Source organism: Rutilus rutilus (genome assembly GCF_951802725.1).
Source record: "Rutilus rutilus genome assembly, chromosome: 12".
NCBI lineage: Eukaryota > Metazoa > Chordata > Actinopteri > Cypriniformes > Leuciscidae > Rutilus > Rutilus rutilus.
The window spans coordinates 39598490-39662015 of record NC_140217.1 but is presented as its reverse complement, the minus strand read 5'-3'; the positions used below and the strand labels follow the sequence as shown (position 1 = coordinate 39662015).

Here is a 63526-nt window from a genome sequence, read left to right as displayed (position 1 = left end):
TTTAGCTGGCTATGATTAAACTGTTTGTTAAAATACGCAATTTGATCGTACAGAATTAGTCAATTACAGGCCGATCTCGAATCTTCCTTTTCTGTCAAAGATACTAGACAAGGCGGTATCCTCACAACTGTGTTCCTTTTCAGTCCAGTCAAGTCATCTTCATTTAGGCAAGGCAAGGCAAGTTTATTTATATAGCACATTTCATACACAATGGCAATTCAAAGTGCTTTACATAGAAGACATACAAATAATAAAAATAAATAAGAATAATTAAAACAGTTTAGAAAAATAAAATAAAATACAGTACAGTACAAACAGTCGGACGAACAGTGGCACAGTGCTCATTCATTAAATGCATAGCTAAACAGATGTGTTTTGAGTCTGGATTTGAATGTGATTACTGTAGGAGCACGTCTGATCTCCTCTGGAAGCTGGTTCCAGCTGCGGCTGGCACAATAGCTAAAAGCGGACTCGCCATGCTTAGAGTGAACCCTTGGTATTTCTAGCTGATATGATCCTAATGATCTGAGTGATCTGTTGGGTTTATATTCAGTGAGCATATCTGCAATGTATTGAGGTCCTAGGCCATTGAATGATTTATATACCAGTAATAATACTTTAAAATCAATCCTAAATTTAACTGGGAGCCAGTGTAAAGACCTGAGGACTGGTGTGATATGTTCATATTTTCTGGTTCTGCTCAGAATCCTGGCGGCAGCGTTCTGTATAAGCTGCAACTGTCTTATGGTCTTTTTGGGAAGGCCAGTGAGGAGTCCATTACAATAATCCACCCTGCTGGTGATGAAAGCATGCACAAGTTTCTCTAAGTCTTGTCTGGAAACAAAGCATCTAATTCTTGCAATATTTTTCAGATGATAGTATGCTGATTTAGTTATTGCTTTGACATGACTACTGAAACTAAGGTCTGACTCTAGTGTCACACCAAGATTCCTGACTTGATGTTTAGTTGATTGACCCCTAGAGTGAAGGTATGCGTTCACCTTGAGAACTTCATCTTTGTTTCCAAATGCAATGACTTCAGTTTTGTCTTTGTTTAACTGAAGACAATTTTGACACATCCAACTGTTGACTTCATCAATGCATTGGCACAGGGAGTCAATGAGGCTGTAATCGTTAGGCGATAGGGCTAAGTAGAGCTGTGTGTCGTCTGCATAGCTGTGGTAAGCAATTTGGTTCTTTCTCATTATTTGGCTCATTGGGAGCATATACAGGTTGAACAGGAGTGGCGCAAGAATTGAGCCTTGAGGGACTCCGCATGTCATGGATGTCCACTCAGACTTATGGTCTCCTATACTCACATAATAACCTCTCCCATCTAAGTATGACCTGAACCATTTTAGGACTATCCCAGAAAGCCCCACCCAGTTTTCCAGCCTGTCAAGAAGTATGTTATGATCGACAGTGTCAAATGCAGCACTGAGGTCGAGTAGTACCAGCACTGATAATTTGCCTGAATCAGTATTTATATAGCGCTTTTAACAATGTAGATTGTTCCAAAGCGGCTTTACAGAGATACAAGGATAGTTTAAAGTAACAGAGATTGTTTTGGCTTTATAGCAGTTCTTGAATAAAGTTATTTTCCAGCTAAAGTTAATTTGATTGATTCACTTCGGTTGAATCCGATCATTTAAAAGTACACACTTAAATGTATGGCTCATAAATGTGTGACAAGTATTCGCTGAGTTTTGTTTCAGTTTATAGACGTGCTCAAGAAAAAAAAGTTCAATTCTATATTATTTTGCGGACACCACAACCAGCCAATGAGTGAACACATAGTATCTCATCACTCCAGCGAACAGGAAGGGGGCCAGACCGCCTGCTAGCTGTCTCACGTCACCAAGGTCCGATAAATCCCATCACATAGAGCCTCTTTAACCTAAATATCATCATATAGAGACTGTGTCTGTTCCCCGAATTAGGACATACAAAAAACTTCCAAACCCATATAAGGGTAAAAATTTAATTATTCAACAAATAAAAAACAGATATAATACAATGAGCAAATGATTAAGCTTGGGTTGCTGAATATTCGATCCCTTACTTCAAAAGCACTTATTGTTAATGATATGATTACAGACTATAATTTGATGTGCTGTGTTTGACAGAAACCTGGCTAAAACCAAATGATTACATAACTTTAAATGAGTCCACCCCGCAAGATTACTGTTATAAACATGAACCTCGTCTGAAAGGCAAAGGGGGAGGTGTTGCTGTAATTTATAGTAATATTTTTAGAATTACTAAGAAGTCTAGTTTCAAATATAATTCTTTTGATGTGTTGTTGCTAAATGTAACACAATGGAGCTTATAATATGACAATATGATCTGAATTTGAATTGTGTAAATTTGAATTATTTACAAGTGTAATCTAACAAATTTGAATTTTATGTGTCATTTTAAATAGTTCTGAATTTGATTTCTTTAAACGAATATTGAACATTTGAAATTTAACGAATTGAAATGTATTTATGGCTGATTTTTTTAGACATGCATTTTCAAACAGCTATTTTTTTTAATCTGAATTCTTAGACTGCAAATATTCAGTTTTAAAAAATACAGATTCAAGGTTTCAAGATGAAGAAGAAATTCAGAACTTCAAATTCAGTTTTCTAAAATTCAAACCGCGGAAAATTTAGATCTTACAGAAATTAGGTCACAGGTGTAAAGGAATTTTCTTTATCCTGACTATCTGAAATAAAACTGTTGCGTCTACTGTCGACACAGAGCGTCTACTAATCGACACTTAATAACCTTTATACTCCAGCTCTTGCGTCTTCAGTCGACATCTGGCCGAGTTTCTTACTCTAACTTACTTGACTCCCTAAACTGACCTGCTGCGCAGCAGAAATGAACAGACAGACTTTCAGCAAATGTCCTCTAAATGCTTTAATAACGGCCGGGAGAGTCTTCGAGCAGTTCTCAGAGAAACTCTCCCAAGAAGAATCAAGGCCGGAGGATCTCTTGCAAATTCCATTGAGACATCCCACCGTAAAACACATATACAACAGTTTTTATAGTATAGAGGTATGACATAATGTCAGGCTGCATTACATAATTTCCCCACTATTTGATTGGTTCTTCATATGCAAACCCCTCTGTTACTAGGTAAAGCAAACTCTGATCTTGCGATGACTTCATCTGTAATCACAAGATCCTAACAGACTGTCTAGTTTCATTTCCCAAAACTAAGTTATTTTTACATACATACGCACACAGTCAAAGACACAAGTTTTCCATTGGTTTCGTACAGTACATCCTATTCCATTGTTAGATGTTAAATAAGGTTAGATGTTATAAACATGGTTAGTTTAATATACAGTTTAAAATCTCCACGACAACGGTTTATGCGTAAAAGCAATGCATTGCCATATAATTCACAATGAAAAACAGTAAAAAGACATTTGATCACAAAATTATTATATTATATAATATATATATATGTTGTTAAATAAATAAATAACTATAAAGCTGTGACGTAGATAATCTGGTTCATTTTTTTTTTTTTTGGCTAGTAGAAGTTCTAAATGGCCGGTAACTTAAAAATGTAGTAAAAAAGTTCATTTCAAACCCTGCATGCATCAATATGTCATCCTGTAATACCTCAAACAATGTACATTTTTGGCAACCACCAAAGCTGCTAGATGAGGACTAAAAACATTTCATTTTTACAGTCACATGATCAAGCGCATGTTTGTTCTACTACGCGAAGGGATATGGAACTGTAATGCGGTCAAGACCTGCCTGGAACTACTTTAGCCGTGCGTTACCCTGAAAATAATTGCACACCTTAGAACGTTCGTCAACCAATCAGATTCAAGCATTCAACGGCCCTGTAGTATAATTAAAATAATATATATATGCTGTATATAAAAATGGTTTGTAACACTGGCTCCAGCTGTATCACAACCAAGGCCGGACTTACCATTGGGCTTGACTGGGCTCAAGCCCATGGGCCCCGCCCAATAGGGGGCCCCGCCCGTTTACGTTTGATTTTTTAAATAATATGTCAGTCATTTAATTTTTCATTTTAAAGTTTGTTGATTGGTCTAGCATTGTTACCTGGCCCTGCCCTGCAATGAAAAATAAATTTAATTAGCTAAATTAAATGTCAGTCATCTTGAGGTTTGCTGATTGGTTATTGGCAGTTACGTAGTGCCTCGTTTACTGTCTGCATTAGACAGTAGCCGCGTTTCCATTACCCTTCAAATTGCGCAAATTGAAACTGCGAATTGAAAATAAGCACAATGGAAACACGTCAATTTCGCAAAAAAAAAAAAAAAAATGTTTTACGCTCGCATGAGGTGGTTTTTCAGGCAATTCGAAAAAGGAATATTTCGCAAAACTGCAATGGAAACAGTTTTTGCGCATTTACAGTCACCTGAGTTAGAAGACACGGTGTGTTTGAGGTCCATGTATAGCTACGCAAATAATAATAATTTTATATTATTTAATTATAACATTTAATAGGCTATATTTAGAAGACGCTTTTATGCAAAAAAGGAACAAAGCTGAATGTGGAGCGCGCACTGCATGGCACGGAGGCGCGAGCGCGAACACTTGCATTTTCCTATCAACAGTGGAAACAACTTAAAATACTCTATCATTTCTGGTCATACAGAAAATAATAATACATTATTCTCAAATACTTTTATTTGTGTAAACTCACAATAACAAGAAAACGTTGTGCTTTTGTAAAATAAAAGAAAACAATCAGACGCACTTTCATGATCTCCGTAAACTGGAGCGCGAGAACTGAAACAAAATATAGCCTGTGTAGGCTAAAGCTTGAAATGTCCACTTTAAAACGAACAAATTCGAATCGAGAGCTAATACCTTCTGATTACTCCGTATGAAATGTGCATTTCTCTCTAAAAGCGCATCTGCTTAACAGCGGAGATGGAGATGTGATTTAGCCAAAGCAATAGTTTATTAATAATATTAATGGCTCTTCTCATTCAGCACTGCGGGAAAAAACATCACTTCCAGGTTCTAATTTGGCCTTTGAAAACCAGTAAAATCGACATGTTTTCCATATTAATCTTTGAATATTTTAAATGTTTAATAAAGGGGCAAAAAGTCATAAACAAAAATCAGAAAATTCGTCGATATTTACTTTTTTTGCGCAGCAGTTGGTGTAGCCAGTTCAAATTAAAATGTTGGTGTTCAACTTTGCGTTTTAAAAAAACAACAACCGTTAATTTTTCGTTTTTCAATTACGGGTTAAAAAAGGAAAAACGAATGGACACAAAACACTGATTAAGTAGCCTACATGGATCGTTTGGACAGAATACGAGAGTTATTTATTAAATTCATAAAAGAAACAATAATTAGCCTATAGGAATACTGGATTCTAAATCTCAAAGAAATGCCACAATCAAAACATAATGTTTTCCAGGTAAATAAGTGTTTTATTCTCATTCTGACCAAGACATTTGTGCATTGCAATAAACTTATGATCACTTTGAACTTTTGTAATCATTATTTATTTATTGGAAAAAAAAAAATCAAGCTTCAATCAGTGGTCATATAAATAAATTATTACGTTTTTTTAACATGTAACACTGTCTATGGTACCAGTCACCTTTTGAAAGTAGCTTTGCACTTCAAATAACGATTGGATCGATTATATTGTTACGCCACCAGATGGCGACAAATGACTTTTAAAAAACATTTGTCATTGAATCGTTCATTCAGGAGATTCGTTCAAAAATGCTGATTCATCTATGAAACAAGTGTATTTGATTGAGGAATTGAATCATTCATTCAAACCCAAGTTTTTTTTTTTTTTATATAATTCAGATTAATTAAACATTTTTAATAGACTTCAGCAATTAACATAAATTGTTATTTTGTTTAGTTGTTTGTTCAGAATCGTGATCTCTATTTTTATTCTCAGTTTATCCAGAATTGTGTAGCTCTAATACATAGCTTATGTATCATTTTGTTCTATTTAAAGTAATGTATAGAAGGTAGGGCCCGAAAGTGACTCAAGCCCAGGGGCCCCCACCACCCTAAGTCCTGCCCTGATCACAACTATATTCTGTGTTCTGTTGTGGGCAATTCACCTTGTTAATTTTGAAGAAAGATGAAACAATTTAATTAATATAATAAACCTTAGCCTACTACAGTCATGAACTAAATAAAAGAAATCTAAATAAAAGTTTTTAAATTAGGATAAATTCAATTATATTGTTATTTTTATTTCCTTATTGTGTCATATTTTGTATACTACTGTTCCTTTATTTTTAGACATTTTTGAAGACGCTTTATCGTAAAAATAACAAACAGGAAGAAGGGACTGTTAGATCGTGTTTCCGGTCGGACTCTTCTCCGGTCGCACTCTCTTCCGCTTCGCCTCCATTAAAGGACTCAGCGGCGCTTCGCGGGTCAATTTTTAAACCTTGTTTGGCAGAATCCGATATTAATCGGAGCCATCCTAACAGCAACCATGGTAAGACTTCATTGTTTAGCTTATTAGTGTGTGATTAATCAATTATCTTAATATTTCTATTGATTAGTTAGGATTTTGAATAAAAATGTCTTGAGTTTCCAATACGTTGTTGATACGTAGTGCGAAACTGCTTGTAGTGTTCTAAGAAAAAAGCAGCCGGAAACACTACATATGTGATATAAAGCACATTATTTACGGTAGTTTATTCCTGAAATGTTTGTATAATAAAATACAGAAATAGTTCTCTAAAATCCAGGCAGGGTAATGAATGAGCGCCGTTTGTGTGCTCTCGCAGCCGAACTCTAGCGCAAGGCTTCGATTTAAATCATTTAATCGAACATTATTATATAAGTTTTGATGCATTTTTATGAATTAAGTTTTGCAGCACCTTCTTTTAGCTGTATAAGTGTATTGTTTACGTTTTCATGTCCTCTGCTCAAGTCAGTTGTGCAGCTCTAACCGGAAGTAGACTCTTATTTTGCCCAAACCGCCAATAGTTTTTGTTATAAACGCATTTCAATGCTTAGGCACTCACATTATTATAATTTTTTATTCAGTTTAGTGACTTGTGTTTTGCAGCACTCTTTTTGTAGCTTTATTGGTGTATGTTTACGTTTTCATGTCCTCTGCTCCAGTTAGTGACGCTAGACGGAAGAAGACTTTTATTTTGCTTTTCTATTTTGCAACGATTATTTCGGTATTTGATAATGCTATTTTTATGATATCAATGCTTTAGGCATTCATATTAGCTCTATAATTGTAAATCAGACACTAAAACACAATGGAGTGAACAAATTATTGATAGTTTTCTTTAATTTGTAATAAAAAAGGTTGTAATATGTTCTTTCCTGGCAATATCTGCTAATACAGGCAATCAGTAGTATCAGCTGATGATGTTCATATGACGCATCTCTAACTTGAACTCTTTTCTCTTTGTGTTTCAGACGGTCGGCAAGAGCAGTAAGATGTTGCAGCACATCGACTTTCGGATGCGCTGTATCCTGCAGGACGGGCGAATCTTCATCGGCACGTTCAAAGCGTTCGACAAACACATGAACCTGATCCTGTGCGACTGTGACGAGTTCAGGAAGATCAAGTGAGTCCTTGTGAAACTTTAAGGGTTATTTCACCCAAAAATGAAAATTATCCTGTAATTTATGAAAATTCATTATATCAGTATTTGTGACTCTTGGATGACAAATCCAGTCACATGGGCCAATTTTTTTGAAATTAAGATTTATTCATCAATTGAAAGCTGAATAAATAAGCTTTACATTGACGTATGGTTTATGATAGGACAATATTTGGCTGAGATACGACTATTGAAAATCTGGAATCTAAGGGTGCAAAAAAATCGAAACATTGAGAAATCTCCTTTAAAGTTGTGCATTTATGTTGGCGATTGTGCTGCATTCACTCACACAAATAAATGTTTTATATATTTACGGTAGAAATTTTACAAAATATCTTCATGGAACATGATCTTTCCTTAATATCCTAATGATTTTTGGCATAAAAGAAAAATCTATAATTTTGACCCGTACAATGTATCGTACAAATATACCCGTGCGACTCGAGACTGGTTCTGTGATCCAGGGTCACGTTTATCAATCCATGTCCTTCACAGACCCAAGAACTCCAAGCAGCCGGAGCGAGAGGAGAAGAGGGTGTTGGGTCTGGTTTTGCTCCGAGGAGAGAATCTCGTGTCCATGACTGTGGAAGGACCTCCTCCTAAAGACGTGAGTCGAGTCACATTTATTTATATAGCGCTTTTTACGATACAGATTTTCAAAGCAGCTTTACAGAGTTAACAGGAAAATAATGCAACAAAGTTTGTTTCGAGAAGAAAATGGCGTCACAGTCCAGCTGTAAGTTCAGTGATGTTTCATTTTGTTGTAAAAAGTTATTAATTTACAGGGTTCCCACGGGTGCTGGAAAGTCTGTGCATCTGAAAAAGATTTCAAGACCCTGGAAAGTTTTTGAAAATAAACATGCATAGAAACAAGTGCTTGAATTTATATTAATTTTAAAACTTTAAATTCCATATTATTCCCTCCGGTCCGCTAATGTCATTTCGTGAACACTTCGAGGCCTATGCGCACTAGCATGCTTGATTTACGCTAGTTACCGCATTTGTGTTATGTTGCGTGAGGTACTGTGTTGTACGTTGCCATAACGTTCATGCGTGCAAAACTGTAACAATGTATCTTACAAGGTAACGCGATGTAACCTTGCTCTCACTTGAAGTGTGTCCCCACATTACGTCCTTGAGTTTGAGGGTATTGGACCTGGAAAGTCCTTGAATTTGAAGTTAACCGAGGAGTGGGAACCCTGAATTTATACAGATAACCACTCTGGAGAAAACCGTGATGTCATCGTCCAGTTCAGTTCGTAAATCTAATGGTGTCAATGCAGGCAGATCAATAATATTGTTGAATACTAAATGAAATGTTAAATTTAATGTCCCCCACTACGCAAGCCAATGGCAACAAACGTGAAAAGGCGACAGTGGCGAGGAACCGGAGCTCCGTCAGGAGTCTGCATGCGGACTCGTTTGATTGGCTTGTTGTGAGTGAAGAGATTGATGTGGTGTTTGTGTGGTGTGACAGACTGGCATCGCCCGCGTGCCGCTGGCCGGAGTGGCTGGAGGTCCAGGTGTGGGCAGAGCGGCCGGTCGAGGTGTTCCCGCCGGAGCACCGATGGCACAGGCTCCCGCTGGACTCGCAGGACCCGTCAGAGGAGTCGGCGGCCCATCACAACAGGTACCACTATAATCTGAGATGCATTCAGTTATCCTGATTTTCATTGTTTCATTGTCAAACCCAGCTGTCCTTCTCTTTATAACACACTGCATCTCTCTCTCTCTGTGTGTGTGTCTCAGGTCATGACCCCTCAGGGTCGAGGCACGGTTGCGGCGGCCGCTGCTGGTGCCAGTATAGCCGGCGCTCCCACCCAGTACCCTCCAGGCCGGGCCGGACCCCCCCCGCCGATGGGCCGAGGAGCTCCTCCTCCAGGTGAGAACGTCTCCGTGTTCCTCAGTTACGGTGTGTCTTTCTGATGGCCGTGCTGATTCGCCAGCTGTGACGACAGAAATGTCTTCTGAGACCGATGATGTGGAAGCAGGATTACACTGAGCTCAGAATCACATGGCGGTGCATCAAACACTCATCCGGTTGTGTGATGGTTAATGCTCACCCTTGTGCCTGTGCCTCTTCCGCAGGGATGATGGGACCTCCTCCAGGCATGAGGCCACCCATGGGACCCCCGATGGGAATGCCACCCGGCCGCGGCGCTCCGATGGGAATGCCGCCTCCTGGCATGAGGCCGCCGCCACCTGGAATGAGAGGTAAAGCCGGTTTAGATTAGCTCGCATGAATCTGAATGACAATGCATGGTTAATATTTCTGGTAATACTTTACAATAAGGTTCATTAGTTAACTACCACATGTGTTCGAAACTATTTTCATGGCAAAAATTAAATTACAAAAATACAAATATAATACAAATACAATAAAAACCAAACAAAAACAGCAAGTCATATTATACAAGATTTTTTTTTTTTTAATTAACATGAATAGCTGAAAAGGTTTTGGATTTTTTATTTTATCATGTTAATTAAAAATAATGACTTGCTGTTTTTGTTTGTTTGGTTTTTATTGTATTTATATGATATTTGTATTTTTGTAACTGGATTTTTGCCATGAAAATAGCTTTGAATGCTGACATGGCATCTGAATCTAGTTAACATGAACCAGCATGAAAAATACTTCTACAGCACTTACTAATCTTAGTTAATATTAGTTTCAACATTTACTAATACATTATTAAAATCAAAGGTTGTATTTGTTCATATTAATGCACTGAGAACTAACATGAACAGCAATTTGTCTTACAAAAATGAATAAATACTGTAACAAATGTATTGTTCATAGGGTAACACTTTATTTTAGTGTCCTTGTTATATGTACTTGCATAATAACAGTAAATGATGCATAATTGCATGCAACTGACACTCAAACCCTAACCCTATAGTAAGTACATGTAGTTGCTTAATATTACTCAGCACTTAAAGGGATACTCCACTTTTTTTGGAAATAGCCTCATTTTACAACTCCCCCAGAGTTAAAGAGTTGAGTTTTACCGTTTTCGAATCCATTCAGCCGAACTCCGGGTCTGGCGGTACCACTTTTAGCATAGCTTAGCATAGATCATTGAATCGGACAGGACCATTAGCATCTCTCTCAAAAACATGACCAAAGAGTTTCGAGATTTTTTTTTTTTTTTTGTGTGTGATTTTCTAGGCTGATATGGCTAGGAACTATACTCTCATTCCTGCGTAATAATCAATGAACTTTGCTGCCGTACCATGAGTCAAGCAGGCGTAATGATATGACGCAGCGCCTGAAAATAGTCCTCAGCTCGGTAGACTATAGGGTCGACTATTTTCAGGCGCTGCGTCATATCATTACGCCTGCTGGACTCAAGGTACGGCAGCAAAGTTCCTTGATTATTACGCAGGAATGAGAGTATAGTTCTTAGCCATATCAGCCTAGAAAATCGCAACTTTACATTTTCCGTCGGCCTTAGTACACGATGTAACTACAGAAGAGTCAAGTTTTAAATAGGAAAAATATCGAAACTCTTTGGTCTTTTTTTTTTTTTTTTGAGAGAGAGAGATGCTAATGGTCCTGTCCGATTCAATGATCTATGCTAAGCTATGCTAAAAGTGGTACCGCCAGACCTGGAGTTCGGCTGAATGGATTCGAAAACTGTAAAACTCAACTGTTTAACTCTGGGAGAGTTGTAAAATGAGCCTATTTCCCCCCAAAAAAGTGGAGTATCCCTTAAATATATAATTACACTGTAACAATGACACCTTAAAATAGTGTAACCACTCATTGTCAGTTCATGTTCGTTAATGCATTACCTAATGAACCTTATTGTAAAGGTCACCATGTTTCTACAGTGATTGTAATTGTGGTTCTCCTCCAGGTCCTCCTCCTCCAGGCATGCGTCCTCCCAGACCGTAAACCTCAGCGCTGGACTAACGTGTTTAAGATCCGTCTTTTCCTTGTACAGGAAAGTTTGGCTGCAAGTTCTTGTATAGTTTGATTTTTGTATTCTTACTTTTTTTTTAAATAATAAAGTGTCTAATTTGACAGTTATGTTTTAATATGACTCTTGTGTTTCTCTCTTAAATTATGCCAATTAAACATGCAATAAACTATGCTGAGCTTTACTACTTGATGCAACTGAATGGCCTAAAAAACATGCATTATAGAAATGCATCACATGAACTCAATGCATCTCATAAATGGCATGTTCTCTTAATGTTTCATTTATGCATATGGTTTCTTGTAGAATATATAGCGACGCAATTGCATGTTTGGATGATGCATAGTTAATATTTAGAGTTTGGTGATGTGTAATATTCAAGAACTGTTTAAGTATTAAACTAGTTACACATTTGCAGAGGAGTTCAGTTTTCTTTTCTTTAAATTTAAGTACTGGGTTATTTTTGAGAGGCATTGCACTGAGAAAGCCTTTTACAAAAAATGTCTTATTGCAGCATTGAATGAATTAATTGTAACTGAGCATCAACTATATGATTTAAAGTGTTTGTTTAATAATATGCATGTCTTCTGTCAGGTTGTAATATAAGGTCTGGCACTTGCAACCACATTAAGTTGACTTTCCTGAAAGTAAACTGTATTTTTAAATCATATTTTGTGTTCAGACATAGTTTATTTTAGATCTACAACCCTCTGCAGTCTCAGCTAACCATATATTGTTCATTTAAAGTTCCCGGTTCGCAATGCATTGTTGGCCGAGGTGGTCTCTTAAAGGGACAGTTCACCCAAAAATGTAATTTACTCTCCCTCAAGTTGCTCCAAACCTGTATAAATGTCTTTGTTCTGCTGAACACAAAGGGCAATAATTAGAGGAATTTTTGTAACCAAGCATATCTTGCACCCATTGACTAGTATAGTAGGAAATAAAATACTATGAGATCTGCTTCGTTACATTATTCCAAATATCTTTGTGTTCAGCAGAACAAAGAAATGTATACGGGTTTGTTTGGAACAATTTGACGGTGAGTAAATGACAGAATTTAAATTTTTTGGGAGAACTGTCCCTTTAATCGTCTGGTCCTCCGCGCCTTTAGGTGTCAGTGTAGCTTCCGGTTTCCGCCGCAGCAACTGAATAAGAACCACGTGAGAATGACGCACTTCCGCTGCTTCAGTTGAGCGACACACGTGTGTGTTTATGAACATGCAGAGTTGTTAGTGTGTCAATCAGACACAGTTATACGTTTATGATTTGTGAGACTATATGACCGGGTCTCTTTTATGTAGAAAAAAAAAAGTATAAGATCAGATTTACCCTATAAATAGTTACTAATAATAGTTATTAGTGCTCTGTTGTAGTTATCAGCCTGTTTTACAGAACACATGTTTTCTGATATGGATTTGATCAGAACTATTGATGAGGATGTTGAAGTGCCAGATGAGCCGGATTCAGCGTCCGACGATGAAGATGTAAGTTCAGTTTACAGTTCAGATTCACTGAAGATTCACCATGTTTTTATTTATTTTTGGGCCTTTACCATGATAATACCATGTTTTTGGGAAGTGCATCATGGTAATAGTATGTTGTTTAAAGGTGTAGTACTGTGTTTTGGGGAACTTACGGTGGTAATACCATGTTTTGTGATCTGTGTCATTATAATACTACTTTATATGGAGATTTACCATGTTTTTGAAGCACATCATGATAACACTACGTTATCTGGGGATGTACCATGGTAATACTGTGTTTTGAGCCTCATACTGTGGTAATAACATGTTTTGTGATGTGCATCATGTTTTTTTGTACAATTGCAAAACTGTTTTTTGACAAATAGTTAAAACCAAATCCATAAAAACAAACATTGTCGTTGCTTGAAATAAAATTAAATATAAAAAACGAGCTAATTTAATTTGAGCTTGTCAGTGAAGCATTTCACATTTTCACTTATTTTAACTTGATGTGCTAAATTAACTCAAAGTAAAAATGGGTTTGTTACACCCAAAATGTTTTGTTTTGTAACATTATAAATGTCTTTACTGGCACTTTTGAAGAATTGAATTCATCCTTCCTGAACAAAAGTCATATTAAAAAAACAACAACTTTATTTTAAGGTGTCATTGTTACAGTGTAATAATACATTTAAGTACTGAGTAATATTAAGCAACTGCATGTACTTACTATAGGGTTAGGATCAGAGTTTGGTTTAGGGTTAGTTGTATGTAATTATGCATAATTAATAGTTATCATTAACAATGACACTGTAAAATAAAGTGTTACCTAAAAATGCGTAACACTTTATTTTACAGTGTCCTTGTTACACGTTACATGTACTTACCATAGTAATAACAGTAAATTATGCATAATTACATGCAATTAACCCTCAACCAAACTCTGATCCTAACCCTATAGTAAGTACATGCAGTTGCTTAATATTACTCAGTACTAATATGTATAATTACACTGTAACAATGACACTTTATTTTAAGGTGATGTAGTTACATTGTACTTACTCAAATAAGTACTGAGTAATATTAAGCAACTACATGTACTTACTATAAGGTTAGGGTAGGATTTGGGTTTGGTTGAGGGTTAGTTGTATGTAATTATGCATAATTTACTGTTATTACTATTGTAAGTACATGTAACATGTGTAACAAGGACACCTTAAAATAAAGTGTAACGCACTTATAATTAGGGTTTGCTTTAGATCGCCATCTTTTAACGGTTCATCGTGCGGCTTGTAAATACCATTGCACACGAATGTCCTCACCATGGTATATTTTACAGTGTTGGCGTCTGATAGCATGACTCTAGCCTGAAATGACTTGTGTTTGTCCAGGATCAGCCCATCGTGTTGAGTAAAGAGAAGCGCGCGCTGAAGGGCCGCACCGGAGACTTCAGCGCTGACTTCGAGTTTGGAGAGCGAGATGGCCTGTACAGCGGAGACTGGGCGATGGATGACGTGATGGCTCAGCTGAAGAAGAGGGTGAGTGAGATTCACACGGACGGAGTGATGTGTGTGTGGCTCGTGTCGGATCTTCATCTCTTCTTTCGCTTTTTTCCAGAAAGCGGCCACGACTCTGGACGAAAAGATCGAGAAAGTGCGGAAAAAGCGCAAAATTGAGGTAAGACAATGTTGAGGCAAGTCACCTTTATATAAATAGCGCTTTATACAATATATGTGACCCTGGATCACAAAACCAGTCTCGAGTCGCACGGGTATATTTGTACGATACATTGTACGGGTCAAAATTATCAATTTTTCTTTTATGCCAAAAATCATTAGGATATTAAAGGGTTACTTCAGGATTTAGCATTAAGCTTTGTATTAGTAGAAAACCTGTAGTATTTTCGAATTACCATGCTTTCCACCCTCATATCCCCCTGAGACAAGAGATTTATGTATTTTTTGTCTGGAAAAAATCCTCCGATGATGCAAAAATCGTCATTTTGCGTCATCGGAGGATTTTCTGGACAGAGGCTAAAGACTACAGCCAGTAGATGGCGTTGTTCCGCATGTTTTCAGCCCGCCCATAGAGGGAGGGATTTCACTCACAGAATGTACACAGTACGTGTCAGCCGTCTTTCTTTGGAAGCTAAGCTAGCAGGCTCTTGTTCTGTGGAGAAAGCTGAATAGTAGGAGAAAGCTGAGTAAGTAACCATCCTCCTTTTCCCGGATTTGTCCGGCGGGCGAGATCGTTCAAAATGTCCGGGATTCAGCTTTTGCTTTCTGCGGTCGCCATTCATTGTTTACATGCACACCTTTCAATCTAACTGAATTCATTCTGATTGGTGAATCTGAATGTAGTGTTTACATGAACGCTAAACAAGTGATCGGTTGATGTGCGTTTTACCATTGCTAAGAAAAATTCCCGCTCCTCCGTGAGAGATGCGAGACCCGACGCGTCTCAGTAATCTCGCCACCGGCCTCGCGCTGTTCTCCCACGGCCCTCAGCCTCGTCCTGCTCACCACAGTAAACATGATGAATGAATGGCGACTGTAGAACGCAAAAGCCGAATCCCGGACATTTTGGACGATCTCTAAATCCCTCGCAAACTCATCACGTAGGCTAGCTTTGTTGTTTTCATCTGCGCACTCTTACCGGTAGGCGTGGCCTCCTAAGGCAGCGAAGCAAGTGCATTCTGGGAGTTGTTGTCTTTCATCCACATAAGCCAAAAATACTTTTTCTGGCTTTTCTCAGTCTAGAAAGCTCCAAATTCAAAAATTTCTTCACATTTCTTCTACTTAAATGACCTATTTTAAATATACATTCATCTTCCCAGAGGTGAAGTACCCCTTTAAGTAAAGATCATGTTCCATGAAGATATTTTGTAAATTTCCTACCGTAAATATATAAAACATGTATTTTTGTGAGTGAATGCGGCACAATCATGAACATAAATGCACAACTTTAAAGGAGATTTTCTCAATGTTTAGATGTTTCTGCACCCTCAGATTCCAGATTTTCTAATAGTTGTATCTCAGCCAAATATTGTCCTATCATAACAAACTAAACATCAATGGAAAGCTTATTTATTCAGCTTTCATATGATGCATAAATCTCAATAAAAAACCTAAAAAAAAACCATGTGACTGGTTTTGTCATCCAGGGTCACATATTGCTTCAAAGTAATAAACATGCAAATAACACAATCAATGATGAAACTTCATATTCTGCTGTAAAGCAGCTCTACTGAAGACTATAGTGTCGTTATTCTGCTTAAAGGTACACTATGTAACTTCTGGCCATCTAGCGGTTAATAAACAAAACTGCATGCTTTTGCAGAAGAACATTGTTTTGGTTGTGCTTGGCTCTGCGTGACTGCGGATGAATATGATTCTCCTGTTGCTCATAAAACATTCACTATAGGCTTCAGAGATATAACCAGTGTAATGAAAGATCTCAAGCTGACCAGCTGAAGACGTTACTGTAGCTTTACCCATTATTAGACACGGTACTTCCTGGAATAAATTCCAGAACAGCGCTAGAACAACTATAGTTAAATGATCTTCACAATAGATCATGCTTTACAGTGAATTCTGTTAGAGCTGCATATGGAGGTTTATCTGTTCAATACAACACCTTACTCTCCTGTTGAGTAATAAAAACAGTCGCTTTTATAATGTTTCAAATCCCTCAGTTCTCCATCTCCTAAAGCCAAGCCGATGTTGTTTTATTACGAGCTCTGTCTCGCTCTCTTTTAGCTCTCCTCTGTTCGGCGTTTGTTATAAACGGGAGATTTAGCGACAACTAACCCCTGCTATATATATATACACACACACACACACACACTCTCAACTAACCTCTGACACTAACCCCACACACACACTCAACTAACCTCTGACTTCCCACACCAGACACACACACACACACACACACACACACACACACACACACACACACACACACACACACACACACACACACTCTCAACTAACCTCTGACACTAACCCCACACACACACTCAACTAACCTCTGACTTCCCACACCAGACACACACACACACACACACACACACTCTCAACTAACCTCTGACACTAACCCCACACACACACTCAACTAACCTCTGACTTCCCACACCAGACACACACACACACACACACACACACACACACACACACACACACTCTCAACTAACCTCTGACACTAACCCCACACACACACTCAACTAACCTCTGACTTCCCACACTAGACACACACACACACACACACACACACACACACACACACACACACACACACACACAACTAACCTCTGACTTCCACACCAGACACACAGACATCAGTTATGAAAAAAAAACAATTAAATTATGAAACAATTATTCAGCATCTCAGTGTGAGTTTTGTTTTGTTGAGTGTGAGTTTTGTTGTCATCCGATGCGGAAAGTGTCAGTGCAAAACGATAATATTCCTGAATATTAAGTGTCTCGATACTCAGTAATATTAAGTGCGTATTGTTTAAGAAGTTACAGTATTTGTTAAGGATTTGTTTGTTTGGAAATCATTTTAACTTCAATAAATGTAACATGTTTGTCATATTTATGCATCTGCAGGAGAAAACTCAAAAAAACAAGAAAACAGAAACTCCAGCCTCTAAACCGGAAAAAGATGATGATGATGAAGATGACGAAGATGAAGAAGAAGAAGAAGAGAATGATAAAGAACAGGATGAAAATGACAATAACAATAAAGAATCTGCTGGAGATGATGATGATGATGATGATGATGATGATGAGGTGGAGGAAGACGAGTTCTCATCAGGTGATGAAGAGGTGCTGAAAAAAGCAGGTATGTGGAAGAACGACACCAATACAAACACCCTTTTTATTCTTCTCTATGAACGCGTTTGATTTATTTCATCCTTTCTTTTCTTCCAGACACTGTGAGAGAAAAACAGAAGAAGGGCAGGAGGAAAATTGTGAGTTGGAATCAGTTTTCTTGAGTTGTTTATGGTATAAATCTCATATGATTATGATGTTCTCAGTGTTTCACTCCTGCGCTCTCTTCCAGCCTGAAGCATTTTTTGAAGACGCTTCCCAGTATGACGATAACCTCACCTTCCCGGATATGAATCTATCCAGACCTTTACTGAAGGTCAGACTGACGATTCATTATTAATTTCATGTAATACACTTTTCATATGCACTTTTATATCAATATTTATAAAACAGTTAGTTCCACTCCTCGATTCTGATTGATTCACGATAAAACACGGCTATGACCGCTTCACCCAACGGTTCTGTGTATCACGACACAACACCCCCTAGCAACCACTCTTAGCAACTTAAACATATCCTCCTGGGACCCAGGAATAGACTTTTGTCTACTGTAGTGGACATTATTTTTTAGTTAATTTCTCTGACATCATACATGTCACATGTCACAGCCTGGGTGTCCTGTGAAGAGCACGTTCAGGGCTTTTCAGAGACACCAAATGTTTGGAGGTTTCACCATGAAAACAACTTCTCCTTGGTCTTTAAAAATGTCTGACATTAATTTAGTGATCAAATGTAGGAAATATGATAATATATTGTAATTTATCATTTAAATCGGACTACTTTTCAAATTGTATTTCATAAACCAACATCTCAGGAAAATGTAATGGGGTTTCAAATCAAAAAATGACTTTCTATGTCCACATCAGGACTTACATCATGTTTATCAGGCATTTTGGGAGACACAAGAAGTGAATATGGAAATAAATTATACATCAATATTCCTATGAAATATTAGATATTATTCAAATGTTGCTAATTATTACTCCAATTATTACACTTCTTTTTTCATTAAATGTTGCTCCAAGAACACATTAATGTGCACATTAGATACAGTGTATAGAGACATTGCATTGAATGGGAATATTATCCATTTTATGGTGTATCTATTCATTCCGTTATATCTTTCATAATATAGTTGAGAATTATCTTTATACAAATTTTGGTTACATTTTTTTTTTTTATTGGTGATTGAAAAAAAATATATTTTGCCTATACATATCATTTCATGTCATTTAATTTTTTTAAACAACCGAGTCCTGGTGTCAACTACAGAGGACATAGCATAACATATGAATAAAATATAATTTTTCAAAAATGTTTTTATATCATTTGTTTTTTATGCTCTAAATGTGATGACATGGGGAAAAAAACTTCTTTTTTTTCCTGGGTCTCAGGAGGAGGATATGTTTGATCTCATTGATATTGTTCATTAAAGCTAGAGTAGAGTATTGTGAGAAATCGAGTAAGCGAGTGTACCTGCATTTACAGTAGATATAGCCTTCTCCGTGTTCACAAGTTCGAGTCCTTTCAGTGTAAAAGTCTTCTCTACTGACTGACTCACTCATAAAGACCGTTTTTGCCGCCATCTATTGGCGAAATAATGTATGTAACGTCTGTTGCTGTTTACGACCAGGGACTATTTTTTTCCAGCGGAAGGAAGGCTTTTAGTGATTTTTACTTCATGAAAGTTGCAGAAGTACATATTTTTCGGCTTTAATATTTGTATTGTGTGGTAACCGTTTAATAAAAGCAATAAGGTACTCGAGGCTAGTGCTGTATGGTGAATAAGTCACGGATGAATATTCACCATACAGCACTAGCCTCCAGTACCTTATTGCTTGCATGCATAAAGCAATCATGGAATGCAAGTGACCATTTTTGAGTCGTTACAGACGCTTTTGACCTAGTAATGTTGGTTTAGGCTGCAAAATGATGTCAATAGCTCGTATAAACGCTTTAGGGACAATAACCTGGAGAATTTCATGGTGTCATCGGAATAAATGACCACTTTTATAAAAGGTAATGGTCCATTAAAGATAAACATAACTAAGCCGTCAAAATGAAACTTCTGATGGACCTTCAGTAGAAGATGCACAGTTTCATCTCACGTTGTTTTCCTCGTGTTTCCTCAGGCCATCACTACTATGGGCTTTAAGCAGCCCACTCCTATCCAGAAAGCCTGTGTTCCGGTGGGGCTTCTGGGAAAAGACATCTGTGCGTGTGCCGCCACTGGCACTGGTAAGACTTCCACTGTCTGTGCTTGATTGGACCAGAAAGAATATGAATATTACTGTTTTATTTTATTATTTTTGTTTGTTTATTTAGCAGGGACAATACACTGGGCATTGTCACACACAGACAACCGATGCCGTGTACATGGGGCATAAAGATAATTTGCGGCCCTCGTCCCTGGTTAAAATAAAAAACAATGACAATTATCACAAGGATCAAAACAAATACACATATATACAGATAACTATGTGTATATGGTATACCTAAACAAACAATGGCATATTTACATACCTAAGCACATATGTAACTTTATACACAGTCACAAACATAATATATAAATGATCCTACATACAAAGAAAGAAAGAAGAAATATAAACAACCAACCTAAATATGCGTGAGGTACTCTAACTGTAATCTCTGTGACGTTTAGTTGACTGTGTGTGTGTGTGTGTGTGTTGTGTGTCTCAGGAAAGACTGCAGCCTTCATGTTGCCGGTTCTGGAGCGTCTGATCTACAAGCCGAGAGAGACTCAGGTGACTCGAGTGCTGGTTCTGGTGCCAACCCGAGAGCTGGGCATCCAGGTGCACACCGTGGCCCGTCAGCTGGCACAGTTCACCAGCATCAGCACGTGCCTGACAGTGGGTAAGAGACGCCTCACTAGTAGACGATTTACTCAAACTTTATTTTTCAGTTTAAGTGTCATGAATTTTTTTTTATTTTATTTTTTTTATTATATATCCATTTAGCTTTAAGTATTTTACAAATATTCCTATTTGTCTTATTTTTATTTCAGGTTTTGTTTTAGTAAATTTAGTACTTTACCTTTAGTTACTTAAAGTACTACTTTATTTAGTACTAGTACTTTACTTTTTTTTTTCATCTACTTACTTTATTTGATTTATTTCAGTTTTAGTTTTAAAGCTTCGGTAGTTTTATGTGCTTTTGTCATTTTGAGGTTTTGCTCTTTTTTTAAAACATTTTTTTTATACTTCTTGTTGTCTTTTATTTGTTTTAGTAATTTTTGAAATTAACAACCTAAACTTATTTTATTTCAGGAAGTTGCCAAGGCAACATTTCTAATTTAAGAAGTTTATCTAATAATTTTATTTTATTTCAACTATTTCTTTTTGAACCTTTTTCAACAGCTTTAAAGCTAATTTCAGTTTTTCTTTCATTTATTTCAGTGTTTTTTTTAGTACTTATTTTATTTCAAGAAGTTGCCAGGAAACATCTCTGAAGTTTAAGTTTAAGGTTTTCATTTAATAATTATATTTTATTATTTTAGCGTTATTTCTTTTTAAACGATTTTTTATAGCTTGTTCCAGTTTTATATAGTTTTAGTAATTTTATGTGCTTTTTAAATTTTAATTAGCTTATGTATTTCTGTTTCTTTAATTTCTATTTCTAATTAGTTTTTTATCCAATAAATAATTTTTTTCAGCTTTTTTAAGGATTTTTCTTAATTGTTTTAGGTTTAGTAAACAATAACATCACCAGTTATGAATGACTCTTTTGCTTTAATGGTCTTTCTCATGCTCTTGTTGATTGCACTAAAATAAGACCTCTCGAGTGGAGCGGTGTTGTTAATGAGGTGTTTTGTGTCTCTGTCAGGTGGGCTGGACCTGAAGTCTCAGGAGGCGGCGCTGAGAGCGGGTCCTGATGTCCTGATCGCCACACCAGGACGACTGATCGACCACTTGCACAACACGCCGTCGTTCGAGCTCAGTCAGATCGAGATCCTCATCTTAGACGAGGCCGACAGGTGAGAGGGAAACTTCTGCAGCTACGAATTTGTCATTGTACTGTTTTGTTGTTGTTTTTCATTAAGAATAATAGGCTAATGAGCTCACCATTCAAGCAATCCGCCCCCGAATCGGTGCTAATTTGAAAGCGAGACTAAAATGTGTCCACGGGAGCGAGCCGAACAGAGCGTTTTCAGTTCATTCCTATGGAAAAGCGCTTGCTCTGCTCCGAAAGGGAAGGAGCTCTACTGGTTTTAATTAGAAGCCCTTCATCAACCTTCCAATTAAATCGACCATCCATTATGAATGCACGTACGGACGTGTGTATTTTACTTTCGCCTTTAAATTAGAGCGATACCGGTGTTACCAGTGTTGTCACTCGTTGATTAACCGGTGGGAAAATATCCTCACCGCCACATCCCTAACGCGTGTGTTTTCCTCAGGATGCTGGACGAGTACTTCGAGGAGCAGATGAAGGAGATCATCAGGATGTGTTCCTATCAGAGACAGACCATGTTGTTCTCAGCCACCATGAGCGAGGAGGTGATGCTGCTCGTCTTCAGCTTTACTGATACATTATCCACTGTCAGTCATGTGTTCTGAAAGATGCTCGATGGAGCCAGTGTTGAAGGGTTTGAAATCAAATACAGTATATTGTGCTAGACAGACAGACAGACATGGATGGAAAAATAGATGGATGGGTGGGTGGATAGACAGACAGACAAGCAGATAGATGGATCGATGGAAGAATATAGATAGATATAGATCGATAGATAGACGGATGAGAGGATAGATAGACGGATGAGAGGATAGATAGACGGATGAGAGGATAGATAGACGGATGTGAGGATAGATAGACGGATGAGAGGATAGATAGACGGATGTGAGGATAGATAGACGGATGTGAGGATAGATAGACGGATGTGAGGATAGATAGACGGATGTGAGGATAGATAGACGGATGTGAGGATAGATAGACGGATGAGAGGATAGATAGACGGATGTGAGGATAGATAGACGGATGAGAGGATAGATAGACGGATGAGAGGATAGATAGACGGATGTGAGGATAGATAGATAGACGGATGAGAGGATAGATAGACGGATGAGAGGATAGATAGACGGATGAGAGGATAGATAGACGGATGAGAGGATAGATAGACGGATGTGAGGATAGATAGATAGACGGATGAGAGGATAGATAGACGGATGAGAGGATAGATAGACGGATGAGAGGATAGATAGACGGATGAGAGGATAGATAGACGGATGTAAGGATAGATAGACGGATGTATGTATAGATAGATAGATAGATAGATGGAAGATAGATGGAGGATAGATAAATAGAGAATAGATGGAGGATAGATAGACGGATGTGAGGATAGATAGACGGATGAGAGGATAGATAGACGGATGTGAGGATAGATAGACGGATGTGAGGATAGATAGACGGATGTGAGGATAGATAGACGGATGTGAGGATAGATAGACGGATGAGAGGATAGATAGACGGATGTGAGGATAGATAGACGGATGAGAGGATAGATAGACGGATGAGAGGATAGATAGACGGATGAGAGGATAGATAGACGGATGTGAGGATAGATAGATAGACGGATGAGAGGATAGATAGACGGATGAGAGGATAGATAGACGGATGAGAGGATAGATAGACGGATGAGAGGATAGATAGACGGATGTAAGGATAGATAGACGGATGTATGTATAGATAGATAGATAGATAGATGGAAGATAGATGGAGGATAGATAAATAGAGAATAGATGGAGGATAGATAGATAGATAGATAGATAGATAGATAGATAGATAGATAGATAGATAGATAGATAGATAGATAGATAGATAGATAGATAGAATTGATTAAATACATCAAAATAAATTAAGTAAAGACAGACAAATTCCATTAAACTAAATAAAATTAGATAGATAGATAGATAGATAGATAGAATTGATTAAATACATCAAAATAAATTAAGTAAAGACAGACAAATTCCATTAAACTAAATAAAATTAAAACATTTAATAAAACTAAAATAACAATACCACCGTTTCTAATTTAATTTCTTTACTAACAAAATCAATTTCCAAACAGTGATCATATTGATCTCAGACAGATCTAGTGTTTGATTTGGCTGATATTAGAGGTAGACGAAATCAGGGTTTTTTCTTTATAGACAAAACATTATATCATCTATCATCACATGGGTTGTGTGCCATATATGTTAGTTCATCATATCTATATTGTTGCGTTGTGAATGTGTTTCCAGGTGAAGGACTTGGCGTCGGTGTCGTTGAAGCAGCCGGTGAGGATCTTCGTGAACAGCAACACAGACGTGGCGCCGTATCTCAGACAAGAGTTTGTGAGGATCAGACCCAACAAAGAGGGAGACAGAGAGGCTATTGTTGCAGGTAAAGTGCCCTAGTGAGGGGTCTTAGTAGTCTGCTGTCTGAACCGCGTCCTTTTAAGTGACTCTTCTCACGTGAAGCACACTAGAGACTCACTGACATTCACATTTATTCCAGCAGAGTTTGGCATTAGTGTGTTGCTCTAATAAGCAAAAAATATGCATAATCACATGCAAATATCCACTTTTTTACATTACATTACATTCAGCAATTTATAATCAGTAATGAATATTTATTTATATGCATTTATAACACATCTTTCCCTTGAAACCATCCGTCATCTTTGAAGGAATTATTATTTTTTTGCTGATCTGTGACAGTGTTTTTTTGTATTAATTGTAAATTATTATAGTTGGGTTTTATTTTGATAATTTAAAAATATATATTTTTATTTATCTTTATTTTTAATTCAGTTTTAGTTTTAGACATTGTTTATTCAGCTTGCCAAGGAAACATTTTTAATATTCATTTAATTTTTTTTTACATATAAATATTCAATTTAATTGCATATCAGCTTAATTTAAAATGATCAAACTAACATGTACAAACTAAAGGAAAAGGAAAGCATTAAAGCATCACATGACTCTGTCCACAGCTCTGCTCACCAGAACGTTTCAGGATCACGTGATGCTCTTCACTCAGACTAAGAAACAGGCTCATCGCATGCACATTCTGCTGGGTTTGATGGGGTTAAAGGTCGGCGAGCTTCATGGAAACCTGTCGCAGACGCAGAGATTGGAGAGTCTGAGGTGCCGTGAACAGTTTCGTCTGATTAAAAACACAAATGTTTGCCTTTAAAAAGGAGCTGAACGAAAGACGTCTCTGTGTTTCAGGCGTTTCAAGGATGAACAGATTGATATTCTGGTGGCCACAGATGTCGCTGCCAGAGGACTGGATATAGACGGGGTGAAAACTGTGAGTTCTCATTCGTTCGCTCTGAGTATTAATATTAGTGAGGCCACGATATCTGAATGCATCTGTGTGTGCAGGTGATAAACTTCACCATGCCCAACACGGCGAAGCATTACGTGCACAGGGTCGGCAGGACGGCCCGCGCGGGTAAAGTGGGCCGCTCCGTGTCTCTCGTGGGCGAGACTGAGAGGAAGATGCTGAAAGAGATCGTGAAAAAAGCCAAAGCGCCCGTCAAAGCTCGTGTCATTCCTCAAGGTAAAGACTGAGGAAAATATGCGCCCAATTTATGACCATTTTTTAATGAATCTGTCAGACTGATTAATAATTCTTTCTAAATGATACATTGCACATCGGTTGGAATCAAAATGATATAACTATAACTATATATATATATATATATATAGAGAGAGAGAGAGAGAGAGAGAGAGAGAGAATTTATTTTATTATATATAATTATATAAATCCTTTTCAATATCACAAACTACTATTTACATATATTTATATATATTATTATTTCTATTTGCCTTAAATTACTAAAACTGACCTTGACCTAAGCTTGTTTGTCAAGGCAACATTTCTTATATAAGTTTTCCATATAATAATTGTATTTAGTTATTTCAGCTTTATTTATTTAATTTTTAAACCATTTTAATTGTTTTAGTTTTTTATATATATATATATATATATATATATGTATGTGTGTGTATATATATGTATGTGTCTGTGTCTGTGTGTGTGTGTGTGTATATATATATATATATATATATATATATATATATATATATATATATATATATATATATATATATATATATATATATATATATATATATATATATATATATATATAAAATATATATTTTTTTACTTTTAGCTTTTAGTTTTCATGTTAATTTTAGTTAAAATATTTGTCATTTTATTATATATATTTTTTTTAAGTCTTTTTTTTTTATATTGCTATTTAGGTTTCTTTTTTCTTTTTTTCTTTTTTAGTTCTATTTTTGTATTCATTTACAGGTAATAATTTCTGTGCCTCAACTTAAAATTATTTCAGTTTATTGCCAAGGCAATATTTCTTTTTTTTTCTTTTTTGTTTTAAGCTGTATTTCAGTTAACAGAAAGGTTTTTAATAGTTTTAGTTAACGATAATAACTCTGGAATGAAGCAGTGCGTATACTGTAGGAAATAAAGGCAGGAACTATTTAAAAAAATATATTTATTTATTATTATTATTATTATTATTATTATTATTATTATTATTATTAGTAGTAGTATTTTTTTTATTATTATAATTTTTTTTTTTTCAATATATCACAATCTAATGGAAAGCTGGTGTAAAGTGATTGTTTGACGTCACCAGAGGTGATTCTGAAGTTTCGTGATCTGATCGAGAAGTTGGAGAAGGACGTGTACGCAGTGTTGCGCTTGGAGAAGGAGGAAAAGGCAATGGCTCATTCAGAAGCGCAGGTCTGACACTCTTCTTTCAAACATTCAGCTGTCTGATTAAACACACCGACTCCTGTGGTATTAAACGGTGTGTGTGTGTGTGTCCAGATCAGTTTAGCTCAGAAGAGGATAACACAGAGCGCAGACGAGAAACAGCCGCCCAGAACCTGGTTCCAGACACACGAGGAGAGGAAGAAAGAGCGCAGTGAGTCTCCATCAATTCATGCGCTTTCCTGAAACACACAAACACACTTCAGTGCAAAAGTTTGGGGTCGGGAAGATTTTCTAATGTTTTTAAAAAAAAAGTCTCTTCTGCTCATCAAGGGTTGATTTATTTGATCAATTATACAGTAAAATTGTGAAATATTATTACTATATAAATCAGCTGTTTTCTATGTGAATATATAGTTAAATATGTAATTTATTCCTGTGATCAAAGCTGAATTGTTACTCCAGTCTTCAGTGTCACATGATCCTTCAGAAATCATTCTAAGATGCTGATTTGCTGCTCAGGAAACATTTCTGATTATTATCAGTGTTGAAAACCATTTCATATTTTTGTGGAAACTGTGACACATTTTATTTTTCAGGATTCTTTGAATAAAAAGTTCATAAGAACATCATTTATTTGATATAGAATCTTTTGTCACATTATAAATGTGTTTGTCATTTTTGATCAATTTAATGCATCCCTTGATGAATAAAAGTGTTAATTTCGTAAAAAATAAAATAAAAATTTTACTGACCCCAAATTAAGCAAATCCACTCATTGGGTCTCATTCATGAAACACGAGCAGAACGAATTTTTGTGTAAATCGTGTGTAAAGTGGTTCTGGCGTAAATTTTCGGATTCATTAAAATGTTCGTATTTTCCAAATGTTTGTTGGTACGAAAGAAATCTACACCTGCTCCCAGCCACGCGTAAATAGTGCGTTTAACATCTGAGCGTTTTGCTCATTAATAAGGCTGCATTTTAATTCACCTTAATCGGGGTACATATTTACACAGCATTTTGAAAAAATATTATATATAGTAATTACATACGGTTTTTCTTTTTACTTTTATTACGAGAGCCAGTAATAGCATCTGCAAACGGAACACAAGTCCGCAAGTCTTTATTTTTTTATTTTTTTATTTTTTTATTATATTCAAGCTGTTTATTCATTTTTATTTTTTTTTATTTTTTTTTTACAAGTCCGCAAGTCACAAGTGTTGCAGCCAAGCTTCATGTCGAACCATTTTCTTTTCACTTCTGGGACTGTTCGATTAACAGATGAAACTCCATTAACTGCATCTGTAATATGCTGCCAAAAATCCTTTTTTTTTAGGACCTGATACGCCACTATGTACGCTTGAAAATAAAATGTGGCGTTTTGAATGCACTTCTGATAATAAAACTTCAATTTCTGCATCTGCAAAATTTCTCTTCTTCATTCGCTTTTGAGAAGACATGTTGAAATCCTTCGTTTGGTGTCATAATATGATGCCCATATATAGTTGTCAGTCGGTTTTAATGGGCGGGATTTATGGTAATTGAGAATGAGCGTGCACGAGCGTCCCATTTACGACTGATTGGAATTCATTAACACACACACACATTTCACTATCAAATCTGACGTTTACGAAGTATTTGTGAATCAGGAGAAGAATTTTCGGGAATGTCTATTTACGCGCAAATCACTCACATATTTACTCGTATATTTACGAATGTTTCATGAATGAGACCCACTATGACCACATTCACACCTCAGATTTTCAATAATTCTTTATGATTCAATAATTGTTTGTGTGTGTCTTTGTCAAAGTGGCGAAGGTGCTACAGGATTTTGATTTTGCTCTGAGAGGAAAGAAAAAACGTGCAGAGTTCCTGAAACAGGGCAAGAGAAAAGAGTTAACGGTGAGACTTTAGTCCTGAGGTGAAGTAAACTGGACTTATTTAGTAAGTTTATGCATGAAAAGGTTTTGGATTTACATGAAAATATTTTTGGAAAAAAATATTGTAAAATATGACTTGCTGTTTTTGTTTGTTTGGTTTTTATTGTATTTATATGATATTTGTATTTTTGTAATTTAATTTTTGCCATGAAAATAGCTTTGAATGCTGACATGGCACTAAATAAAATAATCTGAATCTATTCCATCAGAAATGCAATTTGCTCTTGGTAATGAATCCATGGGTCATATTTTTTCTTGGGAGTTTGAGCACTGTATGATGCATCAGATGTGCCACTCACTTGAGTTTTGAAATGCTGAACGTGTGTGTGTGTGTGTGTGTGTGCACCAGGCTGAGGAGAGAGCTCAGTTCGAGGTGCTGAAGTCTCAGATGTACGCTGAACGAGCAGCTAAACGCGATCGCAAGCCGAAGCGAGCCAGAGTCGTTCCAGAAGACGAACCCGTTCAGAAAGGTTTGCAAATAAACGCCTGTAATCCTCCAGCATGGACTGACATTCTCACAAACCTTGAGTTCAAACTCTGACTGTTAGCGTGAACCTTCTTCTTCCAGCTAAAAAACCGAACAAATCTAGGAAGAAGTCTGTGTTTGACAAGGAGCTGACGAACACCAGCAAGAAGACGCTGAAGCAGTACAGAGCGGGGTGAGTGGCGTTCCACATTTCAAGGTTTCTCATTCTTGTCTCCGAGACTAACAGTGATTTCTCTGTTCAGGCCGTCCTTCGAGGACAGGAAGAGACTCGGCCTTCCAAACAAGAAGGGAGGACGCTTCAAGTCAAAGTCCAAGTGAGATTTAGTATTTCCCTAAAACACATTCAGATTAGATATTGTACATGTGCTCATTTTTCATGCATCCGGAAACACTTAATTACCAAAGTGCTGTTAAATGAAATGAAAACAAAGTGTTGATATTTAACTTTTATTTTTCATTAATAAATAAAAGAAATACAATGCATTGGTTGGGAATTATGGAGGGATTTGACATGATTAAATGTATCATGAAATATTGCAATAAATATATAAAAGTACAATATGCAAGCATGAGTTAATTAATTTTTCATGTAAAATAAAGGATGTAAAGTACCATACAAAATGGCCTCTAAAATAAAATGTGAAAAAAAAAAAAAACTCAAACCCTTGAAATAAAATAGTGCACAACATAAAGCAAATCTTGGAAAAAATGAATACATCACTAAATAATTAAATATAAGCTTAAGTATTTAGTAGTATAAAGAAATATAAGGGGTGAGAAATGTATTTATACATTTATAAAATGTACATATTTATGCTTGCATTTCATTGTACTTTTAATTCTTTATTGCTACATTCCATCATGCATTTAATCAAATCCTTATATATTTAATTTAGGCTCCCTGCATAGGGAATACTAATGTTTACATACACCATGATAAAATAAACATACTCACATATACTGTAAATTTGTTTTTTATTTATTTTTATTTTACAGTTATTTATGCAAACTGATTTTAATGACCATGTATTAAATGAGAATAGATATTTGTGTATTTACAGAACTGCTTAAACTGAAATTAAGGTAGTGAGAAATTGTGACTTAAGTAAATGTGTATATTTTAGGTAAATCTAAAGCAAATGTCTTGAAAATTAATGAATGGTGAAAAAAGCATAATTTCTGCTGGACTTCTTTTAAATCCTTTATGCGTCTCTCCAGGTTCAGAAGAAGGTGAAGCCGTGACTGATGCAAAACTTCAAAGGAACATCTGCCTCTTTATCATTTTATCATCATCATCCTCCCTCCCAAACCCCTCCAATAAAACTCTACAACCGAACACCTGTATTTCTGTTTGTCATGCATGTGTAGAGCAGAGGATACGTGTATAACCAACGGCTAATGAGCACCAGAAATAAGATTTATTTCCCCTTGATTTAAGCCAAACTATCCCTGCAGGACGAGAAGATTGAGTCTCATAGAGGTGAAGCCAGGATATCACAGACAGCCTCTTTACAGCCCGCATATAACAATGGATCTGTGTCTTCTTTATCAGCCGACCTTGAAGATAATGCAGAGAGAAGCTCTCCCTCGTCCCACGAGAGATGAATGAAGCTCACACATTCTTCACAGGAAATCATAAACCTGGATCATAGTTTTAACCCTAACACTTTATTTCCATGATCCACTTTAGATGTTCTAAGTAACTTTGCAACTACAACTCAAACTTATTCTATTAACTCGGACTTAACTGTCTACTAAAACTCTACTGAGAGTTAGCTGCAAAGTTACTTAAAATTAGTAGAATGTCTAAAGTGGACCATTGAAATAGTGTAACTCGTTTTATTTTAGACATTTGCTGTGGGGAATGTTGGCTGCATTAATATATAAAATCAACCTGCTGAGTGAACTAAATACTTGTGTAGATATCATATAGCTTTTATTTTGTTTTGCGCAGTTCAGCGCGGAAGAAGCAAAACAAGATAAGGCTAATGTTTTTAGTGAGATTCTTTATGAGACCAACCTTGTATGTTCATATATGACTCTGCAAAAGTAACGATCAGTTATGGCACACATACATCTGACTCTGTTGTAAACATGGTATTCATTTCCCTCTTCTTTTTTAAGGGCACTTCTGTAGAATTATGATGAAATCACACTGGGTGTAATATGACAATATTATTGTGTCTAATGTTATTAGTCTATGTTGCTAAATTGGAAATTGCATCTAGTTCTAGATTGATTGCAAGCTGTATTTCTAAAGCTTCAGTCGGGTCAAAGTTTTCAGGTGGAGTTAGTCAGAAATGATTCACTGTTTGATGAACAAACAAGACGGTGAAAGTTGAGAGGAGTTTTCTCAATAACAAACAGGACCAGTCTTGCTGTAAATGTGTTCAAATAATGGTTATTAAGGCTAGCCTCTCCACTTACAGCAGTTCGTGTTTGCATGAGTTTTGCACATTTCTAGTGGGTATTTCTTTGCTTATTGGCTCTGCCACGTTAGTTGTGTATTAGCTGAAGAGCTATTAGCAGGCCTTGCTTGTTCTCTAAGGGTTTACCTGTATTTGGCTTCCTCTACATGCTGTCTGTGCTTTGCATCTAACCCACCGCTTTGCATTCAAGCCACATTTTCTCCAAATAGGTTTCGGTTTTGTGAAATGGAGGTCTTAAATTGAGGTCCCCATGAGGAAACAAGCGTATAAATCATACAGAATGAGTTTATTTTTTTTATTTTATGTAAAAATGCATTCAGTTTTCTATGATGGGTCGGGTTTGTCTGAGAGAATATAATTTGTACAGGATTCAAATCATTACGTCAGTGGAAAGTCCCCGCAAAGATAGACGTGTGTGTGTTTGTGCGCGCATTGCATAACAGTGTATGTCAGCGTGTTCTCGTTTATTTTCTTGATCTTTTTTTTCGAAACCTTTAGCCACTAAGGTATATCCCATGTGACAACTAACCCCGGTCTCCGCTTTAGCCCCAGTCTGTATATCTCACCTCGGCAACGGATTTCTGTTTTTCGTTCATCACTTTCGGTTCTGACTCAGTGAAACCAGCTGATCTGATCCGCCCATAACAGCGAGAAACGAAACTAGCCCCGCATTAAATACACTGACAGATGGAAGACGCACTACTACTGAAAACACCAGAACCAGGTGAGTGCTTCAGATCCTATTAGATAATAATCGCTTTGTTTATACTATTATGTATGTGTTATATCTATTGTCATTTGCTGCCGGTCGCTAATTTCTTCGTTTCAAAGAGAATAGTTTTAGCCTGTTGTGTTTTTAGCCTGTTCATTTCCGGTAGTTGACTAACGTTAGTACGCAGTCATTTCATTGTAAATACATTTATTTATTTATTTCGCGAGTAATTGTCATTCTACAATATAAAAAAGTAAATTTTTGATAAAGCATTTGAGAAAATTATATTTATAAAAGCATATTAGTATGTTATTAATAGCATCTCTCTCTCTCTCTCTCTCTCTCTCTCTCTCTCTCTCTCTCTCTCTCTCTCTCTCTCTATATATATATATATATATATAGATAGATAGATAGATAGATAGATATACACATACATGATTAGGTTCTGTAGTCTAAATACAGGCTAGTTACCTCAGCGAGAAATGAAACTGATATAAATAATTGATCAGGTTCAGACATCAGCTGTATTTTCCTAAGCTCAATAAAAGCAAGTTTTCAGAGATAAGTCATGTAGTCACGTGTGTGTGTCTTGAATGAGAGAGAAATTATGATGATAATTATTGTTTCTCAGATCACAGTTGAAATTCTCAAAACTGCTTGTTTAACCACATCCTCTTGGCACTTTTGGCACTTTTTTTTTTGCAAAAGTTGCCAATGCTTAGGCACATTCATGTTTCCTACATGATCAATTGCAATGTGTAATATAGATTAAAAAAAAACCATTATATTTATATGCCATATAGTTTAAATCAGGAAATACTGACAGACAGTGCACTTATTGACGACATGAAAAAGCATTTTGATATCTTACTTGTGAACAAAGACACAAGGACTTTTCATTCTGATGCATGCACTGATACACATTCATCAGGATAAATATTTACTTTTGAGAGATTAACTAAGGATTTTGAGCAAGTTAGTTTTCTCCATTGTATGGTGCTGTTTGTACAAATTGTTTCAAGAAATGCACTAATTGGGAGACTCATGCATTTTTGCTTAAAGGCAAAGAACCAACTCTATGTATGTTCTGCAAGACCCCACTTTCCATTAAACATATTTTATTGGACTGTTACACTTTTAATGCAAATAGACAACATTTTTATGAAGTAAGCTCACTTAAGGACTTGTTTAGTGAGATTTTAACAGAAAAGGTTTCAGAATTTTTTTTATCATATGTTAAAGTATAACATCTTCCTCCTTTTGTTTTGTTTTTATTATTTTTATTGTGTTCATGCAACTTTCAGCCAGAGGTAAAGCATAGCAGTGAAGGTATTGGAGGGGTCTTCAGAGAAGTTCTATAACATTTTCTTCTTGATTATTTCTATTTTCTGTATAGTCTATTGGTATAATCGCCTTGCAGAGATATTAACAGCTGTATAATGGTCAATCCAAGAGGAGGAGGACAACAAAGAGGAAGAGGAGGCTTCAGTGGCCCACAAAGAAGAGGTATAGATCTTTACATTCCCTCGTTTTAAATTGGCCAGCAAAAAAGTTGCTGTTCGGATTTACACAGGCAAATGCTTAAGAGTCAATGATTGGCTCATTATTGCAGTGATTAATTTGTTTCTAGCATGTTATATGTTTGGCAACATTTCTTCTAACCCTAATTGTTGGAGTGTGTAGCTTTTCATTTCTTAAACAACCATGTAGGAAGACACATCATGACCATATTCCAGAATGACAATGTCAAGATTCATTAGACTCAAACTGTGAAAGAATGGTTTGAGGGAGCATGAAGGTTTTGACCAAAAATTGATGCACCTCTTGATGGAAAAACATCACAACATTTATTTCCATGAAGAGGTGCATCAGTTTTTGGTCAAGGTCTTGTATTGACAATGCAAGAGTCCAGCACTCTGTAAAGTCTCCTCCAGCACATCCCAAAGGCTTTAATTGAATTTAAGATCTGTGCCAATTCATGTGTGAAAGATGATTCTTCATGCTCTTCCCAACCATTCTTTCACAACCTGAGCCTGATGAATCTTGACATTATCATCCTATAATATGGCCATAATGTGTCTTCCTACATGTTTGTTTAAGAAATGAAATGCTACACACTCCATCAATTAGGGTTAGAAGAACATATATAACATGCTTAAAACATAATCTCTGCAATAATGATTCAATCATTGACTCTTAAGCGTTTGCCTATTTAAAATCCAAACAGTGACTTTTCTGGGGTCATTGTACATCCTCATTAATTATACACCACGATTTTATTTTAACAGATGGTTCTGTGCCTGGTCAAAGACAAGCAAGTAGGTCTCCCAATCGAACAAGAGGAAGAGGAGGTGGCAGAGGTGAGGGAGGAGGAAGAGGAGATGGAAGAGGAGGGGGCCGAGGCGAGGGAAGAGGAGGAGGAAGAGGAGGAGATGGAAGAGGAGGTGGCCGAGGCGAGGGAGGAGGAAGAGGAGGAGGAAGAGGAGGAGATGGAAGAGGTCGAGGACCGTGGAGAGGAGAAAACCAACCACATCTCCACCGCCTCCCTGTGATAAGGGGACGCCCAACAAATGCATCTTCACCTTTACGAGCATTTGGGAGACCTGTTTCTGGGTTCACTCATCAAACTCTTCTCAATCCCTATCCTTTTCCGGCTCCTGTGAACCACCCTGAAGACACACGCCACCAACGGGCCAGTAGAAGCATGACTGACTTAAGAGCCAGTCCACAAGGTGAAGAACCTCAAAGAGGAAGAGAAGAAGCTATGAGAGGTAGAGGAGGTTTTGGGAGAGGGAGAGGAAGAGGGAGAGACGGCACACCTGATGTACGCAAACTGGGGTATAAAACGCTCGAAGGTCTACTGGAGAAAGAAGCGTCCGAGGTGGCCATCACCCTTTCATCTAGCAGTGGGCTTAAGAATCTGCTTGAGGAAAATCCAATGAGAAGCGACTTGGTGCAGCTGATCTGTCAGGTTCTCTGCAAGGCCTTCCAGTCTCGAATCGACCGCAAGAACGTCATGCATTTGGCTCGCATCTTCAAGGACTCACCGTTTTTCCGTAACATCTTGCCCTATCATGTGACTGGAATGATGTCAGATCACATGCAAGCTCGAAGGGATCAGTATCCCCAACACTTGAGCAACATCATCAGCCTTCTCTCCGATGTTCTCAACATGTTTCCACACAGCTCTGTCCAATCTGTGTCAATGTTGGTGGCTCTTCTGAAACCAACCGTCAACCAGTTGCGTGCCTCCGGTGTGGATATTCTCGACAGCACTGATGAGGACTTGGAGAGGGTGCAGGGTGTGGTGGACCATCTCCAAGAGAAATCAAGGGAAGGCACCTTACGGACAGATAACTACTCCTTCCTTGCAGCTGATGAAGATGCTCCACCTGGGGAGGAAGACTTCAGGACGATGAGCATCTATCCAACCTTTGATGAGTTCCACTTAGACGAGAGGCCTTTCCTGAGACCCAACATAATGTCTCAAAGCTTCCCTAATGCTCGCATCTATCTGGACACACACTTCCGACTTCTGCGTGAAGATTTCGTGAGGCCACTGCGAGAGGGCGTCAAGGAGATCCTGAGGATCGAGCGCGATGATAACAATGATGGGGTACCAATCAAAAAGAGGCGTTTTGATGACATCAGAGTCTACACTGACACCCGATTGATGTTGCCGCTCTGCACATCAACGGGAATCTCCTACAAAGTGCAGTTTGACCCAGAGCCTCTTAAGGTAATGACGAACTTCTTTTCTAGTGTATTCTTTTCAAACAAGTATTCATTACTTCAATGAGCTCATTATTTCTGCCTTAAATTATTACATTGTTTAAATTAATACATTTTTCGCTAACTGTGATTTTGTATATATGTTAGATAACTTAGACAGTTACCTTTGATAACAGAACACTCTAAATTGTAATGTTTGCTCGTGCATTTTCAGTAAAGCTGCTTTGAAACGATGTGCATTGTGAAAAGCGCTATACAAATAAATTTGAATTGAATATTGTCCGAGAGAACTTAATGTCCTCTGTAATCCTAATCACGTTCTCTCACCATTGTTCCTTCTAACAGTTTGTTATTACGTTGCAACTTCTCTTACAGTTTGTCCGGTGGGAAAATTCCAAACGTCTTATTTACGGATCCCTTGTGTGTCTCTCCATGGACAACTTCGAAACCTTCCTGTTTGCCACTGTGGCCGATCGGGACCCAAAGTTTCTAAGGCATGGACTGGTGAATCTCTCTTTTACTTCTGAAAGCAGGGCCAGAATGGCCACGGTTCAGCCCTCAGACTCCTTCCTGATGGTCGAGACCACGGCTTACTTTGAGGCCTACAGATACGTCCTAGAAGGTCTCCAGGAGGAAGACGAAAATGATGTTCCCTTTCAAAGGTATGCAGGTTTGAAGTGTACGTCTTGTCTACTTGTGCAAAACTCTGTGGGTGGTTGCTATGGTTTGTAAGGTGTTCTGAATGGTTTTTAGAGTGTTGCTTTGTGGTTTCTAGGGTGTTCTGGAGGTTTCTAGGTGGTTTCAAGTCAAAAGAGCTCACTGCCAAGTAGGGGTGTGCAATATACTGTATATCGTCTACGATAATATCGTGATTGTTATTTTAACGGTGTGCGATCTGACATTATCGAGTATGTCCCGCATTTTACAAAAATATTTTAGAGAGTGTACACTATGTGATGTAGTCTAATAGGTTAGACTAGTGCACTTGAGCATTTAAAGTGCACACTTTCACTGGGTGGTTTAGTCTATTAAAATGCATTTTGAACACCCCCAATATTCAACATAAGGGGCAAAAATACCTCTGTATGTCTTTTATATTTATATAATTTAATATAGTCAATCAGTAATCACACACAGTGTGTCATTTTTTTCTCTCCAAAATCAGCATTAATATTACAAATGTGATTTTGATTTTATACAACTGTTCAATAAACAAAAAGTTTATATTAAGTGACTTACATTTTAGACACAATACAATTTTGCCTGCTTTTGCTTTATTCTGCCAACAAAAAGTAATTCCAAAAAAGCCACAAGACTGTTTTGCATCTCTGAGGAACACACAGCGATGTTTCGTTACTGAATGAATGAACCGTTTGAATGAATGATTCAATGACTCACTCATTAAGACAGTCAAATGCTTTGTTCCTGAATGAATCAGCCGTTTAAATGAATCGGTTCAATCTCATTGACTCACTCATTAACAGTGACTTTCTGCCACCTACTCATTGGTTTTAATTTCACAATTTAAGCATTTCAAAAATTCAAAATATCAATATTCAACATTTTATGTTCAAAACATTATTTATGCATTTGTAACTGCAGGCTAAATGCATTCATGTCCCTCTGAACTGCATTAAACAGTCTGTATAAATGCATCTAAATGCCACTTCAGATGCAGCTTCTGTGTTTCCTCTGCATTGCAAAGATTCATTTTGTTGATACCGATTTTAATTTGGTTGATAACAGCCCTATTGTGTCTTATTATTACAATTGAATTTGATTAAATATACGAATTTGACACAAAAGATGATGCATACCTATAATTGGGTTAAAAAAAAAAGGCTTTATAGATATAAAGATATAAATCAATTTAAACTAATTGGAAAAGATCATTTCTGTCACTGCTACGTACTGACCACCACACAGAATATGAAGAATATCAAACATTTTAGGAGTCAGCTGTCAATGACAGTCCTAAAGATGCACAACAAACACTCTCAGCAAAATATCGTCAAATTATTGTTATCGATGATGTCCCAGAAAATATTGAGAAATCCTTTTTTTTGTCAATATCGCACACCCCTACAGCCAAGTCAAATTATTATACGTTCCAGGTCTGAACAAAAGTAAAAGTGTTGCTTGACTTGGTAAACACCACACATTTTTACATTTTTAACGTTGGTAATGTAAACGTGTGTTGTTTTAGGTACATAGTGGAGTGCAACACAAATGTAGATCCTCCAGCTTATCTTCGGGTGGAGGGAAGGTCATACGATCTGTCGTGCATTACGGCAGAAGGACAGAATAAGATCCCACCCTTCAACCCCCTGACCCAACACGCCTGGCCCGATGAGGAAACAATGGGTCTCGATGAAAGCCAACTTCAAGCTCTCAAACTGGCCTTAACCAGTGAACTGGCCATCATACAAGGACCACCAGGCACAGGTGACTGTTTTAACTAATGTCGGTCTGATTACTCTTGAAGTCAAGTTGCATATGCACACAAAAAAGTACATTTTAACATTATAGATGCAACCTATTTCTAAGCTACACAGATATCTGCTAATGGTTTTGAAGATCCTGTTTGTTTTCTTCTTTGCAGGGAAGACTCATGTTGGACTAAAGATCGCTCAGGCGTTGCTGGAGAATCATGAGGCCTGGTCACGGGGTTGCCCTATGCTGGTGGTCTGCTATACCAATCATGCTCTTGACCAGTTTCTAGAAGGTAACATTTAATTTATATGGCATTTATAAGAGCGTGAGGCTGATTTTTGGGTGATAGCATGGACAAAAACTTGTTTTGAGATCTCTCTGTTGTTTCTTTTAGCCTACTATTAGATTAAATGGAAAGTTCTTCTTCTCAGAAGTGATTTTTTGTTTTAAGCATTTAAACTTTAATGGCTACTCCAGTCCAGAGAGTTCAAACTAACACAGTAAAAGTGTGAACAGTAAAACTCTACAGCTTCATGTATGACATTATGAGATGTTTCACAACTTGTGTCCCAGGCATCCATGGCTTCTTAAAGAAGGGCATTGTAAGAGTTGGAGGACGGAGTAACAGTGAAACTCTCAAGAGTTTCGGTCTGAGGGAGCTGACCAAGGGTCCAAACTTCCGGAAAAGTTTGCCACAGCACCTGAGGAAAGCGCATCATGAGGTGAGCCGCCTATCATGGACAAAATTCCTATTTCATTGTGACATTTCTGTGTTTTCTTAATTATTTTATTGTATTATACTGGTCCCTTATTTCTTAGGACTGTCAGTATAATAAACATAATTGCTTTATTTTATTATAGTAGTCTATTATTTCTTAGGACTGTCAGTAGAATAAAAATAATTATTTTATTCTATTGTATTCATTTATTTTATTATATTAGTCTATTATTTCTTAGGACTGTTAGTAGAATAAAAATAATTGCTTTATTTTATTATACTACTAGTCTATTATTTAAAAGGACTGTCAATAGAATATAAATATTTGATTTTAATTTATTGTATTATACTGGTCTCTTATATCTTAGGACTGTCAGTATAATGAAAATAATTATTTTATTTTATTCTATTTTATTAATGTATTTTATTATATTAGTCTATTATTTCTAGGACTGTAACTAGAATAAAAATAATTGCTTTATTTTATTATACTACTAGTCTATTATTTAAAAGGACTGGCAATAGAATAAAAATATTTTATTTAAATTTATTTTATCATACTAGTCTATTATATCTCAGGACTGCCAGTAGAATATAAATAATTTGATTATTTTATTATATTATACAAGTCTATTATTTCTAAGGACTTTCAGTGGAATAAAAATTGTTGGTTTATTTTATCATTTTATTTTATTATACAAGTCTACTATTTCTTAGGACTGTCAGTAGAATAAAAATAATATAGTTTTTTTTAATGTTGCTGTAAACACTTCTTTTTTTTAAAATGAGAATTGTTTTTAGATATTTGCATAAACTGTGCCTAAAGAAAACAAAATATGTAACAATTATTTCTCATTAGTAATCTAATTAACGTCATTTATGTCAATTAAATGTGTGGCCGTGCTGTCATGCATGTGCATAACTTGTATTATAATAATATGCAGATTTGTTAGGGTGTTTTTATTTCTTACATATTCCAAAAGTTATCGGAAAACAATTATGTGCCATTGTGTCTCATAATATATGAATGATATTTCTAACGAGTTGTGCTGTGTGTGCTCAGATCTACACACAGATGGAGGCGGCAGAGGAGGACTTAAAGAGACAGACCGCTCAGCTCGAGTGCAGTTTGCGTGGCGTTCTCAAAGAAGACTTTCTGGAAAGATACATCTCAGCTGAGCACTGGGACAGTCTGTGTCTACAGCCAGTGAGTCTGTCTACACACGCACGCACACACACACACAGGGGCTGAAACTAGCTCAGCTGCCAAACATGCCATCCATATATACTTTATACAGAAGCCATTTTGGACCCTGCTTAACCCTGTAATGTCTACTGTGTCATATTTATAGCCCATTTCTAAGGCTTCTAAATGATCAACACTTTGCTGTAAAACCTGTTGCACACAGTCTACTACAGTCATTCTGTCGTCTGATTGATCGTTCATGCTTTTTTTTAGCCAGTAAAAATCCTTTTACTATAATTGCACAAACGTCCTTCAGCTCATGCTGTGAAATATTTACACAGATTTTTATAAAGTAAACGTAAGATTCACTTTTAAATTGTTAGTAATATTTCAAGATGAACACTTACTGGACTGAAGCAACATGATTTACATGATTATCCATCATTTATTATAAAAATCATGAGTATCAAATATGATCATCAGGTTTTTGAGGAAGGTTTCTTATCATTGTATTGCATTGCATTATGTTTTAAAACTACAGAGCTTTGATCATAAACAGCATTTAAATATCATCTTACTAAGACTATTGGCAGATAGTAGAAGACTACATTATTGTATTAGAAGACTAATATTATTGGCAGATATAGAGTGACGACTGATATTTATATCCTTTTATGTAAGTAGTCTGCTATACTGTTAGAAATATCTATTAGAATTTCATCTTTTTGTCTTAAATAAATATCTGCATCTGCATTGCATTGCATATTTTTGCTCAGTTTGGGCCTCTGAATAAATGTTAAGAAAAATAAATAAAAAAATCAATGTTTTGTCTTAAGGTTCAATAAACTGTTCCATTTCAAAATATCAGATTTTTTGACTTATTTCATATGTTAGGCTTTACAGGCTTAAACATTAAGCCATGAATCATGTGACTTGTAATATGTACATAGTTTTTACTCACAGTAATTTTCATAATGTCTGTGTTAGGTGTATGATGGCTTTGAGAGCGTGGGGAAGAAGAAGCCTTCGATGATAGCAGAGTGGCTCGGCATCGGGTCCAATATTTTCTTGCAGGGGCCACAACTAACATTTGGAGGAGGTGAGACTCTAACAGACCAAACAACACAACGTCGACAACAATTTATCTTTTTATATTATATATGAGGTCAAATAAATCACCACGTGCTTTTTTAAAATAAAGGAATGGCTTTTCAATAATAATTAATGCACAATGATTTCCCCTCACCACTGAGATGCAGTATTTATTATTATTAGGTATTAAATGCAAAAACTGCCAAACTACTCATAAGACAAAGTGTTCAACATGTACTGGCATGAAATAGACATTGATTATACAGCTCATCGTGGCCCTCTGCTGGTTAAACCTGCAAATGTGCCTCTGAACGCTTGCCATCAGATTTCACAGATGAGAGGGTCTCGGATTTCATGACTAAGCACATCTACATCTTTTTACTTCTGCATGCTGATAAAGCACAAAATATTTGGGATCAGGACACATAACAGATTTGTTGTGGTCAATGAACCACAGTAAGTACTTCAGTACAGAAGTACTGTTTCACATACAGAGTGTGTTTGAGCCTGTTTAACTACTTGTAATGTTTTAAGGGTGTAACACTTTACAATAAGGTTCATTAGTTAACATTAGTCATTAGTTAGCATGAACTAATAATGAACTGCACTTATACAGCATTTAGTAATCTTTGTTAATGCTAATTTCAACATTCACCAATACCATATTAAAATCTTGTTAACATAATGCACTGTGAACTAACATTCACAAACAATGAACAGCTGTATTTTTTATTATCTAACATTAACAAAGATGAGTAAGTACTGTAACAAATGTATTGCTCATGGTTAGTGCATGTTAGTTAATGTTAACTAATGAACCTTATTGTAAAGTGTTACCATTTTAAGCAACATCCATAAACATCCTATTCTATCTGTATCGTAACCATGGTAAATTTCACATCTGAAGATATTAAGTTTCTGTAATACAACTCCAGATTCGGCATTACAAACTCTCTCTTTCTTCCTCAGAGGCGGCAGATGAAAACGAGGCACAACTGGAGGAAGAGGAGCTGATAGATATAGAAGAAGAGGCCGAACTGCTCCAGGCAGAGAGGATTTTGGTGGATTTAGATCATCGGGATAAAGACCACCAGAAACTGAAACGGGATGAGAAAAGCATCGCTGACATGGCCGAGTTGATGTTGTCTTTGAACCTGAATGATACTGAACCTCAACCAGACCCGAGTCACAACCTGAGCCAGGCTCAGGCTGAGGAATGGCAGGTATGAATATTCATGCATTATTGATAACACTTGACAATATTAGTTAACATTAGTTAACATGAACTAAGAATGAACAATACTTCTTTAGCATTTATTAATCTTACTAAATCAATTTCAACATTTACTAATATGTTATTAAAATCAAAGTTTGTATTTGTTAACGTTAGTTAATGCTGTGAGCTAACATGCACAGCTGTATTTTTTTTAACTAACATTAACAAAGATTAATAAATTCTGTAACAGATGTATTGATCATTGTTAGTTCATGCTAGGTAACACATTAACTAATGTTAACTAATGAACCTTATTGTAAAGTGTTACTGCATTATTTAATAATTTATATCATATTATATTAAATATTATTTTTTATTTAATAATTTAAGCTGTACGTGTGTGTATTCACTTATTGTAAATGTACTGGTGAAACTCGAAAAATTAGAATATCGTGCAAAAGTTCATTTATTTCAGTAATTCAACTTAAAAGGTGAAACTAATATATTATATAGACTCATTACATGCAAAGTGAGATATTTCAAGCCTTTATTTGTTATAATTTTGATGATTATGGTTTACAGCAATGAAAACCTTTTCACAATATTCTGATTTCATAAGCTGTAAGCCATAATCATCAAAATGATAACAAATAAAGGCTTGAAATATCTCACTTTGCATGTAATGAGTCTATATAATATATTAGTTTCGCCTTTTATGTTGAAATACTGAAATAAATGAACTTTTGCACGATATTCTAATTTTTCGAGTTTCACCTGTATTGTACTATTCAGCATGTGTGTGCATGTGTGTTTTGCTGACCTCAGTGCTGCTGTTCTGTTCATGCGTGTTCAGGTGCAAGGCCACCAGAAGAAAAAAATGAAGCAAATGGCTCGAAAAGAGCTGAGGAAGACTTCAGCCATGAGTGAGGAACAAGAAAGGCGAATCAGCGATGTGTGGAGCCTGAATCTGAAAGACAAATGGAGACTGTATCGGTAAGACACACTCACACACACACACAAACACTCCCTCCACGAGATGGCAGCATCTACCCACAAATCACTGAAGGGAAGTTCGGGTCATTTTTACTGACTCGGATCTTTGAGTCTCCGAAAACAAACCTTTTTCCAAGTAATTTCATTCATTTCAGCAGAATATAATTAAAATGTTACATGTTAATAACCAAATTCCCCAACACATCAACTTATGCAAACGTTGATCACATTTAGAATAAGAAAAAAACTGATTCAGAAATGATTCATTAATTGCTTAGCTGGGTCTTCAGGCTACGCACTCTGTTAGTTTATCCCTCCTCACCTCCCGATCCGAGTTGTTCTTTTGTCAATTCACATAGGCTGAAGAGAAATGATTAGTTCACCTCCTGAGTCTTCGGGTGCGAGTCGTTCGTTCATCACGAGTTATGGAAAAGAGCCATCATGACAGAAATGGCCGACTCAGACCCGAAGACTCACGAGTTGAACCAATCATTTCTGTTTCCGGTACAGACTGCAGTGCCTTAAGGCAGGGTCTATTTCTGCAGATATATTTGTCTATATTCATCAGTGAAAAAGGGAAACCGACACTGTAGGCAGCAGATACACACCGTAAACAAAGCAGCACGTGCTCACCGGTTTGAATATCACTTTCTTAATTCCACTCGGCTCATGTTATTATTAAAATATTCACCCAGGAACACTCAGGCGTGACGTAAAATTAGAAACCCATCACTACCACAAATTTGTTTAAGGTGCACCAGTGAACTAACATCTTAATCTAAGATTCAAATGCCCGGTTTCACAGACAGGGCTTAGATTAAGCCAGGATTGGGTCTAAGTGTCAATTAGGGCATTTAAGTATCTTATGTCAGTGCCATTGTTTTGTCTCACAATGCACACCAGTATTGTTTCTTTCTACGTTTACAAAAGCTACTTAAATGCCCTAATTGAACTAATGCTTAATCCTGGCTTAATCTAAGCCCTGTCTGTGAAACCGGGCCTTTGTCGGTCAAGTTGTTTTCTGTTAAAACAGCTCAAACATGCATTTTTAATCAGGGACTAGCTTAAGCCTTGTCTGTGAAAACAGTGGAAAATAAATTCATGGTATAACAACTTCGTTTCCTCCTTCAGTCTTTGGGTTTTGCGCTATCGGACTGATCTTCGCACCAAAACCCTGGACGCTGAGCAGGTCTATCAGGACGCAGCGGACCGGCTGAATGAAATCCGCCGTCGTGAGGATCTGTGTGTGTTGCAGCAGGCTCTGGTCGTGGGTATGACCACCACAGGAGCGGCTAAATACAGACAGGCTCTTCAGGAGCTGCGGCCCAGACTGGTGATCGTGGAGGAGGCGGCGGAGGTGTTGGAAGCGCACACCATCACCACCCTCAGCAAAGCCTGCCAGCACCTCATACTGATCGGAGATCACCAGCAGGTACACACCACTTGATAAATTGCTGGGACTATCAATGATTCAGGAAATATTCTGGGACAAATAAGTGTGTAATTTCTAGCAAAATAAAAATGCAATGAAATTGAATGATAATCAGGAATCTCTTTACTCTTTAGAAAACTATTTTCACTGAGAATTGTTGGTAACACTTTACAATAAGGTCACATTTGTTAACATTAGTAAATATATTAACTAACACAAACTAACAATCAGCAATACATTTGTAACAGTATTTATTAATCTTTGTTAATATTAGTTTAATAAAAATCCAGCTGTTCATTGTTTGTTCATGTTAGTTCACTGTGCATTAACTAATGTTAGCAAATACAACATTTGATTTTAATAATGTATTAGTAAATGTTGAAATTAACATTAACTAAGATTAATAAATGCTGTAGAAGTATTGTTCATTCTTAGTTCATGTTGACTAAGTAGTTAACTAATGCTAACTAATAAAACCGTTTTGTAAAGTGTTACCGAAATGTTAATGTCAAATTGTATTACTTTAACAGTTAGGCCTGGTTTCACAGGCAGGGCTTAGATTAAAGGATTAGTTCACCCCAAAATGAAAATTTCCTAATAATTTACTCACCCCAATGCCATCCAAGATATCCATGTCTTTCTTTCCTCAGTGGGAGAGAAATTATGTTTGGAAACCATTTCTGGATTTTTCTTCTAACAATGGACTTCAGTGGTTACCATCGTTTTTTAAGTCCAAATCAATGCAGTTTCAAAAGTCTTTGAAGTGTTTAAACGGGCTGTACGCGATCACAGCTGAAGAAGAGGTTGTTATCTAGTGAAACGAAAAGTAATTTTCAATTTTTTTTAATAATATATAGACTTTTTACCTTCAATAGTTCGGATTGAGCTGATCAACAAACGGACAGGGAACTACGTCATCACGTTGAAAGGTCACGCTGGCGCCGGCAATACTATTTGAACTACTATTCATATTCATCATAATGTGATTCATATACTATTCATATTCATATTCACTGAATACTATTACTATATATATAATAGCAAACAATACTATTTGAACTATCCTCCTACGTACGGTCGCATTGTAAACAGTGGGGCGGTACTTCTGCCGGCGCCGGCGTGACCTTTCAACGTGATGACGTAGTTCCCTGTCCGTTTGTTGATCAGCTCAATCCGAACTATTGAAGGTAAAAAGTCTATAAATTAGATTTTTTTTTTTAAAATGACCTATCTAATGCTAGATAACAAACCTCTTCTTCAGCTGTGATCGCGTACAGCCCGTTTAAACACTTCAAAGACTTTTGAAACTGCATTGATTTGGACTTAAAAACGATGGTAACCAATGAAGTCCATTGTTAGAAGAAAAATCCAGAAATGTTTTCCTCAAAAAACATAATTTCTCTCCCACTGAGGAAAGAAAGACATGGATATCTTGGATGGCATTGGGGTGAGTAAATTATTAGGAAATTTTCATTTTGGGGTGAACTAATCCTTTAAGCCTGTTCAATTATGACATTTAAGTAGCTTTTATAAACATGCCGTAGAAGAAGAACAATTACTGGTGTGCATTTTGAGACATATTTTAAGATACATCATTGGAAGTTCCTTTCAATTAAAACAGCTCAAACATGCATTTTAGACTTAAGCGTTGTCTGTGAAACCAGGGGTTAATGTAAACAGTAAATGCTTCTGTAGTGAGAAACCAAAATGCTTATTCTTTCTGTATTTGAACCTGCACAGCTGAGGCCTAGCGCAACAGTGTACGATCTTGCCAAGAATTTCAATCTGGAAGTGTCGATGTTTGAGAGGCTTATCAAAGTGAACTTCCCGTTTGTGCGCCTCAACTACCAGGTTAGTTACTGTACCATCACATCAGCCACTGGGTTACATATTCACAGATGTCAATAATTCCTCTAGTGAATCATGTGCTAAAACAACAATCCTGTTCTTTATATTTTGTTTGTTTCTAGCATCGCATGAGGCCAAGCATCGCTCGACTATTGACTCCTCATATCTATGAAACCCTGGAAAACCACCCCTCTGTACTGGAGTATGACAATGTCAAGGTAAGGAATTTAAGTGAACATAATTTCACAACCTTAGATGCTCACTGTCATTATTTATACTTATCACAGTTATTTGGCTATTACTAAAATGAATCTACTTGACACCTGTATCTCTGGGTCTACAGGGGCTTCTGACAAATCTCTTTTTTGTGGATCATTCTCAACATGAGGAAGAGATTAAGGACGGACGGAGTCACCAGAATCCTCACGAAGCTCGTTTTGTTGTTGAGCTTTGCCGGTACTTGCTTAACCAGGAATACAAACCTTCCCAGATTACCATTCTCACAACCTACACCGGACAACTTCACTGTCTGCGTAAGCTCATGCCCTCTCCAGAATTCACTGGCGTCAAAGTCCATGTTGTTGACAAATACCAAGGAGAGGAGAATGATATCATCATATTGTCTCTGGTGCGCAGCAACCGTCAGGGGAGGGTCGGCTTCCTGAACATATCAAACCGAGTCTGTGTTGCTCTCTCTCGTGCTAAGATGGGTCTATATTGTATTGGGAATATGGACATGCTTAGCTCGGTTAAACTGTGGAGCAACATCATTCACACTCTGAAAGAGCAGGATCAAGTGGGTGCTGCTTTGACGTTGAGCTGTCAGAACCATCCGGAGAAACGGATCCAGGCTTCATGCGGGAATGACTTCAAAGGTGCCCCTGAGGGTGGTTGCGATCAGCCCTGCGAGTACCGCCTGGATTGTGGCCACGTGTGCACCCGTATGTGCCACCCATACGATGCTGAGCACAAGAAATACCAGTGCATGAAAGACTGTCCAAAGGTGATGTGTGAACTGGGCCACAAATGCATGAAACGCTGTTACCAAGTGTGCGGTAAATGCCGGGTACCCGTAGACAAGATAATACCATCTTGCCTGCACAATCAAATGGTGCCCTGCCACCAAGACCCTGAAACATTTGTGTGTCAAGAGCATTGCCAAAAGACCCTCCCATGCGGCCATCCATGCAAGTCGACTTGTGGAGATTCCTGCACCTCTCAGTGCATAACAAGAGTTCAGATGCAGCTAAAATGTGGACACATCCAAGAAGAACCATGCTATATTTCCAGGGACCCCAAAAAGGAGCCAATCTGCAGAACGAAATGTGGCACCACCTTGAAATGTGGCCACACTTGCCCAGGAACTTGCCATGGTTGCTATCAAGGTCGCCTGCATAAAGGATGCACCCACAAATGCCGAGAAACCCTTGTGTGTTCTCATCCATGTCAGGAACCCTGTGTCAGAGATTGTCCACCATGTTCCTCATTTTGCCAGAACCGTTGCGTCCACAGCGTCTGTAAGAAGTCTTGTGGACAGCCTTGCGCCCGCTGCATCGAACCCTGCGAATGGCAGTGCCCTCACTACAGCTGTACCAAGCTGTGTCACGAACCGTGTGACCGGCCACCGTGTTTAGTTCCCTGTAACAAAAAATTACCCTGCGGACATCGTTGCATAGGCCTGTGCGGAGACCCTTGTCCCAATAAGTGTCGCGATTGCAACAAGGAAGAGGTCACGGAGATCTTCTTCGGCAATGAAGACGAACCGGATGCTTGTTTTATTCAGCTAGAAGATTGCAAGCACTTGTTTGAGACCAAAGGAATGGATCAATACATGAGTCTCGACGAAGACCAAGGTTCTGGATTGGATCAAAGGGCAATTAAACTCAAGGAATGTCCAAGGTGTCGCACTCCCATCCGTAGAAACCTTCGGTATGGCACTCACATCAACCGCAGCCTGGCAGCCATCGAGATGGTCAAGGAGAAGATCAATGGTGTGCCTCATATTATCAAGCAACAGCAGGAAGACCTAAGACTGCAACTGTTTGAGCAGAAAAACTTGAAGAATCATCTTCCCAAAGAGTTCGCCTTCCTTGATGAGAAGCTCAACACAAAGGACCTTTCATACCAACAACTTTGGCATCTCGAGAACTTGATGAGCTTCCTCGAGAGCATTGGGAAACTGAAAGAAATGCAGACAGAACATATGACACCACTAGATGATTTTAAGTTCTCCCGCAAAGTCGAAGAAGCTTTGAAATTTCTCATGGATCGAAGTCAGAGGTTTTCAGACCAGCAGGTTGCAGATCTCGAACGTGAATTGAAGAGACTCTCCTACCTGGCTGAGCTCAACGTGCGCTGCAAGATGTCTCAATTTAAACTTTCAGACGTCGCTCTTGCCACAGAGGTCCAACAGTTGAGAGAGATCCTGGAGGACACCTTGCCTTTCTCTAAGGGTCTAGAACGTACAGTCAAGAAAATGTTCACAGAGCTGGATAATAAACTACCACGCAGCGGCCTAGGGATCACTGACGATGAGAGGGTGATGATACTCAAAGCCATCGGTTTGAAAAAAGGGCATTGGTACAAATGTCCCAATGGACACGTATATGCAATTGGTGATTGTGGGGGTGCTATGGAAGAAAGCAAATGTCCAGAATGCAACGCTGCTATTGGAGGTACTCAACACAATCTCCTTCAGGGAAACGCTGTGGCGTCTGAGATGGATGGTGCAGAACATGCTGCCTGGTCAGATGCTGCCAACATGGCAAACTATAACCTGATAAACTTTGAAGATTGAAATTCTTAAGCCCCTTTCACATAGAGAATCACATAGAAATATACTGATTATGTGTCCCGGGATCGTTTGATTTGATTTTGGTTCATTCATACTGCCAGTGGTTTTCTGGAATCTGGATGTGGCGGGCTTGCAGAATTTCTTTTCGTCCTTCCTTTGTTCCTTGACGAACACAAACTTTCTTCTTTGTTAATGTGAAGCGTGAACATTGATGTGCATTTAAACTCCCCGGTCAAAGAGTTGCACGATAATTGCGATGACACACCCCTTACGCCATTGGGCCTGCCTTTTATCAACACAGGGTCATTCCTGGACTGATCCTAGCAATGTTACTTGGTCCCCATTCCGGAATCAATCCTGGGATGTGTTTGCGTTCACACAGAAGGCACTTTAGCAATTCTATGGCAATTTTCTGGGATCAACGCTCTGTGAGAAAGGGGCTATCGTTGTCTTCTGTGTGCAGATAGGTGTTGGGTTTTAATCCAGTAACACAAATCATGAAATGTGTCTTTTAACCAGGTAAGCAGGTTGCACCTTTTTTCAGAGCAAATTGTAATTTAACAGTTAGCAAGAGAGTTTAAAGTGAACTTTTTCTTATGCTTGCCACTGAAGGGAGAATGATGGACGGGTGCATTATTTCCTCACATTGATTTTGTGCCTATGATGAATTATGTTTTTTTTTTTTTTTTTTTTTGTAGTTAGGTATATTTGTTGTTGTTCTACTACTGTATGTGCAATCACTTGATGAAATGCTCCTTCCACTTGGTTATGATCCTCGTATATTCATTTGGTGGAGAAAAACACTTTCAGCTAAAATTATGATGGCATATTTTCCATGAACAACGTTTCTTAGAAGATGCAAATAATTTCTTTAGAAGACATGTCAGATTTAAAAAAAGTGACAGGAGAGTCAAAATCGTTTTTACTGCCTGCTAATTGATGAGTAACGTACTCATCAAAGCCTATTTTAACTCATTTCATGCGTAGTGAGTTGAACCAGGATCCAGCTGCATAAACATAGCCACTATGTTAAGACTGCTGAAGAACTAACCTGAGTTAGACCTATCTACCTTTTTATGTAACTGACTATTAAAGCTGACCTGTCTTAAAGAAAAAAAATAAGAGTAACTTGTAAGACTAGACTATGCAGTTTATTTAACCGGCCACTGGTTAGAAATATTACGCTCTATACATTTCAATGCATCAGCTTTTCTTTTTTTTTTCTTTCTTTTTTTTTACAGTAATTAAATTAGTTTGTTTTAAGTGCAATATATTCATGCTCATAATAAAGGAGGTCAGTGCATAGTCTTATAAAGCAGATAGTTGTGGTTCTAGATGCTGATTGGTTAATATGGTGTTCTCTAGGTTATGACTATAAATGTCCTGGATCCAGATGTGCTAACATACACAATGCTAACCAATGAAATTACCTGTAGCTTGCATGCATGCTCACAGAAGAATAGCACTTAATCATAAATATGCTTAATAAAGTCATGTTTCAATGAAAATGTGTGTATTTTTTATTGAATACTAACCATTTGATAAAAGCAATAAGGCACTTGAGGCCATGTTTTATCGTGAATACACCAAAATTCTCATGCTTTATTGCATGCTTTAGTTGTAAGTATGTACTAACATTTGTCCTAAGCTTAATTTCACTAGGTGGCAGCAGTGTACTGGTCAACAACTCTCCCAGCTTGTGTTGGGACAAAGTCAGTATGCATTTGTGCTCTCCATAATGCAAGCTGTGGTTTCTCTCATGTACGGTCAGACTTTGACCTGCATCAAGAAACACGCTGGTCTCTGCCAACTTCAGCAGGTTTATCCACCACTGATATCTGGCTAATAATAAAGCATTACCCGAGCTCTCAGCCTAAATTACCAGCAGTCACGTGAGACGAGCGGCTAGTCGTGAGATGCTGGGTCGACTTCCCGGCAGCTTACATCAGTTTATTATGTGATGAATGTTACCTTGTCATAACGTAAACCCGAATGCAAAGTCGGCACTTTCTGCACAGAAAATAAGGGTAGGGTGGGGTGGAGAAGCGACAACAGCAACGAAATCTGTTGTGTCAGGATGCAAAGGAAAAGCAAGCACAAGTTTAAGCATATTTTTGAGGGACTGTATTTACGGGCTGTGATTTTATAGGGCCAAAAAAAAAAAAAAAAAAAAAAAAGCAAGTGAACCCTTAACTCTGGTAAAAATCCATCTCTCAGTGCTTCATTGCTTTTGTGCAATGGTGGCAACAGCAATATGATAAAAGACATGTTCAATGAATCAATGTTTTTGCTAATTAATATAATTTATTAGTTTAGCTGTAGAACATTTACTATTGCTACAGATCAACAAGGCATTCTGGCAGATTTATGCATAATTGGCGTGAGGTTACGGGTTAAAGCGAGTCGATTTGTCCGTGGCTTCACACTCATCTGCTCATTATGGATGTGACTTTTATTTTCAGTTTGAATTCAAGGGCAGATTAGGACAGGACAGACTCTGACGCATGATCGGGGGAGGAGGAGGGATCGAGCATCTATGCATGATTGTTCGTGTTTAATGGAGAGGATCGTGTCACACAGATTGGACTGCGGGGTTCACAGAGACACAGCCGAGCACATGCTAACCCTGAGAGCTAATGTAATTAGGGTTCAAGTGCTTCAGTATGCAAATGGGGAAAAATATTTTACAGTACCGTAGATGGGAAAAGTAGGATTCTGGCTTGTTGAATCCTGTTGAATGTGATTCCAGGTGCTGAGAATAACAAAATACCATGGTATTTGGATGTTTTGACATAATAATACCATAAAAAAAATAAAAATAAAAAAGTTCCATGGTATGTATGGCAGGGTTTCTCAATCACAGGTTTGTAAAATTATTGTTGTAATGTCAATGCAAACTTAAACTGAATAAAAATAATTAATATCTGAAACAAATTGTTCTCAGATGGCTTTAGTTTGGTGTGCACGTTATAAGAATCAAATCTGTGGCTGTTTTCCACATTGCATTTGTCAAACCTGCCTGGTTGAAAATAACTGATTAAAATTTCATTGGGGCCCTGTGGTGACCAGCTATATGCTTTCATGAAATAATGTGCATGTGGATGTGTAAATATAGATCTGGTAAGGTTATAGCTTCGTCATAAAAGCGTATGAAAGCCTCATTCACTCTCCGCTCTGTGTTTCAGCGACAGGCACTTTTGTGTCCTGTCCTTTGAACAGTCAATGATTCATGTTCAAAAGGAGGTTTGTCGTGTAACGAGGTGTAATCATAAGTCGAGTTTTGGAGTGCCTTATGAAACATGGAAAATTTGCGTAAACTTTTAATCATGTAATTGCAAATGGGAACAGTAAAGGGGAAAAACAGTGGCTAAAAGATGAACCTGCTTAAGAGGTTCTGTCGTTCCCAACCTGATGAGAAAAACACCAATAACTTACCTAATCTACTCGAGCATCTCATCCGTTACGAAACAACGGATCTCGTCCACGACCGGATATGATGCATTGATGAAATATGTGGTTTGATTTTCGATGGCAGAATTCTTATATTATTGGTTTCACATGATTAACCAGAACAGATCACTTCTCTTATGTTTATCGAGTTTGTTTTTCCACTGATCATGGTGCAATCTTCCGTTAAACAACTAGGCCCGTATTTCTTCCAATAGACTTGCATCCACTGATAATATGCTTCTTAATTCCTCACTCCCTGTTGAACTGATTTCCCTTTGGCTCACGTTCCTGTAATGCAAGTCTTTTATTTGGAGTGGACCAGTTCTCTGGTGCCTCCGCTTCTTTTTGGCACCGGTCCTGCCAGTGTGTTTTGTACAACCACTGCCAATTACAGACTCAGCAAAGCATGCTTTTAATAAGCATATAAAAGAAAAACATGCACCGACATGCTTTTTTGTGAGAGGAGCAAATTTGAAAAATTCCAAGATGAGAAAGTGTGAGAATCAAGATTAATAAGATGCATTCAGTGAGGAACAAGTTGTAATTTACAACTTTAAATGTAGATGTTTTTCATTTACAATTTTAGCAGATCAAATATTAGTGGTAAACTCGAGTCTTGTGGGTTTCTGTTCGATTTTATAATATGTTCTGTGTGGGTTGTAGTGCATTGTTATTCAAATACTAGTTGTTACAAGCTTAGCAAATGCACAGGACATCCATGTTCTCTGTTTAGCATTAATTTAACTATTGCTCTGCATTATGCATTACTTTAATTTTCTTTAACCATAAAAACTCTCTTTCTATAGAAGCCTGACAGGTTTGACACGACCAGTTGAGTTTCGTTCAAAACAGGTATGTGAAATAATTGTGAATTACACATAATAATCTTGAACTGAGACTCTTTTCACATAATAATTATGAACATTATAACTGTTTTGGTGCCTTTTTCAGTCACCAGAGCTTGGAGTTAATCTTTTAGTTCATCATGTGATGCACGCCTCTCTCTTGACATGTGAATAAAATCTTGCACCTTTTTTGCCCAGGTAAGCATATTTTCTCAGGTGTGATTCTAAACTGATTTGAATAAACGTATGAAACTCAATTCCACCTAATGGCGGCTCGCTATACGAGCACCTGCCGTTGAGTTAGTGAGTGACATTAAGTCGTTTTGCTGCGCTGGGCTGAGAAATGCTTCATAATTCTGGATTCAATTCAGCATTTTCAATATGACACCATATGTGCTTTTTTGAAATTGGCAATTATGTGTGTGTGTGTGTACTTCACATTTAATGAAACATAGCCAAGAAACTGGGGCTAATGAGAACCAATTATTTCACTTACAATTTCAGACAGCGTTCATTTACTGACTGGAGTAGCTACATAACGAGCATGCAACTTGTAATTGTAATAATTCATTATTTTATTCGAATAATGAAGTATTTGGGTATGAAGATTCATCCCTCAATGCAAATCTAAGGGATTTTTTCGCTTGTTTTGATGGTTTATAAGTAGTAGCACCACAGCTCTCTTCAACAAGCTGCATGATTTGAGGAATCATAGAGGTATCATCCCCTAATTGAGCAATAGAAATGCTTCTGCTTGTCTTTGTACTGGATATTATAGTCGTCTCAGGTTTTGACACAGAAGCAGCGGCTCCTTAATTTAACCTGCCGCCATTTGACTTGTGTGTTAAAAGACATCCGTGCACTATATAACACTAGGAAAGCCATTCTGTTTGAAAAGGGAACCGAAAATCTTGGCATGCCACCTTTGCCGACGTTGCAACGTGCCAAGTGTGCTGAATGGATGTTTGGCAGGAGCGGTGGGGGTTTGGGGTGTGTGTGTGTGTGTCTGACAGGCTGCTTTTATATGCCTGCGTAGCTGCGTGATTTGTGCTCTGCCAAAACCATCGATCCACTCCAAATTAGAACAATTACTATCGCCTTGCCTCCCTTTTTGCCTGCCTTTCATTAAAAATGGCTCTGTCGATAGCACTGTTTATGTCAGGATTAATGTGATGCCGACCTGACAGGATGTCATTATGTGATTATTTCATCTTGGGCTGGCAGAAGCAGAAGAATAAGAAAGGATGAAACTGAAAGATTATTGTTAAAAATAATGTTTTGCCTTTCCTGGCACCTTGAGAACTTCCTTGAATCTTGGAAAACTGACTGAACTATGTATATGTATATGTATATGTATATATGTCTGTTCAATGGTTTCATGCTTTTGGCAGGGAATAGTTCACCTCACAAACTGCAATATTGTTCAGTGCAATCCATGTTTATATCCTTATTGCATTGCAGGTTAAACCCATACTTAATCTATGGGTTTTCTTTTACCTCGTATAGTTTTATTTGTGGTTTTTGAGTTGAGTAACTATTGAGTAAATAGTATGCAAAGTGTTTCTCCTCGCCTTTAAATATCTATTTATTTTGCCTTAATCATGATTATATGGTTAGTTGCTTTTTATTATTTGCTTAGTTGTTCCCTGCTGATTGTAAGTGGGATAATTTCAGTCGTTCGGGATCAGCTGGCGGGAAAAGTTGGAAGAGAAGCCTTGCAATTTCTGTCGGATCCAACTCCATCAGGATCCAGGTGGCAGATCTCAGATGGGAATTGAAAAGCCTGTTTGAGCTCAACTTTTGCTGTAAGTTTAAAGTTCAACTCGACGCAGAACATATACGTCTGTCTGCATTTAAGATATTACTGTGTGTTTTGCTTGGAAAGAATGTTTAGATCATAGAAAATATAATTAAATAGGCATATACAGATACTTTCTTTTTTTGTTGTTGCAATGACAAACGATCTTACAAGGAATAATTGCATAAATGTTAATAACTTGATTTGTTCTGTGTGGTTTCCTTCAGGTTCAAGTGAAAAGATCCGCTCTCTGTGATATTCTGGTCTCTAGATATGGATCAGGTCCCTCCTTCAATGTAAATATGTGAGATTTTTCCTCCTTTTTCCATGCATGAGACAAAAGACATTAGACGCAAGTGCAGTGGTCAAACACATCCGTCTAGCGCACGTCTAGAAAAAGCAGCACAGTGAAAGGCATATTTGAGATCTGTGTGAACGACATCCTGTCAATATAATAAGTTAAGCTTTCAAAAATAATGCATTTTCCAATGCATCGAGTTTCTCGTTTCTTCAAATAATCCTTTGAGTCTCAATGCCGTTACAAAGCTGAGCAAATTACGAAGCTCCTCAGTCCTCAGCAGGGAATTTCACAGCATAAAACAAAAGGCCAACACACGCAGACCTCTGGATTTGTCATGGCACGTTGCATATGCCTTGCTGTACAGGAGAGTGTTCCTCTCCCTGAGATCAGCGGAGCGAGGTGTCCTGCGCCCGCGGGTGTCTGAATGAGTTTCGACAGCTGCACGGCCTCAGATAGTCACATTGTGTCATGACAGCACTGGGGCCAAAGAGAGGGAGGAGGAACACAGGGAAGAAGAGTCTCTCGTTGCTGACCTGAGACCTGTCAAAGCCCTGTCATCCTGCTGTGGCATCACCTCAACAACATCTGCTAACAATCTGCACACAATTAGCCAGACGCCCGGGACGTTTCGTCAAGCGACACCTGTTCATTCTGCCATCGCGAGAGGAAACGTTCTGGCAGAGAGCCGAGTTAAAGACACGGATTCCTACTAAAATACAGAAAATAGTGAAGTTTCTCATCTGTTGAAGTTAGTCAACGTGACATCTCCCGTGATATTTGCTTTCTTAATACAAGCTCCTGGTTTTCGCATTATTCATCTGTTCACATTAAATCTCTCACAATCTTTCATCAAAATGTAAAAACTTGCTCTGAAATGTTCGGGAAAACTTTACAATACGGGTGCACTAATATGCATTAATTCATGCTTAACTAATGCACAGATAAATGTGCATTTATATACACGTGCATAATGATACATTTATATACACGTGCATAATGATACATTTATATACACGTGCATAATGATACATTTATATACACGTGCATAATGATACATTTATTTACACGTGTATAATGATACATTTATATACACGTGCATAATGATACATTTATATACGTGCATAATGACACATTTGCAAATCATTAGCTAATGATTAATTAAAGCTGACAATTCATAGTTGAAGTACATGACTTCAACCCATTGTGGTAATTAACGCATTAATTTACACTATTAGTTAATATGTTATTAAGAAATTAATACATTATGACGCATTTAATTAATAACAATTCATATATTACTTAATATATAAACCATATAGAATCTTTATTAGTTACTGATGCGGTAATCATTAATTAATGGTTTAGTTACTCTTCATGAGTCATACACTAACACATGATTATCTGTGCATTAGTTAAGCATGAATTAATGCATATTAGTGCACCCGTATTGTAAAGTGTTACCAAATGTTGTTCAGCTGACGTGACAGGTATCTTGGTGAAACCTTAGGCAGATGTTTTCAGACATGTAAGTAAAGCTCTAAACTACTTGAAAAGGGAAAGTCTACTGTGTCTTTTTGGATGATTTTGTACCTTTTTTTTTTTTTTACAAACTGGGAGAAATTTTGGCTCCGATAACACAGTATTTATGTATAACATATGAAAGCATATGTAAGTGTTATTATTTATGCCAATTACCTGAGCTGTGAAGGTCATGTGACTGATCAGGTGATCTGGAAGTGAAAGTCCCATTCATTTTCTCTATAGACGAATTGATTCTGAACTATAAATTCTAGTTACAGACAGACCTACTGTGAGCTGTGAGGCTGTTTATCGATGGTTTGTGCTTTTGTTGAAGTCATCATCAGCCCACACTATTTCAACTTTTAAATAGTCATGTTTAACAGGAGAATTCCTAGTGAAAAAATACATTATCCATGATTCTGCAAAGAAATATTCACCAATCAGAGAACTGAAACAAGCGAATTGCACCAAACGTAACGGCGCGTTCAAGTTCCCCTTGGAAGTTCGCATTCACGAGTTGGGAAGTCGTGTTCACGACGTCGGGTGCTTTCAACTCACTTTCGTCGGAGCAAGATGGCGGTGTAACTTCTCTTAATTAACAACACACAAAAAAACAGCAAGGTTTTAAACTCTATAAATGAAGAACAAAGAATGTGCATCAGGTGTGTTTTGCTTTTTTATGTTTTTGATTCATTTATGAACTGTAAACTTTATTTATAAGCATTTTATTACAATGCTATCACTGGATTTACACAGGCAAATGCTTAAGAATCTATTATTGGCTCATTATTGCAGTGATTATTTTGTTTCTAGCATGTTATATGTTTGGCAACAATTGATGGAGTAGCTTTTCATTTCTTAAAACATAGTTGTATTGTCAATACAAGATCTTGACTAAAAAATGTATGCACCTCTTGATGGGAATAAATGTTGTGATGTTATTTCCAGCAAGAGGTGCACACATTTTTAGTCAAGATCTTGTGTCCAGCACTCTGTAAAGTCTCCTCCAGCACATCCCATAGTCTTTCAATGAATTTAAGGTCTGTGCCAATTCATGTGTGAAAGATGATTCTTCATGCTCCTCCTAACCATTCTTTCACAACCTGAGCCTGATGAATCTTGGCATTATCATCCTGGAATATGGCCATGATGTGTCTTCCTACATGGTTGTTTAAGAAATGAAAAGCTACACACTCCATTAATTAGGGTTAGAAGAACTGTTGCCAAACATATAACATGCTAGAAACAGAATAATACCTACAATCACTGACCCTTAAGCGTTTGCCTATTTAAATCCGAACAGGATTTTTTAGCAGGGCGGTGTATTTTGTGCAGGCAATTAGTTTGTTTTGTTGTAAATAAAAAAGCCGGAGTGTCACTGCGAAATGCTTGTATTCCGCCATGTTTCTCACTGACTCGTAAACTCTGCCTGAGCTTCCCACTGGTATTTATGACTTTGTGGTGCCGTTCAACTCGTAAATACAATCTTTCTGACATGACTTGGACGCACCATAACTCTTTAGCACTTGCCCACTCCCTGCGAATGACGCAATCGAGTCTCTACGCTCTCAAAATACTTTAATATTTCTTCTATGCATGCATATTTTGCATATTCATTTACAAAAGAGGAGCAAAAGCATTTTGTCAAAGAGCCAATAATATTGGTAATATACAATGCCAGGTTTATTAGACAACCTGATTAGGTTGAAAATAACAAAATTTACAAAATGGTCATGGGCTTGTAGTTCTTTCCCTCATTAAGGCTGTTAAGTACAGTCTTGAGTCTTTTTGTCAGATTTTCAAATGCTTGTTTTTGCTGCAAATGTGATTCACTTGGTTGGTTTAGTTCATGCTTAAAACTCTTTAATGAAGACTTTTTAAAAATCCCTATATGGGAAAATAAAAAATGAATGGGAATATACAATGCTGCTGAAAAAGTGGAAGGGCACTGTTGCCATAATTACTTTTACACAGTAAAATGTTTTACTATCAAAAAATAATATTTTCTTGTTTTGATTAAGTGAATCAAATATTAGCATGAAGCAGTATGTCATGTTGATTCAGGAGTAAAAAAATATAACCTGAACCAGAGAAATGGACATACATCACGCTTCCATCAACAACACACGGCCAGTGGCACAACAAACACTCAAATCTCAATTAAGTTTGTTTCAGTCGTTTGTCTCTTAATAGCTATATAAGGTTCATCTGCACAACCCTGTCTGCTGGTGTGGTCAGAAGACACATAAAGCTACCAATTTTATCATTAGCAGTAATTCAGTTTGTGTAAAGTTAGCACGGTTTTCGACCGTTGAATGTTTTAGCAGTTTGCTGACCTTTTACAGCGGGAGGTTAATTGCAATGTGCTTATGCAAAGGGACAGTTCTGGCCATGTCAGGATTGTGGACCGGATGTCAAGTGCTTTGTGTACAACACTGCAATCCAGTTTTACAGTAATCTTCCCCTCAAAAGGCTAACTCTACAAAGATAAGCAGTACTCTGCATTTTAATGACCTCTAAATGCATATATTTATTCATATGCGTTATTGACCAGTTTAATCACTCGTGTTTTTATGAATATTTTATAAATAATGAAATGCATAAAGGTAGATTTTTACAGTGTTTACATATTGAATCAATCATAAACATAGTGATTACCAGGGGTTGTCGTTACTGTGGTCCAGTGGTCAAAATTGATTTACTACACTGTGATGTTTTATTTAAATCAGTAAAAATGGCATACTTCACAGTTTAAATAATACAGTATCTTATTTTTACAGATTGCAGTAAAGACAATGTGATTTCTTGCATTATGATAAATGGGTGTGAACTGGATTCATTGTACTTCACACACACACACACACACACACACACACACACACACACACACACACACACTCACACTCACACTCACACTCACACTCACACACACACACACACACACACACACACTCACTCACTCACTCACTCACTCACTCACTCACTCACTCACTCACTCTCTCTCTCTCTCTCTCTCTCTCTCTCTCTCTCTCTCTCTCTCTCTCTCTCTCTGTCTCGGGGAGAAATATGACATTTAAAACATTAAAACATATTTAAAATATAAAACATTTAAAATCAGTCAAACTTAATGCAAACTGAGTAAACTAAAAAAAATGGTACTTCACACACACACACACACACACACACACACACACACACACACACACACACACACACACACACACACACACACACACACACACACACACACACACACACACACACACACACGCATGCACACACACACACTCTATCTCTCTCTCTCTCTCTGTCTTGGGGTGAAATATGACATAAAAAGGTCTGTGAGTGTCATTCAAAAGCATTTAAAATCAGTCGAACTTAATGTAAACTGAGTAAACAAAAAAATGGTGATGTAAAACCTGCAGCTAGATATACAGTATTTGATATTGCAACAAAGATATTCCCAGCACAGTTTGACAACAGTGCAATTAAATGACTGACTGAATGATTTCCACATCATTAATTATGATTATCGCTCCCTGTTTCAGTGACGGATATTTTTATATGATTTAATAATCATTCGAGTATGAAGCTCTTGGAGGATCTGATTATCGCAATCACACCATCAGGCACATACTTATTTTTCAATTAATTACATCAATTACCTTTTCATTTCAATGAGATGCACTCAACCTCTCACGTGCATTCATGGCTGAGAGCTGATGAATCGTCCTGTTTGCTGAAACTAACAGAGAGAAACGAGAAGTTTGCTTTACACTTTCATATTTGATTTGCAGGTTTACAAACAATGGAAAGCACCAGTGAAAATCACGAGCTCCAATCAGAAATAATGCATGATTTCCAGGAGTTGAACAAATCACATCAATGGGTTTAGCAAAATTTGCAAGGTTAGTTGCATCAGATCTTTGTACAGACATTTTCAGGTTAGTTTCTTTAGTGGTTTCATTAATTTCGTATGCACTCGTCCCCTAAATGCACGAAAACGGTCTCTTCCTACAGTCCGTTACACATTTTAGTTCAAGGTTCGTTCATGCCATTTTGTAATTAACATAAGGAGGAAGCGTAAACGTCACAACAACTTGTAAACGTGGAATTTTCTGAGCACTGATTTGTACCATGTGACCACTGGACCACCTGACTGCTGCAGATTCATATTGCAGTTGATACTTTTGCCATAGAAACCCATAATTCAGAGTCTGAGGATGTGAACAGCTCTGGGTAGAACGTCACATGTTGTTATCTCATAATTACAGTAATTAAGAGAAGGCGTGAATGCAGCATCAGTTTCTTTAGTGCTTTCTGTGCAGCCAAAACTTCTGTGATGCTTGACGCGTGAGAACAATACTCATTGGTTCTTGCTGAAGCTCAAACGTGATGCGTAACACGAGAATGAACTTCACTGGTTCTTGCTGAAGCTCAAATGTGATGCGTAACACAAGACTGAACCTCATTGGTTCTTGCAGAAGCTCAAACGTGATGCGTAACACGAGACTGAACCTCATTGGTTCTTGCTGAAGCTCAAATGTGATGCGTAACACAAGACTGAACCTCATTGGTTCTTGCAGAAGCTCAAACCTGATGCGTAACACAAGACTGAACCTCATTGGTTCTTGCTGAAGCTCAAACGTGATGCGTAACACGAGACTGAACCTCATTGGTTCTTGCTGAAGCTCAAATGTGATGCGTAACACGAGAATGAACCTCATTGGTTCTTGCTGAAGCTCAAACGTGATGCGTAACACGAGAATGAACTTCACTGGTTCTTGCTGAAGCTCAAATGTGATGCGTAACACAAGACTGAACCTCATTGGTTCTTGCAGAAGCTCAGACATGATGCGTAACACAAGACTGAACCTCATTGGTTCTTGCTGAAGCTCAAACGTGATGCGTAACACAAGACTGAACCTCATTGGTTCTTGCAGAAGCTCAAAGTGATGCGTAACACGAGAATGAACCTCATTGGTTCTTGCAGAAGCTCAAACGTGATGCGTAACACGAGAATGAACCTCATTGGTTCTTGCTGAAGCTCAAAGTGATGCGTAACATGAGAATGAACCTCATTGGTTCTTGCAGAAGCTCAAACGTGATGCGTAACACGAGAATGAACCTCATTGGTTCTTGCAGAAGCTCAAACATGATGCGTAACACAAGACTGAACCTCATTGGTTCTTGCAGAAGCTCAAACGTGATGCGTAACACGAGAATTAACCTCATTGGTTCTCACACGTCAAGTGAACATGCTTGAGCTTCTGTTTATCATAACTGATGTGTGAGTTGATTCATATTTATATGTGAATAAAAGCCTAAATTCAATCTGTGAATTCAAAAAAAAATTTGACTAAACCGCTCAATTCATATGAATTAGTTTTACAATCTCTTTATGAACTTTGTGAAGAGTCAAAGTGGTAGTTGCGTAGCTGTCAATGGAGGGACAGAATGCTCTCAGATTTCATTAAAAAGTCTTACAGGTTTGGAACGACATGAGGGCGAGTAATTAATGACAGAATTTTCATTTTTGGGTGAACTAACCCTGAAACCGGTTTAGTTTTTTTTGTTTCATGCGTTTCTACCATCTTCTAAATGGCACAAAAACCAAACCTGGTTGTTCTCTCGATATGTTGGTCAGACATCTTGCTTCAAGTCTAGACTGCACTAAATATGAGTCAGCATTTAGATTCTTGCTGACCGGGGAGAAACTGCGTTAAGCATGCAACAGATTAAAACGTTAAAAAAAAGTTGCCCCACCATTTTTATTTTTCATTTTCATTATCTGTCAGTGGAGGTATAAATGCCACGAGGATTAGAGAAATTACATGGAGTCTTTGCTCGCCTGCCCTCCGCGCTTATCCGGCTCTCCAGCCTGGTGTCCTCCATCCCGGGTCATTAACTCCCGCAGGCATTCCCCTCACGCCAGCGGGTCGAGGCGAAGCGCGCAGACAAGCCCGTAACCTGGGCCATAGTGCCGTAGTGTCTTAGGGATTTCTATAATCCCGGAGATCTATTA

General features: G+C 37.5%; 3 protein-coding genes across 3 annotated transcripts; all 3 read left to right on the top strand.

The window, feature by feature from the left end:
* The first annotated feature begins 6344 nt into the window (after positions 1-6344).
* Positions 6345-11645, top strand: snrpb (small nuclear ribonucleoprotein polypeptides B and B1). Its single transcript, XM_084426633.1, has 7 exons — positions 6345-6472; positions 7417-7568; positions 8100-8211; positions 9082-9234; positions 9354-9486; positions 9693-9818; positions 11465-11645. Exons 1-7 carry the CDS (start codon positions 6470-6472, stop codon positions 11500-11502), a joined length of 717 nt encoding a protein of 238 aa, XP_084282759.1. The 5' UTR covers positions 6345-6469; the 3' UTR covers positions 11503-11645.
* A 1053-nt stretch (positions 11646-12698) lies between these two features.
* Positions 12699-30337, top strand: ddx27 (DEAD (Asp-Glu-Ala-Asp) box polypeptide 27). The gene is made up of 21 exons (XM_084426821.1): positions 12699-13011; positions 14382-14528; positions 14608-14667; positions 17598-17832; positions 17922-17962; positions 18055-18138; positions 19955-20060; positions 20523-20696; positions 21666-21816; positions 22240-22339; positions 24083-24224; positions 24817-24970; positions 25055-25136; positions 25211-25388; positions 26494-26600; positions 26688-26784; positions 28385-28476; positions 28864-28984; positions 29083-29173; positions 29244-29315; positions 30220-30337. Exons 1-21 carry the CDS (start codon positions 12925-12927, stop codon positions 30233-30235), a joined length of 2337 nt encoding a protein of 778 aa, XP_084282947.1. The 5' UTR covers positions 12699-12924; the 3' UTR covers positions 30236-30337.
* A 1527-nt stretch (positions 30338-31864) lies between these two features.
* znfx1 (zinc finger, NFX1-type containing 1) lies at positions 31865-51733 on the top strand. Its single transcript, XM_084425680.1, has 15 exons — positions 31865-32154; positions 33539-33648; positions 34431-35881; positions 36250-36536; positions 38081-38319; positions 38477-38599; positions 38881-39029; positions 40089-40232; positions 41199-41310; positions 42273-42526; positions 43373-43512; positions 44644-44944; positions 46685-46795; positions 46915-47010; positions 47136-51733. The coding sequence occupies exons 2-15, from the start codon at positions 33582-33584 to the stop codon at positions 49587-49589; spliced, it is 5928 nt and encodes a 1975-aa protein (XP_084281806.1). The 5' UTR covers positions 31865-32154; positions 33539-33581; the 3' UTR covers positions 49590-51733.
* The last annotated feature ends 11793 nt before the right edge of the window (positions 51734-63526 follow it).

Bases quoted from the DNA above. Each gene is read 5' to 3' on its own strand.
- snrpb (XM_084426633.1), top strand. The intron at 7,569-8,099 runs GTGAGTCCTTGT...TGTCCTTCACAG, and splicing joins GACGAGTTCAGGAAGATCAA to ACCCAAGAACTCCAAGCAGC. The intron at 9,819-11,464 runs GTAAAGCCGGTT...GTTCTCCTCCAG, and splicing joins GCCGCCACCTGGAATGAGAG to GTCCTCCTCCTCCAGGCATG.
- ddx27 (XM_084426821.1), top strand. From the start codon at position 12,925: ATGTTTTCTGATATGGATTTGATCAGAACTATTGATGAGGATGTTGAA. The intron at 20,697-21,665 runs GTAAGAGACGCC...TGTCTCTGTCAG, and splicing joins CAGCACGTGCCTGACAGTGG to GTGGGCTGGACCTGAAGTCT. The intron at 25,137-25,210 runs GTGAGTTCTCAT...CTGTGTGTGCAG, and splicing joins ATATAGACGGGGTGAAAACT to GTGATAAACTTCACCATGCC.
- znfx1 (XM_084425680.1), top strand. From the start codon at position 33,582: ATGGTCAATCCAAGAGGAGGAGGACAACAAAGAGGAAGAGGAGGCTTC. The intron at 39,030-40,088 runs GTGAGCCGCCTA...GTGTGTGCTCAG, and splicing joins TGAGGAAAGCGCATCATGAG to ATCTACACACAGATGGAGGC. The intron at 47,011-47,135 runs GTAAGGAATTTA...CTGGGTCTACAG, and splicing joins TGGAGTATGACAATGTCAAG to GGGCTTCTGACAAATCTCTT.